Here is a 72,089-nt window from a genome sequence, read left to right on the forward strand (position 1 = left end):
ATGGGACTCGGTGAAATTGGATATTGACATGGTCAACATGTTTCTCGCACAAGGAATTTTCCGCGATTCTTCAGGACCTAGAGTATGTACAATGCAGTCATTCAACAGCATGCAAGTGTCATGTGTGTAGATGCAAGCACTATCAGGTTATTTTACCTCTGTAGTAATATCCTCTGCCTAAAGGTCTGGGATTAATTACTGCATGAGTCTTCGGCGGTAGTAGAACATCAGGGTAGAGCCATAAGGTGTAGCTCTATCAGCCCGTGTTCCTGCTCCTTGACCTACCCGTTACCGCCGAGCTCGGGATTCTCAACCCAGTAACATGCTGGAATAATGTTATCTTCAAGATTCCAGTGCCTGGAGACTTTAACCCTCTGTTTTCAATATGCTCTATCACAAATGGGGGCCTTTCCAAATATACCTCTTTACATCCCTGCTCAACAATCATCTACCTGAGTTTTTCTATTGGCATGCAGATCCGATAGTCTAAGCAATCAATGCTTTTCTACAAGATCGGTCTAAACCAACAAACTGTGCCTTTCTTCCCTATCTCCTGATAAACAGAGCACTAGCTCAGGTCTGAAGGCAGAAGTTTACTTTAGTAATCGTAGTCCCATGTTGGCAAGCACAAATATGGTATTCTCCCCTCCTAGAACTTGCAGCCGATGATCACATTCTGTTACCATTCTTTCCCGATCTCCTATTAGATTCGAAGGGCATGGTCCCAATCTAACTCTGGGCCATACTCTAACTCTATCCACCTGGAAGGTAGCGAGTCTTCACAACCTTATGCAGGCATTTTGGCTGAAGCTTCCACATATATAAATAAAAACCTGGGCCCCAAACACTCCCAAAGCTTACAAATCAACTTGGTCTATTTAGTCAAGTTGGTGCGTGGGAAAATATATTAATCACTTTTCAGCAGACATAACCCTTATAGTACATTTTCGAGCTTCTCAAGCTAGCGGACAGAAACCTTATCTTACAGTAATTCTTTACCATTCTACAATCTCCAGGAACCATCCTCATAAGATTGGGATGCCCGCTGGAGAACACCCTTGCATCTGTCATCTATTAAAAGGGAGTAAAAGTTTGCAATCCTCCAATTCCAAAATTCAGTCAATTAGGGGATGTGAATGTAATTTTTCAAATGTTTATTTCTTGGCTAGAAAATGTTTCTATCTTACTTAAAATGGTTTCTGCCAAGTTAACAATGTTATTGTGGTTAATTTCAATCAAGTGTCTGTCTGATGTTAAAGCGTTGGATAGTTCTTCTCATCATTTTATTCCTACAGGTATTCTCTTCAACATCAAAAAACGTACAAAAAGTAACTAAACTTATGTTTTTTAATTCTTATTTTTCTAATGAACCCAAGTTGTGCGTGGGAAATTGTCTCAAAACTTATGAACATAATACCATCCATCTCAGAATTCCCTCTGATACACACCTCCAGAAAGCCCCACAAACTAATTTCTTCCATGACTCTCACCCATTGGGTTAACTGGGTTATGACCTTTGCTTGGATTGATACTATCATTTCTGGTGCTCACTCTTCCCTGGGAGCCATGGCATCCAAAGCCTTCTGAGCCAGATCTCGCTTGGAGAACATTTTGATTCTGGCTAACTGGTCTAAAGATTATACTTTTTCCACTTTCTACTGTAAACCTGTTAATTCTGCCTCTTCTGTAGTAATTAATATGCTTTGAACAATGCTTAATATGAGCTTCTGATACTGCAATAAAATTTATATTTTCCTAGTAAACTGTGAAGGAAAGCCTTAATTTTCTTCAGAACACAGATGCAAGTATTATCCTTCTGCAGCACTATATTAATCAGGTGTTCTTTCCTGCCCTAACAGTAACTACTCCTCTAACATCTGCATCCACATAAAACGTGTCCAGACTTTCTCTACTCAGTGTTCTCAGATACAACAGAGGCGAATTCCCCAATCCTACTCTACCCTTCTCCATGTCACTGTCTCTTTATTTTGGACCCAGTTTTATGGACATGTTTCTAGCAACATCCATTGTGTTTGTCACTGTTATTTTGTTCAATACCTACTTATAACTCCTACCAAAAGAAAAGAGGGCTGTTTGCAGATAAGATAGGTAATATTGGGGGCCCCTAGTCCCTGAATAGTCAGTTGTAATACTGCTATTTGCTTACCATTAGCCTAAGTCTGATGGGATGTGTAGTATTTGTAGTGTTCTTAACTGCTGCTGTTTAAATAAAGTAAAATTAGAGTTCATCTTATTTTGAACCAAGAAAAGTGAGCCTACAAAACCTGTAGTATGAGGGTAAGAAAGTTTGATTTCTTGTTTGTGTGAGAGGATATTATGAGCTTCTGGTCTTACCATTAAATTGGATAAGCTGAAGTACAATGTGCAAACATAAGAACAGCCTCAGCTCTGTACTTTTTAAGAAGGGTTATTTTTTAAATCCATGAGATAGAGTCTGCCAACCTATTCCACAGATATTCAAACTTGGTGACTCTCTCTAGGCGGTTCTCTCCCATCCTTAAGAGCCCTCTATCAATGTTCTTGTGATTGAATCACATGAATTTATTCTTCTGGGCAATCACTTCCAGCTTTTGCATGTCACAAAAAGTAGTAAACCTAGAGAGCAGCATTTGTAGTGAGATAGGCAGGGAATCATTGGCAAAGAAAAGGCCTGTATCCTCTCACCAGATATTCATTGGGTGCCATTTTCACAACCAGACAAAAAATGTACACAGTCATTGATGAAGAAAAGAAGCAAAGTATGGACTAGCATACACCCTGGGCGAACACCTCTGTCAGCACTGAATTTGGCTGTGAGTTCACCATGTGTGCCTCACCTGACCTGAGCAAAATCATCTTTATGGAGACTAACTATGAGTTTTAAAATCTCTGATGAGACTCCCAATTTGTCAAGGACTTACCACAGTCTCCTTCTTAGAACCAAATTAGGTGCAGCTCTCAGGTGTAAGGTCAACAAAGGCCGCATAAAGATTCCCACTGCCATCATCTATTATGCTCCACTTGATCATAAAGAATCTGAACACTTAGTCTACAATTCCTGTTTTCTCCATGAACCCTGTTTGGTAGTGACTTAGCAAATCACTTTCCTAAATCCAATCCAAATGGCTGATAGGGAGTTTCCTGACAAGTTCCTACAAATGTTTTTTTAAATGGGAACAATCCCGGCTCCAGTCCATGAGAAGGGAATGGGAGCACAAGCAGCTTTGGCCTTGAAAATAAGATTTATGTAAGGCACCCATACTTTTGGCTCCAAAAGGAACAAGTCTGCAGAAACCCTATCCAAGCCTGGAGCCTTGTCATGCCTCTTGGACATAACTGAATTATCGGTGTCTTGCAAAGAAAAGGTAATGTGTCTCGAATCTGTGTTCTTATACCTAATGAACGTGGTTAGTGGTGCGTGTTGGAGTGGTGTAAAGAGATTTGAAATTATTTGCCATATCCTTGTGTTGGATATGCATCTCTGGCTTAATGGCAATATAACGGTCACTATGTCCCAGTAACTCCTTGGATCATTAGTGTCAGCTGCATTTAATAGGCCCTCACACCTTCTCTTTTCCCACTCCCTTTTTGCTGATTGTTGCATAGCCTCATAGGTTGCCCTGGCTTTTTGCAATCATGGTCCTATCTCCCTCTTTGTTTGTCACCAGGAATTCATTATTGGCAGTTCTTTTGGTTGATGTCTACTATTCTAGTGACTTCGGGGGATCTATGAGTGGCTTTGTAATCTTTATGAAAATGGAATTCAGTCTGTCAAAGAGATTGGCATGGGTCTCTAATCTAGAACTGTGTTGGCATCATTGTGTTTCTCTGTAATCTGGTTTAAAGCAGTTACTACAGTAACATAAATTACTGAAATAACTGTATTGGATTTAGCAATAGCTTTCCATCTGACTGTGCTGCATTTATTACTAACTGCCTGTACATATGAATTATTTGTGAATGTCAGAGCCTTGTTGTCATCTGAAGTATATATTTGGAGTGATAGCGGGTACTGATATCGCTCATCTGTTTGTATGATCACCATATCAGACATGGTGCTTTAAACTCTTTTGTCCAAAAGCATAGAGTGTATGTTGCCACTATAGGTCTGCCTTCAAAAGATCAAGCAAGACTTGTGTACAATGGGGAGCAACCATTGCACAAATGCAGTTCATGGGAAGGGTTGTATTGGTCATTAGAAAGCCTGACTGCTCAAATGCGTCCTTTGTAGGGTTACTAGATGTGGTATACCAAACAAAGTATCATTGTCTTTCGTTAGATCACCTGCCACTGATGATGGTTTGTATGCTAGGTAAAAATCACCTGCGACCCTCAGTCCCTGGGTGTCAGAGGAGCCTGTCGGTATCTGTCCTAATGAACACCATAATTATCCATACGACAAGGCCTCCAGAACCTTTCCCAGCTGTGACAGGACAGCCAGAATGGAAAAATCCCTAAAATGCGACCCTGAAAACATTGACTGTAGCCCATGTCTCTTTAAACTTGCATAATTGATATTCATCAATAAAGTTCGATCAATCGCTGTTATTCAATCTGGATTTTAATCAAACCATATTCCAGGAGACAATGGTTAAAGTGTCTTTCGAATGGAGAAGGCTGTTGGAAGACATCCCATTTGAACCCACAACTTGCTTCTGTACAGCAACAACAGTTTGATGACTTTTAGAGCTGGCAACATTCTCCTCCCTTCCCAGAGTCTCCTCAAATGCAGTAGATGGATGGTTGAGCTCAGAGCACCTAGAACCATACAGTGAAGGCAAAATAAATGAGAATCAATCATGCTCTTGGAGGTCCAATGATGGCGAGAAGCTGGTAACAGTGATGACAGATGAGGGACAGTAATGGCAAGACTTTGTGTTACCAAATTGAGGTGTCTATAAAAGTAACCCAAAGGCAAGAGCTTATAAGCTTATGAGACCAGAATAAATAGGAAATTGTTGGAAATTATGCAAAAGCATTTTGGTGGAGTCCAGGTTACCGAAATTAACAATTGAAATAACACAATCATCAGAATAGTTTTTTGAAAGTGAACCAATCCAACCCATCCTTTGTACTAGTAAAATATCATCATGCAGGCAAGTAATATGTCTTACATTTCTATGAAGTGAGTGGGTAACCTTGTTTTTTAGTTGATCTTTAGATTCCAGGGCATGAAAACTCAGAGGTGCAATATTCGCTAAGACAACACCCTTGCAAATAATTACATTTGGCTAAGCATGAAAAGACTGATCATCACAACAGGGCAGAAATATAAGCGCCCATCACCCAGGCCCCAAACAATGCAAATCAATAATCATCTCAAGAAATTTCCCATATCACAGTTCAACACAGACCCTCCCTGAGTGTCTGCCACCAATGTATTAATGAATGAATAAAATATATTTGTGGTTAATCAAAACCATTAAAATAAGACAGCAAATTACAAAGGGAACATTATTGTTGAGTTAAAAGAAACTTAAAAGAAACGTTATTAAAAATGTAAAGTTCATTAGACCATTTGTGCACGACTGTTAATGTTGAACTGGTCTCGGTCATAAGGGCTGGGTGGTCTGGATGGTCTGGATAATGTGAAAGTTCATAATCGGGGCCAATAGTCTAGCTATGAGAGTCCATCAGTTTCTGGCGTTTCTGCTGCATAAATTTACTGAACGTAGCCATGTCTTTAACTGTTTCCATTGTGAACAGGTGATAAACAGCCTCTTTTATGGAGCTAATCCCGTTTTTAAGTAGAGTTGGCTTTAGGTAAAGGTTACGCTCTAAGGACAACGCCGGGCAGCAAAATAAGATGTGTGCAAGGCTCTCATGTTTGCATTTACATAGCCGGCACTCCGAAAGCTTTATCCAGGATGACCTCGAAGGGTAGAGGTCTTTAAGAGGGAGAGGGTGTAATCTGAGCGCTAAGATCCTGTTTAACGCCTGTTTCCCCACCGCTTGGGTAAGGTGGAGTTTGGAATTCCGTTCTGTATGAGGGAGTTTTAAAGACTCATGAAAGCCCCTTGAATCCAAAGAAGCCAGATCTGAGGTGCGTGAGCAGAGGCGTACCTGTTTTTTTATTGCACTTCTAATATCAGCGTACTTGATTAACTCAGGATCCCAGTTTTCCATTGCGAGCTGCAGATCATCTTTGGCGGCGCGGAGGCTATTTGACCACGGGTTATCTGGTTCCAGAAAAATACTTCTTATGGAAAATTACAGAGTATTCTCTCTTGCTGCGGTGGCGAGAAAGAAGTATTTGCTCATTAAGGCCAGTTCTTCATATTTTTGTTGGATCAAATCAAACTCTAGTCACACTAAGTTGTTTGTGGTGCAAGCTGGAAGATGGAATAGCTTTTTATATGCTGAGCAGTGGATTTTTTCTAGTGAACTTGATAATTTACCAGGGAAGGCCTGTTGTGCGTAATTCAGTGAAGGTATTAGTTTCGCCCTTAGTACTCTTCGAATTGCCGTTGTTGTAGGGCTATGTAAGGTGGCATGCAGTTTGCCGAGGGCGTATGTAATGCTTTTCCCTTTTGCCCTTATTTTGTCCAGGTGTACTCCTGGATGCCCTGTCTCGCTAAGCCAAACTCCCAAGTAATTGTAATTTTGTGTGCAGTCCAAAGATAACTTTCCTATCCTCCATTTTGTCAGGTTTTTTTTCGGGTAGGGCCCAAAGATTATTATTTTAGATTTTGATGGATTTACAGTCAGTTTGTTCTTGACATTGTAAGTATCCAGGGACGTTAGTCCCTTTTGTAGGCCGGTTTTAGTATGGTCTAAGAGCACCAAGTCACCAGCATATTGTAATAGTTGTATCTTCGTGTGACCGATCCGTGTAGTTGCTAATGATGCTCCAAGTAGAGCTTTGCCCAGGTCTGCGGTATAGAAGTTGAACAGCATCGGGGCTAACACGCAGCCTTGCTTCAATCCACGGTTTGTGTCAATTTTCTCAGAGGCTGCCGTATTTGATAACTTGATTCTAACCCAGGTGTTTGAATAGAGTGATTGAATGGCTTATAATAAGGGGGGATCGATGTTCCAACTTTCCAGTTTTTGCCAGAGAATCGAACGGTCGACGCAATCAAAGGCCGCCGTGTAGTCGATGAAACAGGCAAAGATCGGGAGAGTGTTTCGCGCCACAGCCCTCTGTGAGAGGTATGAGAGCACTATGATGTTGTCCACTGTTGAGGCTCCTGGTATGAACCCTGTTTGATAAAAGGGTAGGAGGCCCTCCTTGCTAACCCACTTAGAGAGGTCCGGTAGTAGGGTGCTTGCATAGGCCTTTCCTTCGATGTCAAGCAGGGCGATCATGCGGTAGTTTTGTGGTTTAGATTTCAGCCCTTTCTTATAAATGGGGTAAAGTAGAGATCCTCCACGAGTCGGGGACGTTCCCCGTCAATCGACATTCAGCATATAGCACTGTCAGCTTGTCAGTCCAGAAGTCTATATCATGCCTGAAAAGAGACCCTGGCAGGCCGTTGAGTCCTGGCGCCCCATTGGGTCTAATTTTTGTTAGGATTGTTTTAACTGTCTTTTTGTCTGATAGAGTCGACTGCTTCACATTTTTTGTGCAATTGTTAGAGTTGGTTAATTGAGTCATAATACCCGGGTCATTGTTTAATGGAGTTGTGCCACCTTCCTCATTATACAATGTTTTCACGTGTGCTGCCCAGATGGCGGAGTCAATTGAGTTCTCCCCCTGAATGCCTCCTTGGTTTAAGGTGTTAAGGTAGTGCCAGAACTCTTGCGTCTTGCTGGGGCTCAGTAGACCAAAAATCTTTAGCCATTTCGCCTCGATCTGACCCCGTTTTGCGGCCCATACTTGCTTTGAGTGCGATTTTGCTTTTTCTTGGAGTTGTCGTTTGTCCAAAGCTGAGCCAGATTTCATGTAGGCCCTTCGATTAGTTCTTAATTGTCTAGCACTTTCTTTAATTGCGGGGATGTGGCCGAAGTTGTACATGGGGAATATATAGGTTTTATTTGTTACTCCCCCTTGTAGATGTAATGCTAAATTGTGAGCCCACTGATCCCATTCATTTATTTTGCCGCTTTTTGTTACGTTTAATGACCCATCAGCCCACGCTTTTTTCCATTCCTTAAACTTGTTAGTAGGCACCGTGCCCCATTTAATCCTCCTCATCAGGGTAAAAAGTTCATCGCCGTTTGGTGCCCCTACCTGTTTTAGCGTGAAGTGGGTATCTGCTGTGAAGTTTAAGTTAATTAATAATGCAGCATTATCACTGTCCTTGCCTTGTTCAACTTTGTAGTCTGTCATTAGCCTCTGTAGCTGACTGCTTATTAGAATATAATCAATGGTGGTGCGATTGTTATACGTTGGCGGGCAAAGGATTCCTGGCATATTCCTTAAGACTAAGGAGTGAGCTGATGACAGCTGGTAGGAATGGATAAGTATATTTAAGGCCTCTGTGGCTAAAGAGTTGTTGCTTTCTGTTGACCTAACCCCAATGTTGTGAGTATTGAAGTCCCCGAGGATTATTGATTCCATGTGAGCAAATTGTAAGAGAAGATTTTCATATGACATATTAAGTGAGAGAGTTTATCCTTGGCTCTCGGGCCGTGTCGGTTGTAGTAAACATTGATTAGCAGAATTGTAATTGGGCCCTTACTTGTTGAAAATCCTTTCAGGATGCCTGCCATGTACATATTTGATGATGTTTTTAGTTCACTGAGTGTCTGCCACCACATGAATCATCAATCAACTTAAATAATCACTCGCGGAATCAGTCAATCACTGTTGCAATAGTTGAAGTTACATCATCCAATCCAAGCACGGGTAGTACAGGTATTGGTTATTCATTCATCTTGATGCATTCGACACATGACATTTGGTATTGGCAGGCAGACCTGTACATAATAAATGATTTTTTGGGGCAGACTTTATAGTACTAAGTGATGCAAAAAGGGATAGGCATCAGGCAAAAGGCATGCAGAAGAGCAGTCACTGACCCCAATGTCAGGAAGGCTTTTTGAGTGCACACTGGTCCAACTACAATCCGGCAATATATATGATGCTAATAAAACAAGCATTTGCAGTGCATTCAGTCTCGCCTTTTGGACCTTATATGTATTTAGCTATGCAGCATATTAACCTGGGTACTGAAACACCTACAGTTCTTTAACATGGAGAAAAAGAGAGCACCAAACTGCGTGACACGCCAGGTATGGGTACACATGGAGAGAAATATTACCTTTCAGCAGGAAATTGTATAGTCCAAAGCTCTGTTTTTAATATAAAATCTGGGCCTTCGGTGGTCATTTCACTGAAAATACAAGATTTGAAAAAAATATTATTGTCTTCGAGTGCTGTGGAAACAATTTCTATGGACTGGACTCTAGAGAATGCTAAAGTGATTCTGGTATTTTATTGACCTCTGCTGGTCGTTCTATCAAGAAAGTTAAATAGAGGCAGTTGCCAGAAAAAAAAGACAGTCCTTCAGCAGAAAGCAATTCTGGTATATTACTAACCTTTACTGTTCATTTTCTATCAAGACAGTTAAATAGAGGCAGTTGAACAAGCAGAAAGCAATTCTGGTATTTTACTGACCTCTACTGGTAGTTTTCTATCAAGACAGTTAATTGAAGGCAGTTGAACAGAAAAATCTCCTAAGTGGAAGCAAACAAGTCCTAGGGCTGATCTCTTGAGCCCACATGGTACATACACATATAAGTATATACTAACGTATCTACAAGAGGTCTTGAATTCTTGACCAAAACTGCCCATCAAACGTTGCAGTTGCGACTGTTTGACGATGGGACCAGGACATGGAACAATATATTCTATGTATGTTTTAGTCATTAAGGAAACAATCATATTGTACTGAAAAGGTTTTGCAAATTCCTAGCATTAAAGAGGCTCAACAAGGAAAAATTTTATATAAGCATCTATATTCAAAATCAAAACAGCTGTTACATAAAACTTCAACAGTGGCCTCCATTTGAAAGCCCAGATTTTTTGCCCAATCCCAGAAGCAACCCCAAAAACATACAAGACAAGACAAAACAAATAAAATGAAGGAAGCCACAGGACAATACAATGGTAGGAGGGTGCCCTATCTCACTATAGCATTCAACCAAAAACAGAGATTGAATCTAAGCGTTGAACATGATAAATCTCAAAAGTTTTCCATGCTGTATCAGATTTACGTGACATGTGTCTCCCTTTCGCAAAGTTTTGTTCATATCTATGTAATTACAATACACTTTACAAAATCTTTCAATTTAGGTTCATGCATGGATTTCTGCTTTGTGTAAGTCATTCTCTTGGTCACAGCCAAAGTTTATAGAGTAAAAGCGTATAGAGTAGAGATCTTTACACATTCTATCAATGGACCCATCACAGTGGAAAATTGACAAACAAGGAAACGCCCTTGGCTGAGTGTCAGATATGAACTGAAGTATTTCATATATATATATCATTCCAATTCATTACTACTTGGATGCACAACTCTGCAAGAAGATGTGGTAGATAATCTAATATTTTGGCCAAATTGGTGTGTATTATTTCCATAAAATAACCTTTTGCACAGAGAGTCTCAGAGTAGGAGCTAGTAACTGCAAGCCAAACTCTTTCATCACTCCAATTCAGAATTGCAATCTGCCAGTTCTATTGACCTGATACCCCAGAAGTTAATCATCATGAACATATACAGCCAATATCAATCATTTGGTCAACATTGATGCAGGAATCACACTACCTTATAAAAGTATGGGTACGGGGAAAACATCCAAATGTACCCCTTTAACCCCGCATGCTGATGCTCGGTGAGCTTCACATAACAACTGATTGACATTGTATTGCAGATGGAACAGTCATTTGAGGGTGAAAAGTGGAACATAACAATACTACTACCAAATATGCTTCTCCCACACTTAAAGTGGTATTAGCCAAAGATCTCCAAAGCAGTGTTAAGCTTGACATTTGGATTTTACATAATGAGGAATCAGATATGTCTCTTCGACAGTCCCAGGTCTTGTCAACCCTGCCACAAACAGGAAGTATTGCTGCTTTACAATGTACTAATCCATCGAAATGGTCCATGGTCAGGTCTCTAGTGAATAGTAAAGCTGCCTGATCCCTTATCATCCAACGGGGTCTCTAATCTGGACCTAGTAAGCCACCTCAACTAGAGATGAGGTACAAAGCATTTCTGAAACAGTTGTAGATCCTGGACTCCAAAAGTTCTTTTTTCAACTCAAACTTCTACAGTGCCCATTAGAACTATGGATTTTTCTTTCCACCTCAGAGATAATAAACACTAAAGAGCGGATTGCTTTTTTAAATAGTTGTATAGGTATGCGCAAAAATACACACAGGCACAGCAAACATTTTCGGTACATATATTTTGGCCAAAGATCGAGTGTCTTTCCACACCAGCTAGCACAGTCTTTTTTTCAACTCAAGAGCAACATCGGAGAAGTTAGACTGAGCCACTCTCCCCACTCCTTGTTCAATGTTTGTTCTCCATAATTTATTGACATACAAACTCCACATTGTAGCCGGGAAGGAAAATTTATTGTTCTTGTGTACCTTAGGGTTCTACCAGGACCACCATAATCACGACTAGATTAAATTTACGATCTGGAGATTGTTCTCGATTTTAAACAAAAGAACACAAGACAGAAACCTACATTATGAATCCCCATTCCAATGGTATGGATATTGGTCCATCCCTTTCTGCACAGGACACCTGCTTCCAGGGCAGCCATCCTCCGTGATGTACTGGGTCCTGACTTTAGTCCACCAGGTGGTCCTCCCTTTCGCAGATGAGAAGTGAGGTCCCTGCTTGCCTATGTTTATTAAATACTCCTGGTTTCTCAAGACAGCAGGTTGTATCCACATGGCCTAGAGAACAGTGAGAGAGCCAATACACCAACACACACTCACTTTGTTGCTCACACAAACACTTGCTTGTACACAAACTCTTTCACATGGACACTCTCACACACATAGTCATGCAAGCACGCTTAATTACAAACACAGACACTCTCACACAAATATTCTCACCCATAGTCTTTCTCTCTCTTTCACAAGCACACTCAGTGACACAATAATCCACTGTCTGACACACATTTCTAATCGCATCACATGCACATAAAGATTTGCTTAAACACCAGAAAATGCTTAATTTGAGCTGGTGGTTTCTGGTGCTAAAGCCCTTAATCATCAACACTAGTGCTTTTCTTGAACATTAATTTACAGGGAGATTAAGCGATTTGCCCATAATCATAGGGTGCTGAGCCAATGCCAAGACTTGAACCTGATAACCTATCTTCATTGGCAGCTCTGGACATTAGCCACATCCTCTGCCCATTTTCATGGTTAGTAGTTTGTTCTATTTGAGGCTACTAACAGGAGAAATGGGATGGTGCAAGCTGCCTCCCGATTAGAGCCCCAGCACTAATTTTTGTTTTTATAAATGAACCACTACCGCCACACATGCACTCTCATTTATTATGACATGTACACTCTCTCGTACTCACACAGACACACACACACATGAATTCTTGCACTCTCTCTCAGATGCACAACCTCAGTGATCAGCCCACTCATACACACGCATTATAAGTCACCTACCTTCCTGCTTTCTCTCTCCTGTTAGCCGCCTAAAACAGAACAAAGTACTAAACGTAAAAGTGGGCAGAGGATGTCGCTAATGTCCAGAGCTGCCAATGGAGGTAGTGCACGTATGGCGGCAGAGGTCAATTTGTAAAAACAAAGAACGAGTGCTGGGGCTTTATTCACAAGGCAGCTTGCACCATCCCATTTCACAAATACATGACGTCTAACTCATAGACTTTCGCATCATCCTTCATACTCACACTTTCTGACACAGACTCTCTACAGTACATGTATGTCGACTCTCAAACGTCCTCTGCAGTTTCTTGCACTGTGATGAGCCTGTCCTATGTACGCGCCACCTTAGTGATCGGCATCAAGAGGCGGTTTGTTTTCGTAACAGCGTGCGAGTATATAACCTAGAAGTTGAGGTTCCCCGAGTGATATCAGTAAGTAGCTTTGCTTAGCTTCCAGCTAAATTTTAAGATAACCATTTTGCACGCTTAGGCGATACCGTAACTTACCCGCTTCCCTTAGTTTTATATAGCGGATTTTGCATATTAGAACCCTGGAAACATTTGAAGGGTCCCACATTAAAGAGTGGCAAGCAGGCGAACAAATAAGAAGTAGCCAGTGATCTATGGACGGCCATACGTGATCTCAAAGTAGTGACCGCCGCTGGCACAACAGGTGAGCCCAGTTTAATATTCATGGCCATCGCGAGCGGACAGTGACACATACTATATCTAAATAGTGTTCCTGTATTTTTTGTAGCCTTCAATGATGAAAAATAAGCGTTTTCCAGACAATTTATTTCAAAGAGGACACATGCAAATGTAAAGGCATTAATACAACGGTATTTAGGTTTTCTATACTGTTGACCATAGGTGTGTAAAGGTGGCGTTCTGCTTGTGGCTTTCTCTATAAACACGACACAGGGTGTTTCGGTTACTCACTAATAAAGTATATTTAGAAGGTTTGTTTAAGGGTGAAATGCACTGTGTGCACACATGTTTTAGAGTAATTACAGTAAGGGTGTGATTCGATTTCTAGTCTGACCACTTCTAGGTAATTGATTATTCGGACGTGTACATATGTAAATATTAAATATAGAACCCTGACCTCTGGACATATTTATTATTGGATGTATATAGTTATATATGAATTTTTTATCCTTTAGACGGAATTGTTCATTATCCCGAGTCCTGATGAGGCCCGTACTGTGAGGGCTGAAACGCGTCTGCATTTTGTTTAAAGAAGACCCCAGCCAAAGTACTTTAAGCTGTGGAAAACATTGTTTACAGGGAGTAAAAGGACTGAAGATAAGTCCAAAAAGATATGGACCATTTACACTCTTTGTTTCAGGTCTGGTTGATCTTACTTTAGAGGAATTATGAGTCTTTACATATAGCGAGCATCCTTTGGAAAGAAATTGGGCTACAATATTTGAAAAAAGGAAATACCTATGGATCGATGTATGTATATGTGTTTGTAAAGATTTATGTAAAAAGTGATGTGTAAATATATATGTTTGTTCGTTCATTCGTTTTAAATGGGCTCAAAAATTATATAAGCCTAAACCTAATTCTTTTTCAATTAAAGTGAAAAAACAAATAAGAAAAATAGTTATAGTGTTCTCTCTGCGGAGGTGGGAAACTTCACTAAAACAAATATAAGAATTGATTTCGTTTAAGACAATATATTTGTCATAGGGGGAGACAATTGAGCTATTTCACCTATTACTACAGAGTTTCCTACTAGTGTCCTAGGCATCATTTGCTTTATATGTGACTTTATCTACCCAGATGGCAATGGCTTACCGGGTCTGCTCTGAATTTGAAGGAATTAAAAATCTTCACAGCAGCAACATTTCATCAGACGGGTTTCTCTCGAAATGTATAGTTACACTCTAGTTTTCAAACCTTCGCGGCCACAATATATCCAACCACCTCTAAGCAGACTCACCCTGACTGCCGTGCACTCGTGGTTGCACTGTGTGTCCCCTCACTCCAAGAGATACCTCACTAAAGTGCCTCACTGTAGCTGCACTTCAACTGCTCTTCCAGCTGCACCCTGATTCCCCACCGCTCTCGGGCTATCCCCCACTTGACCTCTTCCCTGGATGTGGCAAGCAGCCCTCACTCCAAGATTGAATGCCAGCTCTCTCAGCTCTCTCAGGGAAGTGGCTTCAATTGGTGCAGCAGGTGCAGCGGCACCTGAGGCCCAGGAGGTGCCACTGTAAATGTAGGATACTTGTAAAGCGCACAGCTGTCCATCACTGGGGCGTCCCGGCGCTGTATAACGCTGTGGAACCCTTCCTGGCTCTCCCTGTGAGATGCCCCTCCTGGGCACCACCAAGGTGAAGCGAGGCATCACAGTGTTGTAGGGGCCGTTGTGGAGATTAAGCAAGCTATTGCCCAGAGTTGCAGCGTGGGACCCCATGATTAGAGTAGGCACCGAGGCGAGAATTATCGAGTCCGCAGACAATGAGCCCAAGACCCTGCCGCGTCGGGAATTGAACCCTGGTCCCGGACCAGACCTCTGCATCAGGGTCTGCCGCTCTAACCACTGTGCTCTGTTTAGGGCTGTATCTTATAATTCATACAGCTGTCAGGGTTGCGGCAGTATTTATTTGCTTACACTAAGACCCTAGACACAGCGGCTGCACTACTGAGCTCTCTGAGTGACTAGCGCACCCTTGGGATGTGGGTGCTCCACGTTCCTGTCCCTCTGACAGCCACAGCGTGTGGGCGCTCCTCGACCAGTGCTTTCTGTGAGCATCACACTCTCCATGACATCAGAGCATGTCCTGACCTCACACCACGGCACGCGATAGTGAACCCAGGTGACACTCCAACGTGTGCGCGCAAAATGTGCATCTGCAGGCATGCTTCTGTCCTGGATATGGAAAACTACCTGTGGATGAGGAGGTAAGTGATCACGAACCCGACCCTCAACAGCTCTTTCAGTAGAATGCCAGCTGCTGCCACTATCTGCGTGAAAATAGCAGATAGTGGTTTCTAGGCTGATGAGGCCAACTGAGTCTTTCATTCTTCCGATGTCAAAAAAACGAGTGACATTGACGTGAACACAGAGAAGTAGCTGATGCGTATAGCGCTTTGAACCTGCAACCAGGTGCAGTATGGGCCATGCAAATGTGATGTTGTTGTTACGATATATGATATGTTTAGGCTGTGAGGTTTTAGGTTTAAACTTATAATAACTGATAAAACCCCACTGAAAGAGAAATAACGCTCACCAGTGAAAACACATAACCACTGAAAAAAAACCTGCACAACCACAAACTAAATGCCATTCAAAGAAAGGAAAAAGAATGAAAGAGTCATTTTTTTTCTTCCTGAAGGGGCCAATACAATGTAACTTTGTTATACAAGCTAGCAGTAGGAAAGACTGGCTAACATTATTCTGCTTGAGTTTAGATGTTTAGGGATGACACTAAAACATTGTTTCTTCTTCCTTTTGTTTGTTTCAGTTTTTGTGGTATTTGGTCTAACGATGCAGGGTTTAGAAGCATGTTTAGGTCTCATTAAATTATTTATAAACTGTTGAGCATCAGGAAATATCAAAATCATATTTGATATTTTGGCTGCGTTTGATTCTTTCACTGAGGTAAAATGGCTGGTTTCATAAGAATCTTTCCTAATATGTGTCATCACATTTACCCACAGAGAATGGGTAAAAACCCTTAATACATCAGCCCACAGTTTCTAGTGGGTCAGTATTGATAGTAGGAGAATTACCAACACCTCAGGCTTTAAACATTCAATGAACGGTATAATGACAAGTATATGTATAAAGAGCGCTATCACCAAGCATCTGGGATAGTGGTGAAAACATGACACTAGACTTTTGGAAAACATGGAACACAGTGTCACTTGGAATGCTCTTCAAAAAAAGGTTATTTCCAAGTTCAAGAAAGATTGGAGTGATATTGTTTGTATTTCCAGTGAGTGATTCAGCTACGTATATGAAAAGGTTTTGTGATGACCTGCCAAAATTGATACCCGAGCTGAACTAATTCCCTGTAGGAGATCCTTGCCACTTGTTAGATGGTATGCTGAAAGCATCTTTACATTCTTCAGAGTTAATGAGGGATGCTGTTTACTTTTTAGTCTATTCTGGAACACTGTTTTCTTATGTACAGGAACTAAAATGCAAATATTGATCATTTCTTGCTTTGTGTGGCATCAAAGAGTCACCCCAACTGTGCCCTTTAGCTGATTGTTCTCAGTTCAAGGGGCTATGAATGCTATATAATCCATGTGGCAACGGTTTACAGAATTTTGGCTGAGTGATGATGCCAAAGGCAAGAAATGTGAGGATCTTGGTCGCATATTGATAGTGATGTAAAAAAAGTACACTCTACTGTATCATTCGATTTTTACAGGAAAACCTAACTTCTGTAGTAGACATGATAAAAAAAAACTAGAGTCTGAAAAAACCCTTGTCTGCCAAGTGTTCAGCATAATTGGTGTAGATGTGAAACATCTTCTAGAGAGTAGGCTGGGCGGCACCTTTAGTGACTTTGGCACTGCAACATGTTCCATGTTAGAGTGCTTGCCACTTGGTAAGCAAAGCAATGTTGAAGAGCAATTCAGGAACATTTATTTTACAATGTATGAGAAATGGCTTGCAAGGATGCATAGAAATGTCCCTTCACCACCAATGGCATTTGAAGTCAATGACATCTAACTGTGGTACTCTGTACAAGTTCTAGATTCCTTCAGTAAAGGGGACAAGCGCCAGCTCAATGCAAATGTTGCAGAATCTGCCATGAGAATCAGTGGCCAGAGTTAACAAACTGTGTACTGGCTGTTTTGGCGTTGCCCATCTCAAGTGCCAATGTTGAGAGGGCCTTTTCACAGAAGTTTACATGGGAAGGAAAGAGCGAGCACAATTGACCAAAGACTCACTGAAGAAGTATTGTATGGTGTACCACAATAAGTTTAATTTGCCAAAATCTAGTTGGACCTCATATACACTATACGTACACTGTCTATATACCATGTTCTATCAATGCAGAAAGCAAGCAATAATAAAAGCAAAACGTTCCATAAACACCGGAAAAACACTTTTTTTGTTGTTTTTAGTGGCGCGCAAATATGTAACCACTGATAACAACTGTTTTTTAAGGTATTGAAATCGATGAAAAAACCCCACCAGAATTTACCAAAAATAGAAACTGAAAACATGAAAGCCTAGATATGTTTTACAGACAGCCTCATGCACCTCACTGGTTAGTCGGAGAATTAAAATATTGGGGTATCATCCCTTTCAATGCCTACTACAACACGGGTCGTGAACGAGTCCGCTGTCTGATACGTTTCTCACTGTGACCATTCATGGATGTTCTGTTTCCTGAGCCTGGAAACCGGAGAAACAGTTGAGTATTTTTATGCACCGCCTGCGGAAACTGGCGTGATTTCTGAGGGACCTGTTCGGAAAATTTAAAAAAGTGATTAGTATTATTGAAAAGATCTGTCTATGGCAAAAGGGGTTCTACCCTGAATCAGTCGCCCTTTATTTATAGCTCTGCTGTGCACAAGAAACAGCCCATTGCGAGTCACAGGAGTGGCTCTTGGAAGAGACGACAGCCTTTTACCATCCTTGATGCAGATGACAAAAGGACCACTGATTTTGGGTTGCAACAATGGAGTATGAAGGGTCTATGTACGATGGTCTAACTTTTCTAATCATGTTTCAGACACAGACGAATAGCTACCATTTATCTGGATAACAGTGCTGTCTGCTATCATAGCGCTTAGAAGTCAACAGTTATTTAGTGCTACAGAAGCACACCTTCAGCATTATTTCTAGGTCCCTCACACGCTCTCAACTACGGCAAGGAACAAAAGATCTCCACAAAAGTGTAACACCCTGTGTTACCCGTCAGGCATTGCAGCGCCAGCTTGACGTTGGAGCAGGAAGTCGATGATGAGACAAGACAACCATAGGGCTGAATGAAACATGTCATCCAGCTTATTAGTTGTGTGAGGTTTCCTAGTTCCGACAAGGGACCCGCCTGGTTCCCTGACTATCGATTTCACAAGTCAATTCAGAGAGAGAGACTCCGTTGCTAAATTAGTATTACTCCCAGGGGAACTTTGTACAACTTCTTGGTTACAGGGGGCGGGGGGAGACAGGGAAGAAAATTGTTTTTTCGGAGTAAAGGGGCCAGTAGCCATGGAAGGATACAAATGGGAACATGGGAGTCATGAGAAGGGACTAACACACCTTAAACCAATCAGAAGGCAGCATTTAGGACCTAAGCCAATAAAAACAAAGGATGGAGAGTGGTCGGAGTTTCCACAACGCTTCCACGCTATACTGAATACTGAATGCCTTGCAAAGTGAGCAGCAGTATATAAAGGCGCCAGGAGTTTCGCTGTGGAAGTCAAAGTGTGACACTACCTGACTGATGCCGGCGCGCATGATTTGTTCCACTACTGATCAAGTAGTGTGGCACATATGTACTCTTTGGACTTTATGATATCATATTGCAGCCTTACATTAGAAACCAAGCGCAGGACTAAGCTCCCAACCAAGGTAGGTGCTTCTATGTTTTAAGTCACACCTGCAGGGTCAAACCTTTCAGACGCCTTCTTTACCTGGTCTTGTAGGAGATGCAGCAACAGTATAGGCTGGCCCATCGTACTGTCCTCCTTGCTTACTTCCCACGTGAAAACCTCAAAAGGGAGTAGCATCTGTGTCAGACATTTGACTAGGCCCCATTGTCCACATCCATGGGCATAGCTTTCACAACTGCATTCCCTCCTCTTTGAATTACATAGTTATCGATCTGCAGGATGTAAAGGGTGGAGTTACAACATGTTGTCACCTCCTGTATCAGGGATTTAACTGCTGCCCTATTATTTGACTGAATATATCAACACAGCTGTTTCCAGGCTTTAAAAGAATTGCTGAAATTACTAAATTGTTTTATCAGGCGTGGTAGTATGCTGTATGCTACAATCATAGACTAGACACAACTTTTGTTTACCCATTGGCTTTGGCTTCAAAACAGAGAGATCTCTGGAACCCAGTTACATTGTTTTTAGATATGAGTGCTAGGCATTCTTTGTCTCAAACCCCCTTGCAACAAGAAGTTGTTAAACCTCCATAATTTCCTTTAGGTTGATATATCTCCTTTTATTATTTTTATTTTTTTCTTCTATTCCAATGTTCATCACATATATATTGATAAGTATTTTATTAACTGACGGTTATATTTGCATAATGTTTTGTTATCCTTTACTTAGTCCTTCATTGCTGATTTTCATTGATATGCTGTATGTTTTTCTCTTTTACTATCAGTATTACCCTATCTTGTATGTTTGTATCTTATATGCACTAATACATTTTTTTCTGAACTTGAAATGGGTGAAGATTCTTTTGCAGGTGCCCAGTATGTTGCTGACTACATCTTCCTTTTTGATGAATTCTTGCACCACCAGATTGATGCAATGGGCCAAACACAGGACCCTGACATAGTCTCCTTCTGACATGGCCGTGACAATTTTAAGGCCATTGTCTGTGGAAACAAATCCAATTCTAAGACATCTGGGTCACAGCCATTCAAACACCTTGCTGTTAAATTCCTCCAAGACATTTACAGCTGTATATGATTTCTCCATGGTGAATATGGCCACTGCTGCATGCCGTCATATGCTCTTAAAACTTTCTTCATGGCAAAGACCTGACGATATCTTTTGCTTTACCCCTGCAAAAGAGATCCAGTGTGCGATGATGCACATGTAATCAGTCGCCTGACAACTGATCCACATGTCTGTTGTCAGATGAATAGTGTGGACAACACTTTGCTGCAGAGCTTCTCCAACCAACCGCAGCACATCGTGATGCAGCGTTATAACAGTATCTCTGGCAAATAGGTCGTACTTGATACCTTTCGTTTTGGGCAGATGGCTACCACAAATTGTAAAAATCCCACTCCTTCCATAATTGAAAAAGGCAGGAGGTCCAGCGCAAACATTTTTGCCAGCTTCTCATTGTACAAAGTGCGGTTTAGTTGTTTTGCTCGTAAGGCCTATCCTGCTTAAACATGCCAGTAATAGTAGCCTCGATTTTCTCCTTTTCTTGGGACACTATCAGAGGCGCCTTTTGAGAAGCAGATGCTAGTACGTGGGGGTGGTGAGGCAGTCACTGTATGCCGTGGTGTCTCCATCATCTCTCTCTGAGATTTTTGTGCCTGTAGAGAAGTGTGGCTCAATGGTTAGAGCGGCAGACCCTGATGCAGAGGTCTATCCCGGGACCAGGGTTCAATTCCTGCCTCGGCGGGTCATGGGCTCAATTTCCTCGGACCTGATAATTCTCGCCCTGGTGCCTATTCTAATCATGGGTCCCACTCTGCAACTCTGGGCAATAGTTTCTTAATCTCCACAATGGCCCCAACATCACTGGGATGCCTGGCTTCACCTTGGTGGTGCCCAGGAGTGGACATTTGACAGGGAAAAGCCAGGAAGGGTTCCACAGTGGCATGCGTTACAGCGCAAGGACACCCCAGTTGGGGTATTAGTGCGCTTTACAAGTACAAATTACATTTACAATGAGGTGGTTGAATCTGCTGGTACACTGCTGAGGACAGGGCTGCTTTGCATGAATACGTCACCCTCTTCTTCCTCATCATCATCACCTTCCCTCATGATTGGACTTGTAGATGGTGTTCCCCGGCTCACCCCACTACCACGACCACATTCAGCAATTTTTTGAAGGTGCTTCTCCCACTTGGTTGTGTGTTGTTTTTTCATATGGTTTGTCTGGCCTCCAGTAAAATAATGTGTACCAGGCTTACCTCGATGAACATTTGTGTGGCAACATGGTGCATACTGCAATGTGCTCCCCTCTTTGCTAACTGTAAAAAAGTCCCAAACTGAAGAGGAGTACTCTCCTACTGGGCCAATACCAATGCCTGAAAAAGAACTGGAGGTAGGTGGGCCTGTCATTGATTGCCTCTTTGCTTCTCCTGAATCAGTGATTGGTGCTTGTCTAAGCTGGAGCTGTACATATATGGCAGCTGGTGGCAGTGATACCTGTGCCCCAACCCTTGGAGCTGGTTGAATTGCAATGTCAGATTCCTCTGTGTCACCTTCCAACATGACTACCCATCATCGTCATGTTCCTCTGCATCCCCTTCCATAAGTTTAAGTCTTTCTTGAACCTTTCTTTTCCCTTGCCTCCCCTGTTGTCTCCTGGTCTCTGTCGAGATCCACCCCATGTCCCTATCATCATATCAGAAGTGGTACTTGTAGAAGATGGTGCTGTAGTACCCTTCCCTTTCCTTGCAGGAGATGTGGAAGCCAATAATTCTAAAAGAGGCGGTTCAACATCTTGCTCGGAAGGAAGCTCAATCTCCTGTTCTGCTCCATCAGTAGACAAATCCATTGCTGGCTGAGGCTACTCTCCACTTTGTTGTCTTTCCAGAAAAGATCATGCACTACTTTGCGAATGGGACAAATCCAATTCAATGTCACTACTCATCGTCATCGACATGATTGCACTGGCTGCCTTACTGACAGACATGTCCTGGGCTTTGGTTAGAGAGGTGGCGCAGGAGTGCTGATCTGAGCTTGCTCACCGGGGACCTTTGCGGCAGGGACAACTTTTCAATAAAAAGTTGCGGTCAGCACGTCACTGGTAGAAATCTGCTTCTTCTGCTCCCCAATGCCATTTTCTGGGCAGGACCTTTCTTTAGGGTCATCTTGAAGTTGTCAGTTGACAGTGGCACTTTACTTCACAACAAGCTGAAGAAATGATGGTGCTGCACGTGTCACGTTGTGCATAGGCCTTCTGTCTGGCAGTACTGTTGGTGATGTCTCTTCTCGTGTGAACGTAAAAGCAAACAAGCAAGAAAAATATCAGTGACATGTGTAATTACCGCAGTTTAAGTCGTAGTATAAACAAACAATATTTAGTGTGTTTACTTAAGTTATTATAAATAATTGATAATTGTATACAGTGTTCATTCATAAAACAGAAAACTATACCAACATAAACTTTCATGGTGACTGTACACTCATGGAGGATTAGAAAGAGCAACAACAACAACAAAATTATGCAGCTGTAACCGTTTGCTTTATGTACAATGAATCACATGGGATGTGGCACCCAGAGAGGTGCAGCTGACAAATGACAATTGAATAATCCTTAAACAATGATTGGTGTTGTGCACCTATAGCAGATGTTATGATAATACAAATCAGAACTATTTTAAAAATAATTATTAAAACATAGTAAAAAAAAAAAAACATTAATATAAATAAAATAAAAATACGTGTCATTATCCTCAAGCATTTCATTACTTATAATTGACTAAAACTCCTATCTCATTGCTGAACCATCCATGCAAGCATATGGCAAAGGGCCACTCTGGCTGGACACACAAAATGGCTGCCTGTCGTTGCCACATGGTCATCAACAACAACAACACAGTGCAAATAGGCATTGGGAATGGGAACATAGAAAAGAAGACATGCAGACTTATGGCAAAAGCACACTGGCTACCTATACAAAATGGCCATCAATGACCACATGGTGAACCAGCAAGCAAGGAGGCATGGTTGCAATATAATGATAGAACAGCAACACATGCAAGCATATGTCAAAAGCAAACTGGATGCCTACACAAAATGGCCACTAGCCACAGAGTCAAACAGCACGCAAGGAGGCATGGGGAACAAAGAGAAGATATGCAGGCATGTGGGGAAGCAGAAGCATACTGGCTGGCTACACAAAATGGCCACCAGCAACATAATCAGAAAACAACAAGCAGCAAGGAGGCATGGCCACAAACAGAGAAGACATGCAGGCCTATTACAAAAGCACACTGGCTGGCTACCCAAAATGGCCTCAGCCACATGGTCACAACAAACAGCAAGGGGGCATGGCCACAAAGAAAGAAGAAATGCAGGCCAATGAGGAAAGCACACTGGCTGACTACACAAAATGGCTGCCAGACACATGGTCAGAAGAATAACAGCAAGCAGTAGGCCTGGAAAACAAAGAAAACATGCAGGTCTAAAGTGGATATAGACTACACAAAATGGCCCCTGGCCACATGGCATAATGATTTGTGAACGACAAGGTCAAATGGTGTTCTATGCCAAACACACATGCACACACACCCTGTGGCCAGACAAAAGAGGCATGGTAACAAAGAGAACACATCATTAATTCTGCAATGCCAAGAATGAAAATTAACAGGGCTAATAATGTTCACAACAACAAAAGTCATTAACCACCTAAACACTGTTCGGAGGGAAAAAAGGGTGAAAAACTCACAAAAAACACTTTTTGCATTTTAATTCAATGCCATGCATGGCCTAAATTATGTTTCAATTCTACAGACACCACTGAAACAGCTGCTTCATGCACCTATGAATAGTACAAGGCCTACTGGTTGGAAGGCCAATTTGCAGACTAGGCCACATAGTAAATGAAATCAGTGAATATTGCAAACTTATTGAAAAACCAGGAGAAGAAAATGTACTGAACAGTGCAACACTTTTCCTTTAAAAAAGAAGATACATTTTGTGGACAAAAAAACTAGGCCGCTACCAAAACTACAGGCCACCCAACACAATACAATTTAAAATTTAATAAAAGTACAAATAAATCCAGGTGCATGCCCACAATCAAACAAACAACTTTATACATCATTTCTTCAACTTACTTGTGATAGCTCAAAAACAAAGTCCTTACATCCAATGGTATATATGCAGCAGAAAAACAGAGTGATCCTTCCAGCTCTAAATTCCAATGAAAAGTTACCAGGGAGGGAAAAAGCACTTGGAGGAGCCTGCTGGACAGGAACAAGAAGTAGGAGTAGCTGGGGCACTTGCTTCTGGTTTAAACAAGTTTTAAAACCATGGCTTCTCACACACAAAAATACAACTTCAACAGCCAGTTTGAGAAGAAAATCCACTCCAAATGTCTCTCAGCTGCATTCTCATGTGGAAAAGCTGCTCGACTGCTCTGTTCGCGGCTTCGATCGGCTCTATGAATGCTAGATTGGTGCCGTCATGGCTAGAAGCCGTGCGAGTGAGCGTGAAGTCTCGCAGGAGCTTGCTAGTGGTGTGAAAAGTCTCTTGGGCACTCACAAGTGGCCCGAGAATCTTGGCACAAGGAAACTCAAGCGTGCGGATGGAAAATAAATCTCTGCTTCAAACCCAAATTGCAGATTTCAGGAATTCCATGTTCCTCTGTGGAGCGACGGAGTTCTGCAAACTCTTTGAGCGGGGCAGAGTTTACCACCTTGGCTTAGAAACCAGCCAACAACAATGCCACTTGCACAATGGTGAAATAGTGTATTAACTACTGCCAGGCACTAATGTATCCCAGTGCAGTTTGGAATCTGTAATCTGTATTGCTAAAACTATGGCAACTGTACTTGTTCTATCACTGTCACACAGAGTGCAACAGTAGTATGCTGCCTGTGTTGTGTTATGAGAATTTTCTTTTTTAAATGGCACACTTACAGTGGCTAATATTCCAAAAGCCACCACACTTGACTCAATTGTAATATAGACTATCAATTCCCCATAGGGTTCTGACAACACAACACTTAACTACAAAGCCAACAGGTCAATACCCACATCATGTATTCAAATCAACTTACACCATTCTAGAAAATTATAATTTAAACAAGCATTGTCCTAGCAATAGGTCTTGCCTTTGGGACCTAATAAGTGGTTAGTCATGCAGCACATTATAATGGGTGCTCTGCCACTCTGCAGCTCTGCAGAGATAGCGATCAGAGTCACGGTGTGGGACGCTAATAGAGCAATGGAAATGCTGACAACGGGAGGGGGGAGGGGGAGCATTGTGAACACGGAGGGAAGGGGGCGGGAGCATAGTAAACACAGCGAGAAGGGGGTAGGAGCAAAGTAGAAAACTGCAACCGAAAGTACAGCGGGAAGTGGGTGGGAGCAAAGGAAATGCAGACAACAGGAGGGGAGGCGGGAGCATGGTGAACACAGCGGGAAGAGGGCAAAAGCATAGTGAACACGGCAGGAATTGGTGCAGGAGCAAAGTAAAACCACAGGAAATTAGGAAACAAACAGTGAGCTTAGGTACACCTGTCATAAACTGCACAACACTCAGAAGCAAACCAGGACGGATATCTAACAGCAGTTCGCACAGCTCAGTTCTGAAGCCTGCAGCTCTTCAGAAATAGCGATAGGAGTCATGGTATGGGGCGGCTGATAGAGCAAAGGAAATGCAGACAATGGGAGGGGCGGGAGCATGTGAACACGGCAGGAAGGGGGCGGGAGCATAGTGAACATGGCGGGAAGGGGGACAGGAGCAAAGTAAAACAGGAAATTAAGAAACAAGCCCACACAAAACAACAAGCGCGGCCGCTAAAGTGAAAGCGACGTGCTGTGTTTAATTAGTAACCTGATCCACAGCTGCCACCCTGTGTGCCACTGCTCGCTCCTGAAAGCAAAACGCCATGGGAGTGACACATTAGAAAGAAGGTGGGACATGCACCCGCCTTTGGTCATTTGCGTACTTTCATTATTGAAAGACACACATAAAGGCCAATCCAATGTGTGGGAGGATTCAAACCCACATGGAGAAGTTTGAAGTGCTTACAATAAGGCTCCCATAGAGCATACCTGTATTGCTAGGGGCAAATTTAATAGCGAGAAATCTTCCAGGAAAGTTAGACACCATTATTATTTTTTGATTGAATTTTGCAGTAATCACTTATAGCATGGTAACACGACAGTGTGCATTCAGGAATCATATACACAGAGGAGTTGTTCGACTCCCACATCCCTGGAATGCTTCTGGAAAGTCATAGGGCTAGTAGCAGGGAGAGAAAAATCAGAAACGCAAGGGAGGCTTAAAAAAAAAAAAAGAGGTGGGGGAGAGGGTAGGGAGGGAAATGCCAGGGTGAGAAAGAGCAGTGGAAGAGGGGAGAACTTGCCACTCAGCAGAATCCATATCCTCCACTGACTTTTAAAAATGATTTTGTTGGGCGTTGGGGTAGAACATTGTGTTTTTTTATGCTTTAACTATTTCTAGGCTTATGATTGCTAAAGCATGAACACCTGAATCCTTGCCCTTGTACGAAAAATGGTGGAGGGAAACCACGGAAGCATATGAACTTTAATTTCAGATAGCTAAAGTATGTGAGCCACCTGTCAAATTTCAATATATTTGGGGTAAAATGATGGATTATCTGTTGATATGAGTTTGATTCTGTGATTTATATGATTACTTTTGCTATCTTGATTCTTACACATCAATAGTGCCCCAAGCATACTTAATAACACACTTCAGTATCAACCTAAAAAAGAGCTTCATAAAATACCGCTTGGGCATGCATGATTCAAAAGATCTGCAACCGTCATGGCAAAGTAATCGTCAAGATACACATTGTCGACTATGCGGTTTACGCAACGAAAAACTTATACACCTGCTGTGCGCTTGCCCAGCAGTCAAAGACACAAGGAGGGTCTTTTAAAAACAATTTTTAACGAATTGAATATACGCACTTGCAGGCAAGCAGTAATACGCTGGCTGGAAGGATCCTCAATTATCTTGGTTTGCCGGAGTGTCAAATTTCTAGTAAAAGTAAGGAACCTTTTAAGGCAAGCCGACCTACAGGCCACGAATATAGCATAATGCAGGACAAAGAGATATTCATTGGCATTACGGGAACAGCATAGAAAAATGGTCCAGTTGGGAACTTAAAATGGACATCTTTATCATGAACAGGATTTAGATGAAAGCTGTCTTTTTTAGATCACATTTTATGTGTATTACAATGTTATGCAGATTTTAAATTTTGGTAAACGTGGAATTGAGTATTTAATGAAACTTTAAGTATAATACTTTTCTTTTATCAAAAAACATGTATATTGTAACGATTTTAAGAAATCATATACAATAAAAAAAATTGATTGCTATCTTGATTCAATGAACTTGATCTTTATATGAAAATAGGGGGAAAATCTGAAGCTAATTCCAATACTTATTCTCCTGATCAGCTCCCAGCTGCGACGAACTCCGCACTGATCCAGTTTAGTGGATTCCAGATGTAGGCGCCATAAACAGCAAACCAGATAGGAGAGGATTTACAGTGTGAACAGTGATGTGCCTCCAGTACTTATGGTTACACAGCCACCTAAAGCTCGGCCATGTACCATTCGCACACTCAGTTGTGATGTGTCACTAGGACAGTGACTGCAGCGTGGCTTGCCTTACCTCTTACAAGCATAGACATGAGCTGTTTCTGTCCCGGTCAGCCGCCAAACTACCCTTATGATTTGCGAAGCCAGCCGCATGCGCCACTTCCAGTGAAGACAAGAAGCTCAAGGTCTTGACGCAAAAGCAGTTGCTGCTTTGCTGGTCCCAGCAGAAGGGTGTTGTTCCACTTGAGACCTTCTGCTTTGTTACAGTAAAGGTTCGGTAGACCTCAATCGACAAGGAGCACTATTGTTCAAGGTTTCATTATTTCATGGCCTGACTACAGTAACACACTCTTATCTTGGCATTGATGACCATGTACTGCACTGTCGGCAGGTGATTCCAAACTTGGTACTGAGGCTCATTCTTAATATTCCTGACTCTACACACATTTATCATCATCTCAATCACCTTCATCGGCTACCTGTGTGCAGATGTGCTGTATTCAAAGCCTTTTGCTCTGCGCACAAAGCTCTGCACTAGAAATGCTCCTTCAACCTCAATAAGAAATTTGGGGCCATATTTTCAAGAAAGGGCGATACATTATCGGCGCTTTTATCGGCAGGAAACTGTCGCTAAAGCGGCGATAATGGGCTTGATAATATTCACTTGTGAATTCCTATAGAAGCCCAGGTTCTGGTGTTAACCTGGGCTTCTATGGGAATTCACAAGGGCATATTATCAAGCCCATTATCGCCGCTTGAGCGGCAGTTTCCTGTCGATAAAAGCACCGTTAATGTATCGCCCTTTCTTGATAATATGGCCCTCAATTTCCAACATCCTGAACTTTACTTGCACTCTACCAACCTCCATCTGGCAGCTGTTGCTCACATATACTGCCGCAGGTGTGGTGGACGTTCCTTTTTCTATTTGGTTTCCAAGAATTGGAACTGTTCCCTTTTCACTCTGCCAACAGCCTGACTTTGCTCTTATTGAGAAAAATCTCAAAACACCAACAGAACCAAACTTCTGTCAGTCCTTCTTGCAGTAGGATCTTTTCAGTTCCAGGATGCCCAATCCAGTATAAAACTCATATAATCAATACATTCTGTGCAAATGTACACCTAAAATATATACTACAGACACGTTATAAGACCGTACACAACACTGCCTGAAGAAATATACACTCTCTACCCAAAGGGATCCTTGGCAACTTCAAAATTAAAGGTTTGTTCCCTCTTGTGGGAGTACTTTTGAGTATGGGGTGAGGCTACATAAAAAAACAGGAGTTGTGTCAAACACTGAAAACCAGTGATGTAAAAGAAATAGGAAGTGCCTCCGTAGATAATCACCGAAAGCCTGTCACAGTGCTACAGACTGGCTGGTATCTCATCATCGGCAGTTTCCTACATATGAAGGTAAAATACCATTAATTCCAGGTCTGCTGTGGAAAGAGGCCTAAAAAGCTGTGTCTGCAAAAGCGTGGGCATTTGTGCCTGAATTAAAGAAGGAAAGGTACTCTATAAAATGAGCATTCTCTCTTCATTCTCTCTCTCACAGATGACCCAAAAATAGTAAAACTATGTAAGAAGTACCCAATAAACATATTTAATTGGATGGGTCATCTACACATGATGAAAAGCTGTTTAACATGCCAGTGGTGGTCACTGTTTGACACTACTCCTATTTATTTTGTGTAGTCTCATCCACATACTCGAAAAAGAGACGGAAAAGAACACAGATCTATCATTATTTGGAATACTGACTCATTTGAGGGCTCTGCCATCCAAACAGTAACTTCATATTTAACTCCTGTCTTAACTTATGGTTGTATGCATGGCCTTGGGACGGGAAGTAGTTAACTTGTACTGTCCCTGAAGTTTTACCGACTTCTAAACATTTTTTTAAAAAGACCTTGCAGCATAAGAATGAAACTACCCTTGTGTGATTTATAATATCTTTTTGGATATGTATAATTTGGGAGAAATTTCCTTAAAGCCTACGCTGCTGAAATAATTTCTGTAAATCATGATCAGGACATCCTTAATGGTATTTAGAGCCTCAGTGGATAAGATTTAAATATTGCTGCACGTGACCAATTGCTCCAAAATGCTGATTTGTATCTCATGCATTTAAAAAGCCATTTTGGCTATAATGTCGTTTTGTATTCCTCTCAGACCCTACTACTGGGTCTGAATGTGGCCAGGTTATAATGATCGGATCCACAGCGTGAAGTGGTAACAGGACAGTGGGATGACTTAATTCACTCATGCCAAAAGAAACGTAACTAGGGTTGTGGAAGAACAACTCCAGCTACCGGGGATTTATACCGTTCCAGTACACTCTGGGATTATGGTAATAGTAGATTCCTGCCTAATGGGGCAGGGTGCAGAGTTGTTGGGACAATGGGTATGATGGCATTGCTCAAAAATAAAGGACTGCATAGACATAAAATGTTTTCAATTTGGTGCTGTCCGATTTTCCCCACAACTAGCTTGCTCTTGTGTGTGTGGGAAGTTGGTAGGAATTTCAACAGACAATACAACAGCCCTGTTTAACTACACTAAACTAGTTGGAAGAAGGTTACCCAATTTGAGAGAAACCGAACCGTGGAGGAAGTGGGCTTTCCAACACAGTTTCTGTCAGGACCTTGGGTATAAAAACAGTTGTGAGACCTAAAGGACTTACCGCTGGAGGATGCCTTTTGCCTCTGGGGTACTTCTGCTTTAAGCTCTTTGTAATTAATGTAAAGCTGACTGCTCCTCTTAAGACCCCTGTACACAAGACAAATATCAGATTGCACCAAGTAATCAAAGCTCCTGTCATCTTCAAACAGCAGATTTTAGTGCATCTCTGCTGTCATTCCCATTCAAGGCAGACGTGTGTTCCAGGAAAACGACTGCACTACCCACAAACTCGTCCGCAAAACAGGCTTTACAAGTTAGCAGAAAGGGAGGGTACCAACCAGAAGTCACGGAACTGTAGTAGTTGTTGCAAACATTTTGTGTAATGTACATAGAGTGAGGCCTTCCAGGCTGAAATGAGAGAAGCACAGAATTAGCAAGGTAGTCAATGAAAATCTCAAACCCATTCTCCTAAATTCAAGATAGAAGAGCGTATCAGCAGAATTCAAGGGGTAGCAGCATACACAAAACAAGCATTGGCCGCGCGGCAGTAATAGTAACGCCACGCGGCCGTGAAAGAGAAAGTGATCGCAATCGCCGTGAAAGCGAAAATGATTGCAATGACGCGCTAAAACACGAAAGGGATGCACCGCAGCGCGCATGCTTGTTGCGCGTTCTAGCAGGCTGGCTGCCGCTTTGGGAGCACTTCCCAAAGCCACTACTAAATGTCTCTCCGACAGCGCATGCTCGCTGCCTCTGCGAGACCTAAAAATCAGCACAATATAGAAAATACGCCCATCCTAAATATGCACTACGTATATCTTTAAATCTAAGCAAATATAAAAAAAATTGGTATTGAAAAAAATAATAATTCTATAGCACACACTAAACATCAAGCCCCCTCCCCAAAACCTACTTGTCTAAAAACACACATTAAAACTGCTACCTAATAAAATATTTAAAAAACGTACACTAACCTATACGATAAATATCCTAACTCCTAGCGTACACTTTGCCTAAATTACTATAGTTAATAAACAACATGTTAGAAAATGGGGAAAGGGAAATTATTGAGGGAGAGTCAGATTTGTGCACTGATGTGCTCCATTGCCTCATGAAGCATCAGCTTTATGGAAGGCAGGCTTGACAGTTCACCCTCAATGCCTGCTATCTATATGTTTAGTTCCTGTATGTCTTTAAGGGCCTGTGCCTCAAATAAGGAACCTATGGCAGGGTTTGTTTATATGGCCTGTGTGGCTGGCATCTGATTGGGAGATAATGGACCTTGAATGGCCTGAGGTAAATCTGTCACTGTTGGGCACCCTCCTGTTGTGTTTTGGTATTTTGTTTTCCTTGATGATCCCGCCTGCCTGCGTTTGTGATTCTGGCTGCTTTTCCTTATTCATTCAACATGCCCATCTTCTCGTATGCCTTTGTGACATGACGGATGCTTACCCTCTTAAGCTGTCATGTTGTCTGGGGAGGTAAAGGAAATATGTATCTGCTAAAGTTGAAAATGTACATGATGTCTGCAATAATAGGCTCACAGTTTCAGACCATTACATGTGGCAGTCCATCTCAAAACCAAATATTGAGAAAGAGATATGATCAATAAACCTTCTGTATATACCCTTTTCCTCATCAAGCAAGGTGAACACACTCAAGTGCTGGCCGTGTAGGTATACCATATGGCAATGTCAACAGTAATTTACTTGTAAACATACCATTCCTGAGAATGAGTTGCAAGTATGATGTTTTGTTCACATGGAATCAGACACATGGTCTACATACAGACACTTTGGTATTGGTATTGCAGCATGCAACTTGGTTTGCTTTTGGCCATTAACATATGTGAAATGAGTTGTGTCAAGCAAGTACAGGTTGTATTCCTCTGCTCTGGTTTATTCATCTGATCTGGAAATACACAAGGTAGCACACATTGCTATCTTTACTGACTCTGTGTCCGGTAGTCAAACATAGATGGAGGGTGGGTAGCTACTTCCCGTAAAACATACCTGTTGTACACTTCCCCAATATAGGCTCAGGCAAATACCAGGAATCCTAACAGACAGCTTCTGGTATACAGTTGTAGCAATACCATTGTGACCTTTATGTATCCTAGTGTCTGTGTGCACATTTCAGCAAAGCTGCTTTCCTTGACACACGTTAAAAATTAGACAATGCATGTCAGGAGTGTGTGCATGGATGCTGAAATTCTCATCTGCATAAGTACTTAGGGCTGTATTTTGTAGGTATCCTTCCACCATGAGTTAAAGGTGACAGCATTGGTGCTAGCCAGTAGAAGTAACGCCACCAGTATGTGTGCAGTGCAATGGACTGTATGCTGCTGACACAGCGAATATCTGCATGTGGTCCTTTCCACATTGCATCATTATTTTCAACTACCTGCCTTTGTATGAATGCCTCCCAGAAATGGAACATAGGGTATATGAGGCCATGAGTTCCATAGGTTAGGAACTAGCTCCCTTAAAGTGCACTGCTAGAATGAGTAAAAGAAAAATACACAATGATCCATGGTTCTCGAAATAATTGGAGGGACTTCATTTGCATTGCAAACAACTGGAACGCAGATGGAGAAGGGGATATGAAGCATCACATTTGCAGACCTTCAAAACTTTTAGGAAACAATATCATTTAGCTATTAAACTAGCTAAAAAAGAATATTTCTATAATAGAATAACTATGGCAAAGCATAACCAAAAAGAAATACTCGAAATTGTAAATTCTTTTACAGATCCTAAAGCCCTACACTCAGAAATCCCATCTTCCCATAAGCTATGCAATGAAATCACACTATATTTTGAAGACAAGATTAACACCATCCAAAAGAATTTTGAGACCCACAGTCCCCTGGATCGCATTGAGGGAAAGGTGTCAGATTAAAGAGAGGATAGGCTTGTCCTTCAAGCTTTCAAAACGGCTACGCTATCCCAGACCAAGGAGGCCATATTAGCCTGTAAATCGGGCTCCCTGCTGGACGCATGCCCATGATTTTATTACATCATATTATCGATATAGTGAATGCCGTGATTAACAACATCTTGAATTACTCCCTATCAACTGGCATAGTACCGGATGAATGGAAATTCCCCATTGTGAAGCCACTTAAGAAAAAACAGAATGTAGATCCATCCAACCTCTCTAATTACAGGCCCATCTGCCTGTTACCAATCTTAGGTAAGATCACAGAGAGAATAGTTTATAAAGAACTTTCTAGTTTTTCAGAGTCAACTCTGATCTTCCACCCCCGCCAATCTGGATTCCGCCCAAAACATTCGACAGAATCGGCGCTACTTGAGATATTGGACACCTTGAAATTAATGGCAACGGCAAGAAGGCAGTCATGATCCTTTTGGATTTCCCTGCCGCTTTTGATACCATCTCGCATAATATCCTGCTAACCAGATTGAGAAACTGTGGCATTTCTTACTCTGCATTGGCATGAATTACATATTTCCTGTCAAATAGGAAGCTGGTTGTCTCTTTAGGATCCTTTTGCTCGTCGGAACGTACCGTTACCACGGGTGTCAAACAGGGGGCTTCTCTTAGTCCACTCTATTTAATATATATATGGTCTCACTCATCGCGCTGATCCCAGCATTTGGGATCGAAATCACATCTTATGCTGATGACACTCAGCTGATCCTTTCATTGGATAAGAACTCCATAGAAGCCTAAGAAAATTTTAAAGCTTGCTTTACGGCAGTCATCAAATGGATGAAAAGTAACCATCGCTGCTGTAATACTGATAAGACGGAAATCCTACCGATTGGAAAAACCAATCCTTTCCAACCAAAGAATTGGTGGCCGGATGATACAGCAGCCCCCCATTAATGGTGGAGGTTGCAAAAAATCTGGGAGTATGGTTTGACTCTTCCCACTCTTTTAATCCCCATGTCCTAAAGGTGACAGGGACTTGTTTTGGCCTCATTAGGACTCTGAAAAAATTATTTTATCTGATCCTGCTTGCTGCTAGGAAAATAGTGGCAGTGGCTCTTATACTAGCACGGCTGGACTACTGTAATAGCCTTCTGGCAGGGATTAACAAAGCCACCCGGAGGAGACTGCAGGTAGTACAGCGCGCAGCATCCAGTTTGGTCTTAGGGGTTCCCCGTAGAGCGTCTGCCTCTGCCACTCTGGAGACCCTTCACTGGCTCCCGGTCCATAAAATAATTTTGTTTAAACTACTGTTGACGACCTTCAGAGCATTCCGCCGGCTGGGTCCTGTATACCTCTCAACAAGATTCAAACCATAAACTACAGTAAGGACAATCAGATACAGTGCCGCAAACCTGCTTAAATTGCCTGGCTTCAAATTGATAAGTAGAGGAGGGAAATCGGCCATGGTATTAGGGGCAAAGGCCTGGAATTGCATGCCTAAGGAACTCAGAGTAACGGAAGAGGACAATCAGTTCAGAAAGGCTCTAAAGACATGGATCTTTGGAATATCAGATGCCAGCTGCTTGGCATTAATCTAGGTTCTAATCTAATACAGTTGATATTTGTCATTTATATGTTTTCAGGGTTTTAAAAAAATGTTCCTGCTCTTTCAAGCATGTGTGTGAATTCAGGTCATGTTTACAAATACATGCATGAGAATTATTTTAAAAACACCACAATACCCTGAATATTCCCCTGCAGCAGGGTACAGCAATTAAACAGATGTACACTGGATTTTTGTATCCTACCCCTCGAATGGTTTGTCCCTTACATGTACAAAAGTTGTAATTTGTTATGAATTGGAAACAATTACATGCAGTTGGCATATACATACATACCTGTGAGGCCCCCAACATCCAAGTCAAGGTGGTGTAGGAGATCCGTGTCTTGGATTATAAATCAAAAGAGAGAGTAAGGGTGTTTCCACAACTATGTGAGGTGGGACCTCCTGGCCCCCTATATAGTTTACAACAACAAATGGAGGAGTACCCCCTATTGGAATCACAGAGAGAGCTCTGTTAACAGAGCTTATAGCTCTGAGAAGTACACCGTGCCCCAACTTTACGTAGGACAAGGCATGTCCTTTTAGAAGACCCCTCACTCACCAACCTAGTTGGTGACATGCTTCATCATCGGGGTCCCACCCCGAAGGCCGAGTGCCAGCAGGGTGTGCTGCGACACCTGACTACAGTGGAGCGGGTTACTTTTTTCTTTTATATGTGCAATAATTAAAAGGTGATGTGTGAGTTAAAAAGGAGCCAAAACTACTCACTACAAGACTTTATTCTTGAGTGCTTGGTCTCCCATAAAAACAATTGTGTGATTCACTACTTGGCTTAAGGCCACTATTAATAGAAAAACATTTCTCGAATCTGGAATAAAAATCACTGGTGTCCTCATCTTGTTTCTGTTTGCAGGCTGAAATGGCATCCCAATCTTCCTTTTTAGTAATCAATAATCTCGGCAGGACCTGTATCAGGAGTTCAGGTAGGACTTTAGCTTTTTCCCCAAGACCAACTCCAGGGTGCCGGCCTTTATCCTTGGCTTCCAATTCTGCCCAACTTAACTTTTTCTCCCCCACCTCCCAGTCTTTCTCTTTAAGCTTTTCGTATATACCAGCAGGTAACAGTACTTTCAATAATTTTATAATGTCAGCGTACGTGTAATCCCCTATGTGGAGAATGTCTTTTAATTCACGGTGGAACCCCCCCGGGTCTTTATCATGGCATGGCAACATCTTTTTCATTTCCAGTATTTCTAGTTTCGTCAAGGGTGTGTAAACGTACACTCGCTGAAGGTCACCCGCTGCATTTTTGACGGGGTGTACTTCTCGTAGAGGGTTCTGTCTGTCTATGTGTAAGCTCTTTCTGTCGTGGTGTGGGGCAGGAATCATGCACGTGGTCAGAAAAGTCAAGTACTTATGTCGTTGGTCCAGAATGACATTAATTAATTCGGTACCTAGGTCTATCCATCTATCTAGAAGTATATCGTCCAGTAATTTATACAAGGGACCGGGATCAGAATATTGACTCTCGTACAACGTTATTAAATGTTGAACCATGTAAATACCAGCCAAACGCTGTTCGTTCGGCGGAAGGCTCAAAAAGGTTTGGGCCACCACGTCACTGTTATATATGTTAGAATTAGACACCCATTGAACTGCTGACCGGGCTAATTCCTGTTCGTGTGTGGTGTGGGGTCTATCGCACTCTACCCGTCTTTTCAGTGCGTTCTCAGTAGCTTGGAATAGATTTTCGAGGGAATATCTTTCTTTTATAAGAGGTCCCTGTTTGCGGTAGTCGAGACACTTGGGCCTGTCAAACTGCCGTGCTTTGCCTACATAATTTATTTTATTCACTTCCTCCGTTTCGGGCTCTCCATCTTCTGACTCATCTTTCCCGTCAGACTCTTTCCTGTGTAACTTTAAGATCTCTTTTCGTATTTTTCTGTACATGCATTCTGTCTGTCCCTGTTTATCATGCCGACCAGTAGCTATGTTGTCACTCCAATCAGTCAGACCTCTATTTACTCCTTTGTCTGGTTGGTCTTGTTCCCTGATCAGACAGTTAATCAAAAAACGTAAAATCATGCATTTAACCTCCACTTTTCTTTGTTTCATGGCCTCTTCTATACTCTCGGGTCCCTCCCCCGTTCTAATGAATTCATATATTTAATCTAAATTTTCCTTCATACCTGGTAGTGTGATCAAATAGTCTACAGCGTGTCTTAATCTTAGTGAGTACACAAGCATCGCACCCTCACCTGGTGCTGGATCGTATATACAACGTGAAATAGTTACATTTTGCTTAAAGGGTGATGCTGTCATTTGTGGCGTTCGTTGTGGCTCTAACCCCAGCAGTGCTCGTGTTGCTGGCGGCGTTCGTGGCGTTCCTGGTGGCCCCCCTCCCACTGCCCCTTGTCCTACGTCGTCTTTCACGGTCTGGGGAAGCCGCATTTGTAGAAGCAGATCCTGTGATGGGGGCGGAGGGAAGGGAGAATTGCTGACAGGAGGTGGGAATTCTGCGTTTACATAGTCCGGAGCGGGCTCTTCTAGATAGGAGGCAATAAAAGCCTCAGCTTCTGTCTGCTTTTGTCTACGTACTCTAAAGGATACTAGTGGTGGTGGCAACTTACTGGGTACCTCTGAGGGGGTCGCTTTAGCTAATTCTTCTGTGTGGACGGGATACCTGCAATGAGGGCATTTCTTTCTCTATCTGCTTGTTCTGCCTTGACCCGTTCCCCCTCTTCCTGTAGTTCTTTTTCTCTGGCTTTTTCTGCTGCCTCTTTACTTCTCTCTGCTTTGTGGAATTCTTTCTCTGCTCTTCTATGCGCTTCTTTACGCCATAACTCAATGGCATCTTTCTGGGACGGTCTAACTTTCTTTTTCCATAGCGCTTCCTCTACTTTCATAATGCATTCAGCATCCCATGTTCCTGAGGCAGGCCATCTATACTTCTCTTCTAGATCCTTCGTGTAATCTACCCATAAGTCTAAAAACATTATGGCATGTAGCCCGTGCTTTTGATACATAAAATGACCAGGTGTGTTTCTAGGTGGGACGGGAACTGACTCTTCGAGTATCCCTTTCCTTGTCCCTATCTGACGTAGTTTCGAAAACAGTGGCATGTTGAGACTTAACTTAACGAAAACACAATATACACAAAAATAGACTGAAAACAACCATTCACACTACAACACTAAAACATTAAAAACAGATACATCCTAACTAGTACATGGGGAGAGAAAACATGAACTTGAAAACTGTTAACTTTATGTACTGGAATACAGTACAACCATACCGGTCTCATAAAGAGACACGTCTTTACCGTGCCCACTAAAAGGGACACGTCTTTACCGTGTCTGTGTACCCAGACACGTCTTTACCGTGTTCAAATAAATGAACCCGTCTTTAATGCGTTCCCAATAACGGTACTCACCGGGAAGCAGAACTTGAAGGCCTCGGAAACTGCGTGACTGTGGTGCTGCGCATGCACCTCGGAACAGGTGGGCCTCGGGATACCTCGGACCTTGCTCTCTCACGGCTTGGGCTCTGGTTGGGATGGTCCGCAATCCTCACCGCCTCGTGTGGATGCCTGGTCGCAGTCTCCGTCTCCTCCGTGGGCCTGAGGGAGTAGGCAGGAAATCCCGCTGTCGTGTGCACTTGAAGTCCGTCACGGCTACAGAAGGGGGCAGGGGGCTGGACCTACATCTCCGGCGCGTGGGGAAGGGGACTGGTCCCTGTTCGGGCGCCAGATTATGTGGTAAATAAAAGAATTACCCTGTCGGAATTTCTATACATTAACAAGGATTATGCATATAATGAGAGGCAGAGTCCGTGGTGTCCGATTCATAAGGGCTTTAATTCAGTAACTCGAGTTAAGGGAGAATCGGGTTCCATCTCCACTAAGGATCAGGAAGGATCGTCATCTGAACTTTATTCACAGAGTTATTATTTATACTTAAAAACATACATTAACTTGCATAGAGAAGGCGGGGCGCTCCAGGCGGAGCAGGCGAAAGAGAGAGATAAGAGCACATGGGCGTGAAAAGGGCGTGTAAGAAGGCGTACACGTGGGTGTTCCCTTGAGGTGTCATAGGTGTGTCATAGGTGGGTGGATACATGGAGGGGGTCTGCATGGTCAGCAGGAACCTTTACCCTACTTGTGTGCGCAAACTTGGTCATGACGTGGAATTGACGTGTATCTGGGGGAAGCTGGGGGGAGCTGACTTTCGTGCTAGTAGAGAAACCTTGGATGTCAGGACGACCTGCACTTCTGGTATTATCTGATGTCTTGAGTTTGGAGGATGTATTGTCTGAATTAAAGGTCGCTCGGGCAAAAGCTGCTCATCACTAAATGCTAGTGTGTGCATATATTTCTTTGTGCATTGCGTGGGGCCATGGGCCTTCTATGGATGCGAGTTCTGTAAATTACTTGAATGGAGACAGAAAGGCTAGACCCTATCTTCTGCAGGCGGAATATGTTTACCCTTTTCATTAAGCAGGAATGTGTTTCTGTGGAGCAGGGCAGATAACTGTAAGCAAAATACTGTCTTGGCAGGCCGGGCTGGGCACCTCTCGGCTGAGCAGGAAGTATGTGAGAGGTCAGGGATACATAACTGAACTGCAGCTTTCAGAGTGTCAGGAGGCATGGAGCCTGAATTCGGGTCCTGGATCGGCTGAGCCACAAAAACGGGTTCATCTCGACTTTTAAACGTGCATCATGCAAATACATTGGCAACATAGGCCTCAGTGCAGAATTAACGTTTCTTTCATGGAGGGCTTGGTAACTGACATACTAACATTGGACGGAAATGCAGAGGCATTATTATTATAGGCATGAGAAAGAAATGCATGGTGACATGGACATACATAGGGTACATGTAGGGGGCATATTGGCCACATAAAATTTCTGTTTCCTCAAAGTGTCCCAGTTGTTACCTCTACATGTTTATGCACCTAACATAGATGCTCCTGATGTCTTTTTTTTAAGCACTGCTAATCGGTAGTAAACGCACAGACCAGCCCATTTTATGGGGAGAGGGGGGCAATTTTGACCTTGCATTGTCTGCACAGCTGTACAGAACCTCTGTGTCTTCACAGACTCTTTCTAAGGCTGGCACTTGCCCACATTATGCAATTGTATAATCTAGTGAACAGCTGGTGTGTATTACATTCAGAGGAGGACGAATTTACATTGCATTGTCCTGTGCATGATATGTACTCTGAGGTTGAAATGTGGCTGCTCTCTCGGTACTTGATGCTACTGTGGGAGGATGAGCATATTTGTTCAAGAGTTTTGTCAGAACATTTGCCAATCATTTTTGGCGCGGCCACTGCAGGTAAAAGTGGTGGGGCCGGGTGAGGGGGATTTCGAGTGACGCCCACGAGGGAAAATTAAATAAATAATTAAGGGGCATATTACCAACAACTAGCGATATTTATCGCTAAATGAGCTTAGCGATATTTTTTTTGTCGCCGCGCATCGCCAGATTTTATTGCAGAGATAACGTGCTATTAGCAACGTTTATCTCAAAAGCAATGAAATATCCGGCCATAACAGCTCAATGCGTCAATATCGCTGGAAATCCAGCGATATTTAGGCAATAACGCCAATAGGGTCTTAATCTGAATATCCAACTCCCATTGGATATACAGGTTAAGAAGTGGTCTGAGCAGGCGTTAGTTTTTGGCGATATTCGTGCTTAGCGTGAATTTTTTCGTCACTGTGCCTGCGTTGATAATAGACGACAGCGATGTTAGCAACTGCTTTCAGTCGCTAAAAGTTTGGGTACGCCCACTTTGAATGTCATTAGCGATAAATATCGCTGACATGCAAAGCAGGCCTTAAACAGCTCGCTTTCGCCTACAAACTGTCGCTAACTGCTGTTAGCGACAGCTTGCTAATAGGGCGTTGAAATTATCGCCGCTTTAGCAGGAAAAAGTCCCCCTAAAGCGGCGATCAGGCCCTTGATAATATGCCCCTAATTTTCTCTCGTGGTCGCCTCTCGAAATACCCCCCCCACCCGGCCCCACCACCCACCGCTCTTACCTGCAGTGGCCGCAGCTGATTCTTTTTTTGGTGTGGAGGCTCCTATGCCACCACTGCTGTTTATAACTTTGCAACTGAATGAGACAGTACTGCCTGATGTGGTATTTCACATCGAAGTGCATGAAGCCATTATTGATTATTATTATAAGATTAATGGCCATTTAATATCAGAGACAGGCACACTGGGGGAGGCATTGAAAGTATGCAACGATTAGGAGGGATTGAACGTATGCTACGATTGGGAGGGATTGAAAGTATGCTACGATTGCTGTGCACTAGGCAGGAGAGTCTTGAAGTGGAAGTTAAACAGCTGGATACAACTTATGGATCCATCAAAAGTAAAGCCATCCTTACTAAGCAACAAGAGACTCTGATGGAGTTTTGTGAGCTGGGGGATAGGGAGGTCATCTACCTTGGTAAACGGCCCTGGTTGCAACTTGTTGGGAAGAGGGACAGACCAGGCCGGACATTAGCATGGGATTATAGATACGCTAGGGACCAGAGACAAATCAATGGTATCTGCACCAGTGCAACTGAAATATCCTCAGCACCTGTGGACATTCTAGCTACATAAAAAAAATTCTATGATTACCTCTACTATCCGTAAAGGAGTGCCAATGCCTCACATATATCATCATATTTGGATCAGGTTGTCTTTACATGGGTGGAGTGTGCAGCTTGGGCGTTGTTGAGATCACCTCTGTCCCTGGAAGATATACAAAAGTGGTCATTTTGAGTCTCCCAAGTGGCAGAGCTCCTGGGGGAAACAGGCCTCCAGGTGGATTTTTTTAAAGCCCAGCTAGACATCTTGGCATAAAGATTATTGTATCTTTGCAATTCAGTCAAGACTAAAGTTTGCTTGCCACCTTCCACGATGGCGGCTACGATCACTGTATTACCGAAGGCAGAGGAAAATCCCACTACCTTATTTTCTTTTAGGCCACTATCACTATTGAATATAGATAACAAAATATTGGCGAAAATATTGGTGCAATGTTTGCAGCTCATAATTACATTTTCTGTCTTGCCGGAACAATCTGGTTTTATACCCAAGAGGTCAACTGCCTTCAGCCTTCGTACAATCATGACTGCTCTGCACATGGTGGATACACAGCTCCCATTTGAGGCATTTTTGGATGCTGAACAGGCCTTTGATTTGCTTGATTGGTCAATTGTGATGGACCTTCTCCTGCACCTTCGCCTAGGCTACATGTTTTTTCAATAATCTCTCTTTTATGTACTGCACTGGCAGCTAGGATACATATATGTGGAATGTGCTCTGGGCAGATCTCGATAGACAGGGTTCCGCATCAGGAGTGCCCCTATCATTGCTGATCTTTGCATTAGTTGTTGAACGACTGGTCTGTTTTGTTTTGGATTATCACTCTACTCGTAGTTTACGGATGGGGTAAACTTCTTTTTATTTCCCCATATGCAGATAATGTCAATTTTCCACCATAAAAAGCCAAGAAAAATGTGCTCCTAGTCATTACGGATGGTATACAAATTAGAGACCACTAGGTTTTACATATAAACTGGAACAAGTCAGAAGTCTTCCCTCTCACAACTTCCCTACCGACATCAAAATGGAATATCCCAAGCGTCACATTCCCTCAAGAAATCTCCGGTCCTCTGCACACAACCTCCTAACTGTCCCCAGGTATAAACGTAAAAAGCACGAAGGCACCTGTTTCTCTTTTCTCGCCCCTGCACTGTGGAATTCCCTTCCGACTACAATTTGAGTCTGTCCTAATTATACCTGTTTTCGGAAAACTACTTAAAACGCATCTCTTCCAGTTAGCCTACGAGTAACCCGGCTGCTTGACCCCTCTGCTTTTGTCTATGAGCGCCATGAAACCGTCTGGTGACCGTGCGCGGTAAAAATGATTTTAACAGAACATAACATAACAACCTCTCAGACCCATGACGTCCTTAAGCAGAACATGAGTAATTTTGGGGTTGCACTGGACGAGCCCAAAGATCGTATCAACAGCTGGCTATGTCTCCCACCTTCCATGATGGGTAGAACCCAGCTCATTAACATGATTGTATTACCACCGTTCATGTATCTATTTGTTAATCTTCCAGTGTGCCTTCCTATTGTGTACTTTTACCTTCCTCAACAAATGCTCCTTAAATTAATCTGGGGGGCAGGGAGCCTTGTGTGAAATGTGAGGTACTAGCGTGCCCTACGAAAAAATGCTGTACCAGACCTGCATGTCTATTATCTGGAGGCCCAGGCACATTACTTGAAGTACTTGGTTGTAAAACTACTTTGGTCCTTCTGCATATCAGGGTTGAATGGGTGAAAGTTTGCTCTGGGCCAATCCTGTGATGTGTCTCTGTACAACCTGTCGTTGTGGCGATTGATGTGGATCTCTTTAGCACATCACGCCGGGTTTTGTGGCTTCTTGTATGACACTTGCGGCTTGTCATGCCATACTGCCTGCTTCTCGCCATAGCCCAAAACACTCTATTATCCCTCCCCCAACACACACACAATGGAAAAAGGCACTGTGAAACAGCTGCACAGGTTGGCCATCAGGATTATGGGTGACCTTTTTGAAGACAGGTCCATTCTAACCCTCCAGAATTTTAGGAGTAAGGGATGGAACTGAGCATTAGCTATCTTACTCTCAAAGGACTATGCAGAAGCTTAGACTGTGTTCAGGGTTTTCTCCTCACCCCTTCAGAGATGGTACTATTGACTACTTATGTAGAGTGTGCGGATGCAGGAAATCCATCTCCTTTCTATACACAGGGCTGACTACCAATATACTTACCTTACATTTTGAAGCCAGACAGAAATGGGATGACAACATTGGGCAACAGTTTTTTAGATAAGAGTTAGGCGTTCTTCTCTGCCAGGTCAGGGAAACCCCACTTAATTACAAACACAAATTGATATATTTTAAATTCCTTCATAAATAATAGAATACTACTGAAGCAATGGATACACTCACTCAGAGTAGTCCATGTAAGATGAGTTGCCTCCCAGGTGCTTACTTTTCCAGTTAGCATGTGAATGCCCCAAGGTCTTGCTGTATTGGGCAGATATGTACTCTTTACTGAATGGGATGTTTGACTTGAAAATATTCCCCGTGCCTCCGCTTGCATTGCTAGGGGTCCTCTGATCCCCCAGGATATATTCTCCGATTTGTCTCCATGGCATTTGTCGATGCTAAGAGGCATGTGGCACTAGTAAAGGATGCAAAAAATGCCACCACAATGGCTCACTGGCTGAAGAAGTGTGGCTCAGTGGTTAGAGGCGGCAGACCCGGAAGCTGAGATTGGCCCGGGACCAGGGTTCAATTCCCAACGTGGCAGGGTCTTGGGTCAATGTCCGCGGACTCGATAATTCTCGCCTCGGCGCCTACTCTAACATTGGGCTCCACTCTGCAACTCTGGGCAATAGCTTGCTTAATCTTCACAATGGCCCCTTCAACGCCGGGGATGCCTGGTCTCACCTTGGGGGTGCCCAGGAGGGACCATTTCACAGGACGGGTTCCCCAGCGGTATACAGCGCCTGGACGCCCCGGTGATGGGCAGCTGTGCGCTTTACAAGTATACCACATTCACATGAAGTACTGCAGTGAGCAGGCTGAAATGTATGCTGGGGAGTTGCATCCAACAGTCCACACAAGAGACATCTCGGTCACCCTTAGGTCCTATTTACTAAAAATGATGGATACTATTGACCCATAGCATCTGTAATTATTGTGACCTTGTGAATGTTGATGCTTGTAAGAAATCGCTGTTTGACATCTATTGAGCATTGTACCCTGCTGTGCTTTTCAATACTAGCTGTCACAGAACTTCCTTCTTGGGAAAGGCTGTAGCCTTGCGGTTAGAGCTGTCAACCTCGAATCTGGCGAACGGGGTTCGAGTCCCGGCAAGGACGCACAACATCCTGTGATTCTGGGCAAATCACATAATCTTCCCATGCCCAACAAAAATGAATGTGTCCGTCAGTAATGAAACTGGTGCTCATGTAAAGCGCTCTGATGTCTTGGGTCTAGTTTGCGCTAAATAAAACCCTTTATAAAAAAAAAAAGGTACAACATTTTTTTTGACGGTTTTGACACTATCCATCAAGCTTGTAACTTTGTTTTGTTTTTCAAAAGCACAATCCATAGATCAATGCATACTGTCCATTTTCATGCAGTCACCAGCTCTGTCTTTGACCATCCACTATGATAACACCATGGAGGTTAACTAAATAGGTAATCAAATTCCTGTATAGATATTGGTGATGCATAAAAACCACCAGACATCCCTGATAGGCCAAATGCCCTGCCTACTGCAACCTTGTAAACCATGCTTAGTGGGGCATTTAGAACTTGGTGGACAGACAACAGGTCTGCTGGGGGGGATAAACCCATGAACTCCTTTGCTCAGGCAGAGAACCATCCAGCCTTTGTAGCTCTTGCCTACACAGCGCGCATGCGTTGCATAGGTAAAGACCTTTAGTATTAGGCACAGCTTCACGGGCAAAAACGTGCACGCATCGCACTGCTTTGAATGGCAACGTGTGCACGCATGGCGATTTTCTTGCGGAAGTGAGCTTTCAAACCATATGTTTGTAATTAACTTGCTCGCTCCCGCAAGGGAAACAGGCCCAGGCTCCCTCCTCTATCCCCTCCGCTGCTGCTTTTTACTTTCAGCGCGAGGCGTGCGCTGAAACAGTGCCTAATCCCCTTCCTTCTCTCTAAAACTACTTTTCCCATACTCACTGTCCTTTCATATCCCTCATGCTACTCATCTCGAACTATCTCCTTGTGCCACATACTACTCTCCTCACTCTCCTTCATTCAACCTCACACTACTATCCTCCTCACTCTTTTCCATGTACAACATACACCTCTCCAAACGCTCCTTTGTTCTACCTCATTCTACACTTCTCCTTACTTTCCTTCATTATTTCTCAAGCTGTTCTTCTTCTCTGCACTGTCCTACCCGGTCCTCGGAAGCTTGTTTCCGGTCCAGGGAAGACATGGCTTGGCAGTTCGGGCTGGACTATTCCCATGAGGTACAGGGTCTGACTGATTTGCATATAGCCATGTCTGAACTGGGGTGGCAGAGTGGGCTAAAGAACGGTGATGGATTAAACCCAGATCTTTTGACTGGGTGTGAGTGTTTGATTGATTCAGATGCTCCGTCCATCACCACCCCCTTTTGTACCACTTTTGGCCGCCATAAGTGTGGCAGGGTATTCTCAGACGTGAGTCCCTTGCTCACTTTGCCACTGGATTCAAGCAAGCCGGGCTGAAGACGGCTGGAATGCCAGAAACCGGTCCTCTGAAGCTTGTTTCCGGTCCAGGGAAGACATGGCTTGGCAGTTCGGGCTGGACTGTTCCCATGAGGCACAGGGTCAGACTGATTTGCATATAGCCATGTCTGAACAGGAGTGGCAGAGTGGGCTAAAGAACAGGTGATGGATTAAACCCACATCTTTTGACTGGGTGTGAGTGTTTGATTGATTCAGATGCTCCATTCATCACCACCCCCTTTTGTACCGCTTTTGGCCGCCATAAGTGTGGCAGGGTATGCTCAGACGTGAGTCCCTTGCTCACTTTGCCACTGGATTCAAGCAAGGCGGTCTGAAGACGGCTGGAATGCCAGAAACAGGTCCTCGGAAGCTTGTTTCCGGTCCAGGGAAGACATGGCTTGGCAGTTCGGGCTGGACTGTTCCCATGAGGCACAGGGTCAGACTGATTTGCATATAGCCATGTCTGAACTGGGGTGGCAGAGTGGGCTAAAGAACAGGTGATGGATTAAACCCAGATCTTTTGACTGGGTGTGAGTGTTTGATTGATTCAGATGCTCCGTCCATCACCACCCCCTTTTGTACCGCTTTTGGCCGCCATAAGTGTGGCAGGGTATGCTCAGACGTGAGTCCCTTGCTCACTTTGCCACTGGATTCAAGCAAGCCGGGCTGAAGACGGCTGGAAGGCCAGAAACCGGTCCTCGGAAGCTTGTTTTCGGTCCAGGGAAGACATGGCTTGGCAGTTCGGTCTGGACTGTTCCCAAGAGGCACACGGTCAGACTGATTTGCATATAGCCATGTCTGAACTAGGGTGGCAGTGTGGGCTAAAAAACAGTGATGGATTAAACCCAGATCTTTTGACTGGGTGTGAGTGTTTGATTGATTCAGATGCTCCGTCTATCACCACCCCCTTTTGTACCGCTTTTGGCCGCCATAAGTGTGGCAGGGTATGCTCAGACGTGAGTCCCTTGCTCACTTTGCCACTGGATTCAAGCAAGCCGGGCTGAAGATGGCTGGAATGCCAGAAACCGGTCCTCGGAAGCTTGTTTCCGGACCAAGGAAGACATGGCTTGGCAGTTCGGGCTGGACTGTTCCCATGAGGCACAGGGTCAGACTAATTTGCATATAGCCATGTCTGAACAGGGGTGGCAGAGTGGGCTAAAGAACAGGTGATGGATTAAACCCACATCTTTTGACTGGGTGTGAGTGTTTGATTGATTCAGATGCTCCATCCATCACCACCCCCTTTTGTACCGCTTTTTGCCGCCATAAGTGTGGCAGGGTATGCTCAGACGTGAGTCCCTTGCTCACTTTGCCACTGGATTCAAGCAAGGCAGTCTGAAGACGGCTGGAATGCCAGAAACGGGTCCTCGGAAGCTTGTTTCCGGTCCAGGGAAGACATGGCTTGGTAGTTCGGTCTGGACTGTTCCCATGAGGCACAGGGTCAGACTGATTTGCATATAGCCATGTCTGAACTGGGGTGGCAGAGTGGGCTAAAGAACGGTGATGGATTAAACCCAGATCTTTTGACTGGGTGTGAGTGTTTGATTGATTCAGATGCTCCGTCCATCACCACCCCCTTTTGTACCGCTTTTGGCCGCCATAAGTGTGGCAGGGTATGCTCAGACGTGAGTCCCTTGCTCACTTTGCCACTGGATTCAAGCAAGCCGGGCTGAAGATGGCTGGAATGCCAGAAACCGGTCCTCGGAAGCTTGTTTTCGGTCTAGGGAAGACATGGCTTGGCAGTTCGGCTGGACTGTTCCCATGAGGCACAGGGTCAGACTGATTTGCATATAGCCATGTCTGAACTGGGGTGACAGAGAGGGCTAAAGAACGGTGATGGATTAAACCCAGATCTTTTGACTGGGTGTGAGTGTTTGATTGATTCATATGCTCCGTCCATCACCACCCCCTTTTGTACCGCTTTTGGCCGCCATTAGTGTGGCAGGGTATGCTCAGACGTGAGTCCCTTGCTCACTTTGCCACTGGATTCAAGCAAGCCGGGCTGAAGACGGCTGGAATGCCAGAAACCGGTCCTCGGAAGCTTGTTTCCGGACCAGGGAAGACATGGCTTGGTAGTTCGGTCTGGACTGTTCCCATGAGGCACAGGGTCAGACTGATTTGCATATAGCCATGTCTGAACTGGGGTGGCAGAGTGGGCTAAAGAACGGTGATGGATTAAACCCAGATCTTTTGACTGGGTGTGAGTGTTTGATTGATTCAGATGCTCCGTCCATCACCACCCCCTTTTGTACCGCTTTTGGCCGCCATAAGTGTGGCAGGGTATGCTCAGACGTGAGTCCCTTGCTCACTTTGCCACTGGATTCAAGCAAGCCGGGCTGAAGATGGCTGGAATGCCAGAAACCGGTCCTCGGAAGCTTGTTTTCGGTCTAGGGAAGACATGGCTTGGCAGTTCGGCTGGACTGTTCCCATGAGGCACAGGGTCAGACTGATTTGCATATAGCCATGTCTGAACTGGGGTGACAGAGAGGGCTAAAGAACGGTGATGGATTAAACCCAGATCTTTTGACTGGGTGTGAGTGTTTGATTGATTCATATGCTCCGTCCATCACCACCCCCTTTTGTACCGCTTTTGGCCGCCATTAGTGTGGCAGGGTATGCTCAGACGTGAGTCCCTTGCTCACTTTGCCACTGGATTCAAGCAAGCCGGGCTGAAGACGGCTGGAATGCCAGAAACTGGTCCTCGGAAGCTTGTTTCCGGACCTGGGAAGACATGGCTTGGCAGTTCGGGCTGGACTGTTCCCATGAGGCACAGGGTCAGACTGATTTGCATATAGCCATGTCTGAACTGGGGTGGCAGAGTGGGCTAAAGAACGGTGATGGATTAAACCCAGATCTTTTGACTGGGTGTGAGTGTTTGATTGATTCAGATGCTCCGTCCATCACCACCCCCTTTTGTACAGCTTTTGGCTGCCATTAGTGTGGCAGGGTATGCTCAGACGTGAGTCCCTTGCTCACTTTGCCACTGGATTCAAGCAAGCCGGGCTGAAGACTGCTGGAATACCAGAAACCGGTCCTCGGAAGCTTGTTTACGGACCAGGGAAGACATGGCTTGGCAGTTCGGGCTGGACTGTTCCCATGAGGCACAGGGTCAGACTGATTTGCATATAGCCATGTCTGAACTGGGGTGGCAGAGTGGGCTAAAGAACGGTGATGGATTAAACCCAGATCTTTTGACTGGGTGTGAGTGTTTGATTGATTCAGATGCTCCGTCCATCACCACCCCCTTTTGTACCGCTTTTGGCCGCCATAAGTGTGGCAGGGTATTCTCAGACGTGAGTCCCTTGCTCACTTTGCCACTGGATTCAAGCAAGCCGGGCTGAAGACGGATGGAATGCCAGAAACCGGTCCTCGGAAGCTTGTTTCCGGACCAGGGAAGACATGGCTTGGCAGTTCGGGCTGGACTGTTCCCATGAGGCACAGGGTCAGACTGATTTGCATATAGCCATGTCTGAACTGGGGTGGCAGAGTGGGCTAAAGAACAGTGATGGATTAAACCCAGATCTTTTGACTGGGTGTGAGTGTTTGATTGATTCAGATGCTCCGTCCATCACCACCCCCTTTTGTACCACATACTACTCTCCTCACTCTCCTTCCTTCAACCTCACACTACTATCCTCCTCACTCTTTTCCATGTACCACATACTCCTCTCCAAACGCTCCTTTCTTCTACCTCTTTCTACACTTCTCCTTACTTTCCTACATTATTTCTCAAGCTGTTCTTCTTCTCTGCACTGTCCTACCCAAATGTTCACACATTCTTCTCCTTCTAACTCTATACATCATACTAATACACAACTAACTATCACAATAATACCCCAAAAAGCATTGGCATAGCCAATAGGTCTCGCTCTTGGGACCTTCCAAGTTTTTAGTTATGCTGCACAAAATTCTTTGTGCAACAACAACTGTTGCATGGCTACACACTTAAAAAGTCCCAAAGGCAAGACCTATTGGCTATGCCAAAGCTTGTTTAGAATTTCTGCCTGCCTGCTGGGATTGTTGTGCTGTGAGGGAAGCTACAGACGTGAGTCCCAGGCTCTCCACATCACTGGAGTCAAGCTATCCAGGCTGAAGAAGGCTGATAGCCAGAAACCGGTCCTTGGATGCTTGATTCCGGTCTAGGAAAGACATGGCTTGGTAGTTCGGGCTGGACTGTTCCCATGAGGCACAGGGTCTAGGCTGATTTGCATATAGCCATTGTCTGACCTAGGGTGGTGTGGAGTGCAAAAAAATGATGGATTTAGGCCCAGATTTTTGTACTGGGGTGAATGTAAGACATTGTTCTGCATTCTGTCCATCAACTGTGTTTTTTGCAATTTTCTCCCCGAGTGGGCTGGGTATGCTCAGACGTGAGTCCCAGGCTCTCCACATCACTGGAGTCAAGCTATCCAGGCTGAAGAAGGCTGATAGCCAGAAACCGGTCCTTGGATGCTTGATTCAGGTCTAGGAAAGACATGGCTTAATAGTTCGGGCTGGACTGGTCCCGTGAGGCACAGGGTCAAGGCTGATTTACATATAGCCATTGTCTGACCTAGGGTGGTGTGGAGTGCAAAAAAACGATGGATTTAGGCCCAGATCTTTGTACTGGGGTCAATGTAAGACATTGTTCTGCATTCTGTCCATCAACTGTGTTTTTTGCAATTTTCACCCCGAGTGGGCTGGGTATGCTCAGACGTGAGTCCCAGGCTCTCCACATCACTGGAGTCAAGCTATCCAGGCTGAATAAGGCTGATAGCCAGAAACCAGTCCTTGGATGCCTGATTCCGGTCTAGGAAAGACATGGCTTGGTAGTTCGGACTGGACTGTTCCCATGAGTCACAGGGTCAAGGCTGATTTGCATATAGCCATTGTCTGACCTAGGGTGGTGTGGAGTGCAAAAAACGATGGATTTAGGCCCAGATCTTTGTACTGGGGTGAATGTAAGACATTGTTCTGCATTCTGTCCATCAACTGTGTTTTTTGCAATGTGAGGGAAGCTACGGCACCGCTTCAGAGCACAGATGGCATTTTTAAAGCATCCACTTAGTAAACTTCTTTGTGTTGATCAAAAAGAATCTGAAAGCAGGATTTCATTTTTTCATAAGGAGTGATTTTTTGACCCCCACCCCCTCCCCTCTCTCTCCCCACCCCTTCCCTCCCTCCCCCCCCTCCCTACAGGCAAATAGGTCAGCAATGACCTATGTGTGGCCGCTTCCTGGTTGTGTTAGTCGCCCCCTCTCCCACCTTCATCCTGTCCTTCTTATTTTACCGCATAAACCTTTTTCTCGTAGCCTTTGGTGTTACTTTTCGCCCACACCTGCATAAGGCCCTCATCTCTTCTCCTTTCCCAGCTCCTCAATAAATTCTTCTGCTTTCACTTCTGACATAAACATCCTGACTTTGCCTTTTGTGATCACTTTAAGCCTGGCTGGGAATAGCAAGTATGCCTCTGACCCCAAGGCCTGGAACTGTGGAATCAGTTTCCTAAGCCTCCACCTCCTCTCAACAGTCACATGGCAAAAATCTGGTCTTGTAAAGAAGGTGACCCCTTCCACAGTTCTTCTGCTATCTGGTCTGGCTTTCTGAATAAGTTCCTCCCGAAGCAGGAAATTCCCAACATACACTAGAGTTGCTCTGGGAAGAGTTGCTTTAGAGCCCCCTTCAGCTCCATATGGTTTACGCAGGACAAAGGGGAACCTATGCGCTCTCTGGATCTCTACCTCCCACTGCCACTGGGATTCAGGAAAAGCGTCCTTTAGTAGTTTAACCACGAACCCCCTGGGGTCCTGCCCTTCAAGTCCTTCCGCCACCCCCAAAATACGGACATTATTGCGTCTTTGACGATTTTCAAAATCTTCCATCTTCCAAAGGAAATCGTCCGCCTTTTTCTCCTGTTGTGACTTAAACTCGCTGAAGCTGCGGACGTCATCCTCCACCTTGCCCGTTCTTTCCTCTACCTCAGCAACTCTCCCAGCCAAACCTTCATATAGCCTGTTTGTCTTTCGAAGCGTTGTTTGGATCCTCTTGAAATCTTGTCTTGTTTTACGACTTGTAGACCTCGCTTCGGTTTGTATTTGTTTCAACACATTGAAAACCATTCCTAGTGCGCCATCTTGCCTTGAGCCTGTTTCCTGCTCTTCTTGATATGTTTGTGATGTTGCCGAGTAATCCCAGTCCAGCCTTCTTTCGACGCCCCTTGTGGGTGATCTTTCGTGCCTGGAGCGCCTTATCTGTTTCCTTTTTTGTGTTGAATCTTTACCTATATCAGTTCCTGAGGAGGTAGAGTCCGACCATGAGTCCTCTTCATCCTCCTCCTTCTCTACCTCCTCTTCCTCCTCTTCATCTGTTGTCACCCTCTCCTGCTGTACAAAGTCATAATCCTCATTCACTGAGAAAAAATGGTCCCCCTCTAATGAGCATATATCCTCCTTCTCCCTGAGAATACCGACTCCTCCATTTTCTGCCACCAAACTTACTGAGCTTCCCCATGTGGGGTTGGGAGATTTGGCCAGTATTTCTGCTTCTACCTGCATAATTGCTTGCAGCATATCCGAGCTTTCAGCCCCCCTTGGCGCCCCCTTACCAATTTCAATGACAACATCAAATCCTTCATTGACACTTCGCGGAGTCTCAATCTCTCCGTTCTTTTCATCGTCTTTCAGAGTCCTCTGTCCCACATTTGCCTCCGCCTTCTCCTCCTCGCTCCTGACAGCGTTTCTCTCAGCCTGTTCGAGGCTCACGGAGAGCGGTTGCTTAGCAACAGCAGACTCGACGCCTGCCACGTCTCCAGCTCCCATTGTTGTTGTTGCCGCTGCGTCCTCGAGGACGCTCTGCCGAACGGCTCCAGGATTTGTTTCTGGATTCCCGAGGGTGCCTGCTCCTGCCGCTGCTGAACCCGCCGATTCTGTATTGATTGGGCGGGAGAAAGATTCTGGTAAGGTGAACTGCCTGTGGGGGTACCTTTGTTTTTTAGTTTTGTCACCGCCGGCTTCTCGGATACTTTTATACGTCCTTTTACTATATCGCTCTCCTCACCGCCAAGCGGCTTCCCTTTTTTTGATCCAATTTCTTTTTTCGTAACAGGGACTGTCACTTTCCTAATAGCTCCCGGGTTCTTCACCGGTAATTGTGGTTTCGCTACGGCGGGAATCTCTGGACCGCTAGAGTTTGTCTTATTGGATTCATTCCCATCTCCGCTTTTCATTTTGTCAGCTTTATCAGCCTTCGCCGATCTCAGTGGCATTTTTGTGCAAAGTGTACCGCTTATCTCCTTCAGACCAGCTGCCGATATACTCATCGCTTGCCTCAGCAGATTAGCTGTGAGCGATCTAAGCGCCTTTTTGAGACTGCAGAATTCCGCCACCACTCTGCTTCTGAGCTGGCTAGTAATCAACTTCACACCGCACTTCTCAGTTCTGGGTCCGACCTTTGAGCAGGCAAAGTCAACAGCCATCCGACTTTTCTAGCACTATCATTTCAGCGCCCTCTACTCCATCATTTTTTCCATCTAGATAGGAGAGGGGTTTAGGTGCGACTGCTCACCACAACCTGCCTGTGGCCATCTTGCCTCCTCTCTTCATAATTGTGGAAATGTATGGTTTGGAGTTGTCTTTTAGCACACGTTGTATGCACATATAGTTTGTTGTTTATATTTATATTTTTGAGAAGAGAAGGGAGGAGAAAGAACGGAATAGATGGGATACGAAGGAGGAGCTGGATATGTAATACACTATGACTTATAAGGTAGTCTCGCTAAATGTATGTGTGGATTAAACTACCCAAGGAAGAGGGCGAATGTAGCAGCCTATATTAGAACTTTACAAGTGGATTTAGTATGTCTACAAGAAACGCATATAGAGGAAAAGAAGATATATCTAATGAATCAATTGGGCTTTGATGTTCTCGCAGCTAGCATGCAAGGATCTAGGACAAGAGGAGTTGCAATTCTTGGGAAAAGAAGGGAGGTGATAGTCAAAAGAAAGAAAGAGGACCAATGGGGGAGATGGGTCATAGCAGAATTATGCTTCAAAGGTCTCAGGTTAACATTGGTAACCGTATATGGCTCCACGGAGGATGATCCGGAGATATGGCAATTTATAGATACAGAACTAGCACAATGGCCCGAACCTGTCATTTGTTGTGGCGATTTCAATTTACATGACCCTACAAGTTCATTTATGAATACAGGAGGGATGTATAGTGGTAGGAAGAAGAAGGTAAATAGGGCCATTACTAACATGGTTTATAATAATCTTCTGGTGGATCCATGGCTGATGCAACATCCAATGTTAGATAGTAGCACCTTTTATTCAGCACCCCATCAGGTGTTGGTAAGATTAGACTATTTCTTAGTCTCAAAATCTTTGGTTATGGAGACATTGATTGAAAAACAACCAAGGATTATCTCCGATCATAGCCCACTTATATTAACAATCAAGGTTCCGCAAGTGACGCCAAAAAGATCAACATGGACTTTTGAGAGGAGTCTCCTTCAGGATGCTGAATATAGGAAGCATATGGAGGGATGGATTAGGGTTTTTTGGGAGATCAATCATGGTACCGCCTCTATAGGACAGACTTGGGACTGCTTCAAAGCGGGTGTGAGAGGAGAAACACTGTGTTATGTAGTGACAAGACGGAAGAAAGAGAGATTAAAGAATGAGGCTATCCGGCAGAAGTTGTATATAGAGGAAGGGAAGTTAGCATCTGCTGTAGAATCTAAAGCTAGCCTGGAGCATATATTGTTAAACCTGGTAGTATTGAAAGCAGAGGCTGTAGAAAGTTTGTCCAGAAAGCTGGCTGAAAAATATACGGCTAAAAAAAGAGGAAGCATACGAGTGCAGTGAAAAAGTAGGGCATATACTAGAAGTCAAAGTTAGACAACAGAGGGCAGAGATAAAGGAAATATTGGATCCACTGGATGTCATTGTTACAGACCCGGATAAGATAAGAGATGTTTTCAGAATATTTTATGAAAAACTCTATACACGGGAAGGCACAGGGGGAATGGTGAAAATTTGCAATTATCTTAAAGATGTAGCCCCAACACATCTCTCAGGAGAAGAAAGAGAAATGCTAGAATCTACTCTAGGCCTAGAGGAATTTACTGATGCATTGAGTAGTTTACCGTCAGGAAAGGCATCTGGACCTGATCAAATCCCGGTTGAGTTTTTTAAGGTATTTAGGGAGTGTTTACTGATTTATATGTTTGAGGTTATGCTGTTTGTACAACAAGGGGGGCAGGCACCGGATTCATGGGAAGGGGCAGATATAATTGTCATCGCTATAAAAGGGAAGCCCTTAACTCTCCCTGGATCTTACAGGCCAATTACACTGATGAATTCAGATGTTAAGATATATTCGAAGATGTTGGCAAAAAGACTAGCAGGCTGTATAGAACATCTGGTGAGCCCATCGCAGCACGGTTTCATACCCGGGAGGGGTACTTCACAGCATATTAGGACAGTCATCACTATGTTTGATGCGGCAGAGGTTGCAGGCGATCCTATTTCAGCTCTCTTCTTAGACGCCGAGAAGGCATTTGATAGGGTCGCCTGGGACTATCTATGGGAAGTTATGAAGTGGTGTGGTATTGGGCCAGGATATATACAGGCTATACAAGCTTTATATAGAAACCCGGTCGCAAAAATAAGAGTAATGGTGGGCACTCAGATCTAGTACATATACAAAGAGGGACCAGACAGGGCTGCCCGTCTTCTCCATTGCTTTTTGCCTTATACATAGAGCCACTACTCCGCAAACTAGAGGGAAACCCTGAGATTCAGTCTATGTCATTAAATGACAGTACCGTGAAAACCCTCGCTTATGCGGATGACGTTGCTATACTGACTCCCAACCCAGATATAGCTATGGTAGGTATAGAAGCAGAGGCACAGGATTTTGGACTGGTCTCAGGATACAGCCTAAACAAAACAAAGACTCAAATAATCTTGAATAGGTTTGCAATTAGTCAGGATACTAGGGTGGTTAGCAATGCAATATATTTAGGGATTGATATTTCCGCAAATTTGGAGGAGGTAGTCGAGTGTAACATCAAGCCATTGATTGCGAAGGTAAAAAGCGATTTGGAAAGGATAAACAACTTGCACCTTTCACTGGTTGGCTGCACGAATGTGTTGAAAATGATGTTCTTACCCAAATTCTTGTATCTATTCAGGTCTATACCTCTAATTTTTGAGAACAAATGGTTTAGTATGTTGGAGAATGTAGTTAACAGATTTATATGGGCCCAAGGAAAAACCCACAGGGCTTATAAATTCATTACGTTGCCAAGGGATAGAGGGGGTTGGGGTGCACCGGATTTCAGGATGTATTATTTGGCTGCTGCTCTCCAGTATATGCAGGGACTAATAGGTGGAGGTGGAGGGTCGTCAAAGTCTATTAATATGTCAATTGAAGCCTACACAGCGGTATTAGGACAGAATGCGGTGAACTGCTTTCTCTATTTTACAGATTTGGGTCATCTTAGAAGACAGACGTATAAGACTCTTAGGGCGGCACTCAAAATATGGAGCTCCTTTTTGAAGAAAACAGGCATGGGCAGGTTTAATAGATATACCAAAGTCTATAAAAATAAATCCTTCCCTGAAGATATTTTTGCTGATCATGTAATGGCTGGCTGGGAAGATAAAGGGATACATCAAATTGGGGACTTAATAAACTCTGAGACTATGGTACAATTCGAGGATTTGGTGAACACATATAACATAAATAGAAGAGATTTTTTTAAATACCTTCAGATTAGGAGTTTTTTAAGAAACAAGCAAGGGGGGCCATTGGGTTTTCGACCTAATGAACTGATGGAAGGGATAATCGCGGGGGAGGAATATTCCATTAGGTTAATATATGCTGCTTTGGCAAAAAATAGACCAGCTGATCTAGATAAGCATAGGGTTAAATGGGAGGAGAGAATAGAGGCTACTCCGGAAGTTTTTAAGGAATCCCTGGAATTAGGTCGGACTATGCTTTGTTCTGCCCCCTTGCAAGCCCAACATTACAAAACCTTATTTTCATTGTATTATACTCCATCTAGGATTGCGAAGTGGGGGGGTACAGAGGGTAACACTTGTCCCAGATGTAATTCCACTGAGGCTGATAGTGTCCACATGTTTGCTACATGTCCGCAGTTACATACATTAATTAAGGACATTGAACACTTCTTAGTTAATACACTAAGGTACAGATAACCTTTACAGTAAGTCTAATTATGTTGGGGGTCGATGAGGGAAATGTACAAATGGATTCGGGTGACGCAATGTTTTTGTTTATGGCAGCTGCTGTGTTTAGATTAATGTTAGCTAGAGTGTGGCTAGATAAGAGTCCTCCATCCATACAAACATGGTTAGCAAATCTTATTGCTATATATAATCTTGAGAAACATATATATGCTAGAAAAGGCAGGGTCGGGAGGATTCGGGGCATCAAGATTTAGGGACCACTGGAGAAATGGAGGGCAGGAATAGGATGATAGGGTTTGCTGATGGTTTTTTCTTTTTTCTTTCTCTTTTTCAGGAACTGCTTAAAATGTTAAAATATGATACGTCTATGTATTGGCTTCATTCTCTGGAATGTATATTGTTTTTTTTTTGTTTGTTTGACTAAGGATTTCCTTTGATACTGTGAGATGAACAAATGTAAGAGGAAAATTTTGTCTTTTACTTTAATGTGTGCTTTTTCTTTTGAAGTGTAAAATAAAAATATATTAAAAAAAAAAAAAGGAGTGATGGTAGCCCCTCCATCTCCAGAGTGGGATGAGCATTTTGTAACTTGGCGGCCTCTTGGCAGATGAGGGACCATGTCAGAGGTGTACACCAGTAGATCCAAGGAAGGCTCCACCCATTTAAACATGTCCCTTCCACATACCCTAAATGGAGCGATGGCACGCCGAGTCTGGCAGAGTGGAACACCCACAGTGTTATGGTGCTACTCCAGCTTTACCAAACTCTAAATGTGGACCTTAGTTTAAACGCTGTCTTTGCTCCTGGTACCTTGAAGCTGCCTTCATGACTCATATAATGCTAAAAAACGCCCAAAATGATCTATTAAACAACAATGCATAGTTTTTTAGACAGAAGGACATACTGGTGGCTGTTTAGGCATATCGGATTTAGGTCAGGGGAGGAGAAGAAACAGGCCTGCAACCCCCCATCGTTTGTAACTAAAAAACAATGTTCCATGATTCAAAACATAGACTTCTATGATCAGACTTTAAAAACACCACATACATGCCAACAACTAAAGTCAGATAAACTGTCTCGTGCTTCTAATAAGGTCTCTTTTATTTCAAATTCTATTTCTCAGGCCTCTAACTCCTCTAGGGCTCTTTTACAGTCAGACTCCAATCACACAACCTGCCCTGTTTCAAAATGAATGCTCCCCCTTCCATGTTGTTTGTCACAACTGTGTCTTTTCTTTCTATGAGATGATGAAGGCCATTCATGATGGTATTGCTCTTCTTCAAGTTTCATACGGCCTTATGCAGAACAATGGCAAGCCTTCGCCCTTTTTTGTCACTCCTCTCACATCACTCTGTATGAATAAGGACGTTTTATCCTCTCCTTCCTCTCTAAAGACGAGCTCCCCAGATAATGTATTTCCAATCAGGGCTTTAAAATCTTTTACTATGACAATTACACCTGATTCACCTTCATCGTCATTCCTAAACCTGTTTTTATCCGGTACTTTCCCTAGTGGAATGGAAATAAGTGGTCATGAACCCTTTTACGTTACAGCACCACCTACATTCATAGGCTCTTAGGCATGATAAGCATACTGATGTGTATAGAGCTATGAAGAAAAACAGAAAAAGAGAAGATCTTTGCCCAACAGCCCTCCCCTCACACATCACAAAACCCCTTTTAAAGAAGTCAGATTTAGACCACAGGGCCTAAGCTAGTTACAGGCCCACATTAAACACCAGTTACTGGATACTAGCAGGGCTAATTAAAGCCTTGATTTAGGCACTGGGACTGCCCCTATGGATGTGCTGAATGACGCCAGACAAGATTATAGTGATCACATTTCCTCCTACCTGCTGCATCCTGTTACCTCCAAATGAAGGTCTTGAAGAAAAACCTCCCTTTTAGCCCAGTCCACTTGAAATATTTTGTATTTAACGCAGCAATTATGTTTAGATTTAACCATGCCGGGGCCTGCTAAGTTGGCTGATAAAAGTACTCAATTCCTTCAAGGTTTCAGAGTAGGTTTATTAATTACAACCATCAACAGCAACAGCTCAGCAACTGGCACAAATTACATTGGAATGTCATGCTCAAGGAATGATGCACAGTATTAATCATTCCTTAAAGGAGAAGATACATTACAACATTGGCCTTTCTGAGTTAGCTACTTTCAAACCTCAAGGTGGTCAGAATATTGCAGCGTGACTTTTAGGAAATTTGGTTCTACAAGGCTGGCCATAAGCTGCACTGGTTGCCAGTTTCTAGACAAATCCATTTATAAGGCACTCTCCTTTGCCCACTGAGCCTGTTCTGAAATCATCCCTATGCTGCTATTTTGTTTGCTTCCAAGTCTAACTGAGCCTTTCATTTTGGCCCTTCCCTTTTGCTATCAGTCCAAGATTTAGAAAGTCTAGGTGGAGGGTAGAGGGGAATGTTTCTTCAAGTCTTTGCTTCCTTTATTTGACTTTATCTTCTTATGCTCAAAAGAGAGGATTATTTTATGTTTTGGAAGGCTGTTAACCCCTTACTCGCTGCACGAATGTTTGTGCTGTGCAGGTGTTTTAATGAGTGGGTGGTATTCGGACAGCCCCTGCACAAACCCACTGTGACGTCAGACGGCTGAGGGCCGTCCGACGCATGGAAGGGGTTATAATTTCATCTGTTTTAATGATTATCTTCATATCTCTTCTGATGTTACTTCAGAGCTAAAATGCTTTCAGGCATTCGTTGCACTTTGTAAGCACTCAACTCATATATTGCATATATAGATTTTCAATCTATTTGGTGGGTGCCATTAGGCGCCAGTGGTAATTTCAGAAGAAATCCAGCTGAAATGATGGGTTGTGGCTCTTTGCTTCTGGTGATGGTGCACTGTCAGCTGAGGGATAGCTCAGGTGCCTGACACACGACCTATGGGTAGCCTGAGAAAAAGCTCAGCTATATGAAGCCTGAAAATTCAATTTGTATCTAACTAGAGGTGTTGGATGTGGCCCTTTTTACAAGGTTACCCTCAGGCTTCTACCTTTATCCTGTTTTCCTGACCATGTTTTTTTTGGCTTTGGGACTTTGGTCACTTTTCCAATGCTAACCTGTGCAAACGTGCATATGCTCTATACCTAAAACACGGTAATCTATGCTTAAAACATGGTGAAGATGCCACAATTGACATATTTAATTTACTTATATGTCTCTAGTAAAGTACACTACATGTGTCCAGTGCCTGTAAATCAAATGCTACTAGTGGGCCTTCAGCACTGACTATCACCCACTTAAGTAGGCCTTTAAACAGGTCTAAGGCCTGCCATTGCAGAGCCTGTGTGTGCAGTTCTTAACTGCGATGTCAACCTGGCAAGCTAACATACTTACAAGGACCAAACTTTTCTTTTTAATGCTTATAGTTCACCCATAAGGTAGGCCTAGGATAGTCCATGGGCAGAGTGCACTGTATTTAAAAAGTAGAACACGTACTTTTAACTTTCCTATGTCCTGGTGGTGAAATACTTTGCCTTTGTTTTTCACTACGGCAAGGACTATCTGTCCCATAGGAGAACAATAGGATTGCCTCATTGCATTTTTTAATTGTAATTTCCAATTGGAAAAAGAGAGGACTACCATATTTGATGTCTCTAGAATCAAATCGTAAAAGCACAACTTATGGTGAAGTTAGTTTTTAAAATACAATTCTGAAAATGCCACTTTTAAAAGTTGGTCTTTTCTTACTATAAACATTTGGTGCCTTCCCTCTGTCTCTGGAATACAGGTCTGGCATGGGTGATAGCTGGCTTCTAGCATTCCCTTGAGACAGCCACACACACAGGAAGGGTAGGTGTGACTGAGTAGCCATCTGCATGCTGACAGGTCATCCTGAGCATGATGAGAAGGGGGAGGTGATACTTACACCTAAAAGGACTGTGTCCTGTCCCCACACCAAGTGTTGTTTACTCCCATGTAGTGATTCTGGAGGCAGGGCATTAAAGAAGGGGACTTTGTGCACTTCAAAGATTCTATTTGTGGTTTCCCCTATTTCAAAGGCCTAACTGGGTGAAAGTACTGGACCTCTGACACCACCAAATCATAACACTACTGGAGCTGAGGACATTCTGCCAGGAAGAAGGACTGCCGTGCTGCTGGAGAGACTTCCACTTTATTGAAATGCCTTGGTGTGTTGGCCTGCTGCCTCTTCCCTGGGAGTAGAAAGGACTGTACCTGTATCGCTACAACCCAGCTCCAAATTATCTCCAAGGTCTTTTTGACTTGCATCCTGTTTTCTAATGTCTCAGGGATATCAAAGATTTCTCCCTTCAACCTGCCCACAGCACCTGGACACTGTCTGCTGTGAGTCTTGCTCTGTCAAGTGGTGCCAATTCAGTTCTGGGCATTTGGAAGTGTGTATAAAGTGCTGCATCTGCCAGAACCCACTCATCGACATAGCTGCACCAATCAAAACCGACGCATCCCCGCCTGTCCGGGAACCAAATTCATGTATTGGATTTTAAACCGCGATATTGCCTCTGGAACTGCCACCTCAGAACCAACGCATCCCTGCCTTTGCATGTAGAGGTCGGGTGCATCATCCCAACTGCATGGGGATCACCAACGCATTTCGTTGCTGGCAACCAGGGGCAAGGTACTTTTGGTCAGCTGGACCTGAGAGGGTCCTTTTTATGGCTCATGCTCCATTTTGGTTGGCCTGAACTATTGACTTTGGCCTAGTCCAGCACAACCAATTAACTCTTTAAGCACTTACAGCATCTAAGTGCTATTTTAGCATTTGATTTTTAAAAATGCAAATCTTGACTTCTACTGATTGTATTTTTGTAGATCTGGTTTTCGCTTAATTTATAAAGTTATTCTCTATTTTCTCTATAGTCTTGTTGTGGGGTTTTCACTTTGTTACTGTTGGATTTGTTGCACAAATACTCTACAAATTGCCTCTTAAGTTAAGTTAAGCCTGGCGGCTCTGTGCAAGCTACCAGGGGGTGAACACAGGTTCATTTAAAGTATGTTTCTGACTTACCCTGACAAGGATTGTGATTCATGCTTGGACAAGGTGCATATCTCTGCTAACTATTAACAAAAAAAATCTAACATTGGTGGCCGTGGTGGGATAGGACTTGTATGTATGCAATGATATACAGTGATTGGGTACACTACTATCAATATCAAAGACCAATTGGAACCTTTTTCAATTTACACTGATTGGCATTTTTACATTTTTCCCCAAATTATTCCTCTTACTGGAGGAGTTGTATCTCCACCGCAAAAATTGATTTTGAGCTGGCCAAACAAGAGAGTTTTACTGTGGCCCAGCTACAGGATTTCTGCTCAGGGGTTGAGCTTCCTACAAAGGACTTCAGAAGGAAAGTGGAGCTGCAAAAGGAACTGAGGGCCTGGGCAGAAGCTTGTGATGCAACACCTGAAACCTTAAAGGAGGATTAGAAGCCGAATGATGAGGAGGAGCTGGGCCAGGATTCACTGGAAATTTGGGACTACCTGTGGGACAGGGGCAGTGACTACTGATGATATTTGCAAGTGGTGGTGCTTAAAAGTTTGTTATAACTTTTAAGCAGTGAGCAACATGGGCAAACTTAATGGACAGAAATGTGGTGCAGGCTGGATTCTCCTCCAGAGAAAATAATTGAACGAAATATTGGAAAATTGTGCATTTTAGAGCAATTTAATTCAGTGATAAAGTAAGGATTATACAGCGGTGGGAACGTAGAGTTTTGAAGAAAAAACTGCCCTGTATCTTATTGCAGTACTATGTTTAACAGTCGCTGTAATGTGCAAAGTGTACAATGCAAAAACTTCAGCCTTTGAAAGTGTGTGCTTGCCCAGTGTCTTGTACTACATGTGACATCCACTTTAGAAGAAAAAGCTCTAACCAGGTTTCAGGAAGGACCCACAGCTGCTGCTTGCAATCAGTCATATAGAAATATGTGAAGACCTGTCTTTAACCCCTTCCATGCTCATGACAAGGTCAGCTCGTCATGGGTGTTACCTGCGCTGTGCGTTTGACGAGTTGACCTTGTCATGAACAATGGGGTTCATCAAGGATCAGCACAGGAGGGGAAAACCCCCTAGCAGCCAAGGTGTTAAGTGGGATGAAAAATGTGTTGACTCTAAAAGGGACACAGAAAATAAATTTCTGTGACTCCCATACTGTACGTCCCAACCAGTATTTTGGATTCTCTCTGAGAAGAAATTGCATCCAGATATATAACACAACTGATCTACACCTTAAACCTATCAGTATGATTGGCTTTGTCAATGGTTGTTAGCTGTTTAATATAAATGAGTAACAACAAGGATTTGTTACACATAATTAGCCTTCAACATGTTTCATTTCTGAAATTTCAATAGTATTGAGGACTGTGGAAGGAGTTTTGGCTTTCAGATATGTGAGCTTTATGTTAGATATCTATACATATATGTCTTTTTTCTCTGCATATCTCATACATCTGCACCTCTTCAACCACCTCTTCCTCCTCTGCAGCACCCTCTTTTCACTCTTTCTAGAATGCACTTCCTTGCATCACCCTCACGTCACAACTTCCAAACATACACTACACTCACTCATATTTAAGGAATTTATTGACTTTTGCTTATGCCCTGTAAGTATTTTGCCATCTGTGCACCCCTTCACACACATTTTCACAAAATTGCAATTATAACTGGAATACATGACCATTGTTTTGTGTGTGCTCTGCAGAGAGGCCAACCCTCTTACAGGCACTTTGCTTTGGCTTTAGAATCAGCGTCAGAGCTCTCAATCAAAGCACCGATAAAACCCTACACAGCTCAAAGTATGCATGGAAAACAAATACAGAAAGAAACACAACATGATTACTTAGCTAACTCTGAAGGAGGCAAAATTAGGTAACATTTTAATTAAGAGAGAAACTAAATAGCTGACATGCATTGACTTAACTTTTTAAACACTCATTGGAACCTCCTCGACACCACAGATCCTGACGTCGCCTTCCTCACGGAAACCTGGATGAACGACTCCTCAGCGCCCGACATCGCCATCGCCATACCAGAGGGCTACAAGATCACCCAAGGAGACCGAGGCAACCAGACGGGAGGAGGCATCGCCATCATCTACAGGGACACCATCCGCATCACGACCAACACCGACGACACCCTGACAACCGCCGAACACCTGCACTTCCAGATCCACACGGACCCCAGAACCACCCTCAGAGGCACCCTCATCTACCGACCCCCGGGACCACGCACACAATACAGCGAAGACATCGCCGACTTCATCAGCCCGCACGCCCTCCCATCCGCTGACTACATCCTCCTGGGGGACATCAACTTCCACCTGGAGAACAACAACGATCGCAACACCACCACCCTGCTTGACAACCTCACCAACCTCGGACTCAAGCAGCTGGTGACCACCCCCACCAACCTCGCCGGACACACACTCAACGCTGTCTTCTCATCCAGCAAGGACATCGTCTTCAGCCACGCCACCGGACTCCACTGGACGGACCACAGCTGCGTCCACTTCACTTTCAGAAGATCCACGATCCACCACCAACAGCAACAGGTTGCTCGAAGAAACTGGAACAAGATCACAGCAGACCAGCTCGCCGCTTCCCTGAGCCAGCACCCTCCCGCCAGCTCAGCGAACCCCAGCCAGGCCGCCGACAACCTCACAAAGTGGATCAGCAACTGCGCAGACGTCCTCGCCCCACTGAGGACCCCGCCTAGCAGACCCGGCAGCAAGAAGGCCCCATGGTTCACCGACGAACTCAAGAGCTCCAAGAAGAACTGCCGAGCCCTCGAGAAAGCCTGGAGAAGGGAGCCAACACCGGACAACATGACCACCCTCAAGCTCGCCACCCGGAAGCACCGTCAACTGATCCGCGCCACCAAGAAAACAGCATTCAAGGACCGGCTGGACAACAACGCACACAACTGCAAGGAACTTTTCAACATTGTGAAAGAGCTCTCCAACCCCAACGCCGGAAACAACGACATCACCCCATCGCAAGACCTCTGCAACTCCCTCGCCTCCTACTTCCACAACAAGATCGCGGACATACACAACAGCTTCAGCCCACAAACGATGCTCCCAACGACCGCACCAACGCCCCCCACCACCACCCTCAGCGCCTGGACCCAGATCAACATAGAAGACACCATCCGCACGATAAACTCTATCCACTCCGGATCCCCGACCGACCCGTGCCCCAACCACGTCTTCAACAAGGCCAACGCTGTCATCGCACCCCACCTGCGGGACATCATCAACTCCTCCTTCGACACCGCCACCTTCCCTGAGAGCTGGAAGCACGCCGAACTCAGCGCTCTACTAAAGAAACCAACAGCAGACCCCACCGAACTCAATAATTACCGCCCCATCTCGCTCCTCCCGTTCCCAGCCAAAGTCATCGAGAAGACCGTCAACAAGCAGCTGGCCGCCTTCCTCGAGACGAATGGATCCCTCGACCCCTCACAGTCTGGCTTCCGAGCCAACCACAGCACCGAGACCGCCCTCATCGCTGCCACCGATGACATCCGAGCCCTGCTGGACAACGGGGAAACAGCGGCCCTCATCCTCCTAGACCTCTCCGCGGCGTTCGACACTGTCTGCCACCGCACCCTAGTGCAGCGCCTCAGCAACACCGGAATCCAGGAGAAGGCACTGGAGTGGATCATCTCCTTCCTCGCTGGAAGGACACAGAGAGTCCGCCTACCACCGTTCAGATGTGCAGCCACGGAAGTCATCTGCGGCGTTCCTCAGGGCTCCTCGCTCAGCCCCACCCTCTTCAACGTCTACATGAGCCCCCTTGCGGCCATCGCACGCCAACACAACCTCAACATCATCTCCTACGCTGACGACACCCAGCTGATCCTCTCCCTGATCAACGACCCCGCCGCCGCCAGAACCAACCTCCACGAAGGGATGAAAGACGTAGCCGAGTGGATGACGACCAGCCGCCTGAAACTGAACTCAGACAAGACGGAAGTCCTCATCCTGGGCTCCTCGCCCTCCGCCTGGGACGACTCCTGGTGGCCCCCCGCCCTGGGCACCGCACCCAAACCGACAGACCACGCACGCAACCTGGGCTTCATCCTGGACTCCTCCCTCTCCATGACCAGACAAGTCAATGCCGGGTCCTCGTCGTGCTTCAACATCCTGCGCATGCTACGGAAGATCTTCCGGTGGATCCCCACCGAGACCAGGAAGACGGTCACCCAGGCCCTCGTCACCAGCCGACTGGACTACGGCAACGCCCTCTACGCCGGAACCACCGCCAAGCTCCAGAAGAGACTCCAGCGGATCCAGAACGCCTCAGCCAGACTCATCCTCGACATCCCCCGGAGCAGCCACATCTCCGGACATCTGAGAGACCTGCACTGGCTCCCCGTCAACAAGAGAATCACCTTCCGTCTCCTCACCCACGCACACAAAGCCCTACACGACCAAGGCCCGAGCTACCTCAACAACCGCCTCAACTTCTACGCTCCCAAACGCCACCTCCGATCGACCAACCACGCCCTCGCCGCCGTCCCCCGCATCCGAAGAGAGACAACAGGAGGAAGGTCCTTCTCCTACCTGGCCGCCAAGACCTGGAACTCCCTCCCTCCCGACCTTCGCCTGACCCAAGACCACCTCTCCTTCAGGAAGAAACTCAAGACCTGGATGTTCGAGCAGTAGCGGCATCCCCCCCCCCCCCCCCAAGCGCCTTGAGACCCTCCGGGTAAGTAGTGCGCTCTATAAATGCCTTGATTTATTGATTGATTGATAAATCAATCCATGGTTTTGGCATTAATGTTGTTAAGGGTGTGTCAATGGTGTGTGAGACTGCACTAATGTGGGCTGTAGAGCAATGGTTAACACTTCTATGATCTCTAAAGTCTACCTTTATCTTGTAAATCAAATTTTAAAACTCCACATGATACTTTCGTTTTCAGAGTATTATTTTTTCAAACCTTGGGAACATCAAACTGTACCATTAATACCATGGTGTTGCTGAAGTCTGCATTTCATTCTCTCGATCTGGAGCATGACCATGCACCTGCAGGGATGTAGTACTTGCAGTGAGGCATGCAGCTGATTTATTGAAGTTTTGTATAGTTATTTATTTATTGAAGTTTTTATAGCTCTAGCAGGACCAGAAGGTATCAGAGCGCTTCACAGCATGTACAAATTGTGAGCAAACAAGTTCTGAACGGAAAACGAGAGCAGAGAAGAAAATAAAAACAGAACATCTTTAGTCTACCAACCCAGCGGCAGAATGACAACAAGTAGCGGAGCATGCCTCCCGGTGGTGGGATTTCAATAGAAACCTTCTTCAGTCCCTTCTGGGTTCCACTTTACGGTCGAGAGCGCTCTAGGAAGAGGACTTTGAAAAGTATCTTGAATTTTGGGAAAGAGGAGGTCAGTCTGATGTGGGGTGGGATGGAGTTCCACATTTTGGGCGTATCACCCGCAAAGGATTTAGTTCTGTTTTTTTGTTTCCAAGCTCTTAGTGGGATGAGTAGAAGCGTGTTGGAGCTTGTGAGGTTCCTGGACTGACCGGCCTTTTTGAGTTTGCGGCCAGATATTCAGGTTTGCCTGTGTGCAAGGCTTTATGCGTGAGACAGGCTGTGCAAAAGCTGGCTCGTTGGTCAATAGGAAGCCACTTCAGTTCCCGAAGTGCCGGAGAGATGTGCTCAAATTTTTTCGTTCCTGTGACCATTCTTGCTGCTGCATTGAGGGTCGTGGTCAAGGGACCTAAGTGAGATTTTGCTGAACCGGTCAAAGTTGCGGTTCCATAATCGATTCTGGAAAGCACCCACGCCTGTGTGGCCTGTTTGAGATCTTTTGGAGGTAGGATGAGTTCTATTCTGTACAGAAGCTTCAGGTTTAGGAATGCAGACCGCATTAGTACTGCACATATCTCTTTATTAATTGGTCCCATGGTCGGGCCAGGTTCCGGGGGCAGTGTACAAATAAAGGGGGAGAACACATGAGCCCACCTTCCTGGGGTCCATTATGCAGGGGTGTCTAATAGTGTGAGGGTTGCCCTTGCAGCAACACCCTTGCCCTGGGGATCGCCACCTCCCCAGGGCCAAATGTTGATTTTAACCGGGGCCTCCCTGCCCTCCCCCTACAGCCTTGGGACCCACCACCTACCTGGGGCAAAAGAAAACATTAACGCAGAGGGGCAGCGCGACCCCCGAAGCCTTGGGAACCGCCACCTCCCCAGGTCTAAAACAACATTGAAAGAGGGCCAATAATATATCTGGGGACTGCCACTTCCCAGGAATGGCTCCTGCAATGTGCTCACACCGGGACATTGCTGTTTGCTATCGCTTGCAGGAGCACTGCTCCCGCCAAGCCACAGCAAGCACTGCTCTAGTTTTAGTAAGCAAGAACAAAAAATGCTCTTGCTTACTAAAACGCGGAGCACAATTGCTTTTGGACAAAGAGAGCTGCATGCCAGTAGCTCCCTCTATCCAAAAGCAATGCCGGCTCCTGCAGGACACAGGGAGTTGGCAGGGATTGTGGGAGCCTTCAGGCTCCCCTCACGATCCCCAATGTTTGAAAAGTGTGTGCCCTGGGTGGGTCCAGGGCACGCAGTAAAGATGCCAGGCCCAGGTGGATGGGGTCCCTGGGGCCAAAATCAGCCCAGGAGGGGGGCCTTGCAGCCCCTCCCTTTTTTATTTAAAAAAAATACAAAAGGGGCGGCCTGGGGCATGAGGTCCCAGGGGCCAAAGTAGGACTGGGAGGGGGAAAATGCTGCACTCCTCCATTACACAACCCCCCCACACACAACCCCAAACACACAACCCCCCACACACAGCCCGACACACAAACAAACCCCCACACACAACCCCCCACACACACAACCCCCAACACACACACAACCCCCCACACACACAACCCCACACACACAACCCCCCACACACACCCCCCCACACACACAACCCCCCACACACAACCCTACACACACACAATCCCACACCCCCCCACACGCACACCCACACCCCCCACACGCACCCCCCCACACACAACCCCCCACACACAACCTCCACACACACAACCCCCCCACACACACAACCCCACACACACACAACCCCACATACACACATTCCCCCACACACACAGCCCCCCCACACACACAACCATCTATCTATCTATCTGTCTATCTATCTTTGGCCCTCACTCTATCTATCTATCGCCCTCACTCTATCTATCTATCTATGTATCTATCGTCCTCACTCTATCTATCGCCCTCACTCTATCTATCTATCTATTCCACTCACTCTATCTATCTATCTATCTATCTATCTATCTATCTATCTATCTATCTATCTATCTATCTATCTATCTATCTATCTATCTATCTATCTATCTATCTATCTATCTATCTATCTATCTATCTATCTATCTATCTGTCTATCTATTTATCGCCCTCACTCTATCTACTATCTATCTATCTATCTATCTATCTATCTATCTATCTATCTATCTATCTATCTATCTATCTATCACCCTCACTCTATCTATCACCCTCACATTATGTATCTATCGCCCTGACTCTATCTATCTATCTATCTATCTATCTATCTATCTATCTATCTATCTATCTATCTATCTATCTATCTATCTATCTATCTATCTATCTATCTATCTATCTATCTATCTATCTATCTATCTATCTATCTATCTATCTATCTATCTATCTATCTATCTATCTATCTATCTATCTCCCTCACTCTATCTATCACCCTCACTCTATCTATCTATCTATCTATCTATCTATCTATCTATCTATCTATCTATCTATCTATCTATCTATCTATCTATCTATCTATCTATCTATCTATCTATCTATCTATCTATCTATCTATCTATCTATCTATCTATCTATCTATCTATCTATCTATCTATCTATCTATCTCCCTCACTCTATCTATCACCCTCACTCTATCTATCTATCTATCTATCTATCTATCTATCTATCTATCTATCTATCTATCTATCTATCTATCTACTATCTATCTATCTATCTATCTATCTATCTATCTATCTATCTATCTATTTATCTATCTATCTATCTATCTATCTATCTATCTATCTATCTATCGCCCTCCCTCTATCTATCTATCGCTCTCCCTCTATCTATATATCGCCCTCATTCTATCTATCTATCGCACTCACTCTATCTATCTATCTATCTATCTATCTATCTATCTATCTATCTATCTATCTATCTATCTATCTATCTATCTATCTATCTATCTATCTATCTATCTATCTATCTATCTATCTATCTATCTATCTATCTATCTATCTATCTATCGCATCACCACAGCATCACTCAGCACCACCACAGAATCACTCAGGGGCACCACAGAATCACTCAGGGGCACCACAACATCACTATGCGCTACCACAGCATCACTGAACGCCACAGCATCCCTCGTCGCCACCACATCACTCAGCGCCACCACAGCAACAATCTGTGCAGCCATTCAACAACAACGTGTTCAAATATGTTCTCTCAATGTTTCAAGCTTTATTACAAATGTCACAAAAAGATGTTAATATTTCACTTCTGTTCTTGGATTTTCGTCACAATACACTGAGCATAATCTTCACAAAATTTATTTACAAAAGTTTAAGCTATAGCCATTATAAATTACAATAACTTTTATTTAAGTATTAATTATTTAAAAAAATTAAAAGCCATTGTTATTTGTAATATCAATACATCTAAGTCACGTAAATACAACACATATTGCATTACAAATGCTATAGGTGTCACATTTGCGAAAGTTAAAACTATTGGCATTGTAAATGACTAAGCTATTAATTTCGCTATTTTCAAAACCAAAACATAAATAAAACATTTGTCATTTACAATACCAATAGCTCAAACTTTCCTAATGCGAGACCTATTGCATTGCAAATGCTTGTTGTTTTGTGTAGGAGGAGCTAAGAAATACAGAGCTGTGTGGTCAAAGAAGCTTTATTAAAGCATTGTGATTCTTATCTAAAATATGTGCACTGTGATAATCAATAGAATAAAACAGATTATTTATCATTACAAGAGTAGTGACAAAGATTAACATTTTCACAATTGTACTAAGACACTGAATATATGCAAGCATATAAGTACTGCATATAGTGTACTCCTCCCTCCCAACCTAATCTAGCCTATGGTGGGTGATCTGCCAAACGCCTGTTCTGGTGGTACAACTTCCTATTATCTGTGGGCTGATGTCATCAGGCAGTCTGTCTTGTTGTAGAACTGTACATCCCTCATGCTGGCATGCAGGAGTTAGCTGAGCTGGAATCCCATGTACTGACCTCACAGTGTCAGCTCAGTGCTCCTCTTCCCCAACAAGAAAGTGGTTCTGAATATATATAATAAAAAATACCCATGTGGTCATGTGGCAACCCCTGTCAGGCTGCAATGGTTTATTCTAGTTGGATAGCGTAGCCGCCTACTGAACAATAGCAATGATGACATTACTTAGTAAAGTTTATCCCTTGTACTAAATGTTCAAGGTGACATGATAGTGTGCCTACAAAGTAGAAATATAAGCAGTGCCGAATCAGAGAATGATATCCTGTATTGTCACACATGCAAATGTATGTCAAAAGTCATTGTGTGTAAAAGATTAGGCAACCAGGGGAGGCTCCTTCGCTATGGTGTTATGAGTGATGTCACTGACCATGTCATGAGTGATGTAATATGTGACATCATCAGCAGTGCAATGCGG

Source organism: Lissotriton vulgaris, chromosome 6, assembly GCF_964263255.1.
Source record: "Lissotriton vulgaris chromosome 6, aLisVul1.2, whole genome shotgun sequence".
NCBI lineage: Eukaryota > Metazoa > Chordata > Amphibia > Caudata > Salamandridae > Lissotriton > Lissotriton vulgaris.